The sequence below is a fragment of the Triticum aestivum genome, chromosome 7B (assembly GCF_018294505.1).
Source record: "Triticum aestivum cultivar Chinese Spring chromosome 7B, IWGSC CS RefSeq v2.1, whole genome shotgun sequence".
Lineage (NCBI taxonomy): Eukaryota > Viridiplantae > Streptophyta > Magnoliopsida > Poales > Poaceae > Triticum > Triticum aestivum.
The window spans coordinates 350059496-350131584 of NC_057813.1; positions in this window are offsets into that span (position 1 = coordinate 350059496).

A 72089-nucleotide genomic window follows, 5' to 3' on the forward strand; every position below is an offset into this window, starting at 1 on the left:
ACAGGATTAGTTTTAATTAAGTTTTAATTAAATTAATCACCCTGACATGCGGGACCCACTGTCAGGTTTGACCTGGACCAGTTCCGTTGACCTGCTGACGTCACACTGACGTCAGGCTGACGCAGTAATTGAATTTCTGGATTTAATTAAATCAGGAAATTCCAGAATATTATTTAAACTTCAAAAATTCATAACTTTTATTCTGTAACTCCAAATTGGACAAATTATATATGAAAAATGATCAGAAAAATCCAATCTATCCATCTGTACTATTTTCATGCATGATCAAACAAGTTAAATTGATGTTTTAATCAGAACAAGGAAAAGCACTTTAAAAGGCCATATTTGAATTTGGAATTTGAATCTTTGATTCAAATTTGTTCAAACCCATCTGGTTTTAGTTGCATTAGCCCAACACACTCATATTGCCATGTTTCATGCATGCATCATATTGTTGCATATTGTTTGGTGATGTTTGTGTATCGATGTCCTTTGCGACAGGATCTGTCCCCGAGGAGTACCGTGATTACCCTAACGAAGAACCGTATCCGTGCAACGAACCATCAGGCAAGCAACCAACCATTTGATCATATCGATACAATCCCATGTTCTCGCTCCTGCTCTCTTTTACTGCATTAAGACAACGCGTTTCAAACTGCTGTGTGCTACGGTAGTTGAACCCATTTCCTCTGCATGACCTGTCATTGCCACAGTAATTAGATGAAACCCACTAGCATGTGTAGGAGTTGATTGAGCCCTATGTATGTGTTGTTCCTACCTTGCTATGCCTGCTATGCTTAGAGTCGTGTCAGGTCTGGTTCATCTGGGTGATGGGCTAGAGTGAAATGATTATGTCGGTAATGAGAGTGGTGTGGTGAACACGATTTGGTAAAGGTATCGATGAGAGGCCATGTAGGAGTACATGGTGGGTTGTTTCATTGAAGCCGACCTTAAGCACTGAGATCTGTATGTGTGATTTAAGATACAGCTACTACCATGCATTGGGCCCTGAAATATGACCCCGCTCGACTTCTTATTCACCCTAGCTCTCTGTCCAGGAGTTGCAAGTAGTTTCTGGTGTTTATAGCCTACTGGAGGCCGTGGACAGCGCTGACCGTAGGGGTGGGCTGTGATGCGGTAGGTACGTGGCCGGGTGTACCGAATACCCGTTAGGTATCTCGGGAACCCTGTTCACATCGTTCGGGGCCGTATGGGAAACCTCGGCCGGACTCCCTGCGGATGGAACCTGAATAGGCGATAAACCTGGACTAGAGGCTTAAGTGTTTAGGTAGGTCGTGGTCTACACCCACGTCGGCTTTCGCTTGAAGTCTGCCGAGCACATGTCGTGTGCAGACGCTAAGTGGTGGAAACATGTATGAAGAAGTACACCCCTGCAGGGTTAACATGATCTATTCGAATAGCCGCGTCCGCGGTAAAGGACTACTTGGTTGCCTATACAGTTCATAGACAAGTAAATGGAAACTATTAAAAGCCTCAAGATAAGTGTGAGTGCCGAGGATGGCTCTTCCGTAGGAAGACGGAGGTGGATCCTCGGTAGTGTATTGAAGTGGTGAGTAGTGGACTCGTGTGCGCAAAACTATTTCAAGTTGGAGTATCGTAGGATAGTCTAGCCAAGAGTCAAAGCTGGCTTGCTGCAATAACTCCACCAACCCTTCTTGATACTATGCATGTATGTAGGATCTGATGTAAGTCTTGCTGAGTACCTTTGTACTCATGTTGCTATAATCTACATTTTTACAGAAGACGCTGCAACCCCTTCTGATGGGTTCTATGTAGACGTTGACATCAACGAGTAGGCTAAAGACCCAGGTGGTGACCCTGAGCTTGTGATGGACCGCATAGTATAGTTAGGCTTCCAAGCCTCTTTTATTTTACTAGTTGTCTGTACCCAGACAAAGTACTTCCGCTGTTGGCTTGTATGACTGTATGACTTGTATGTTGGGTCGTGAGACCCGTACCTGTGTGTATGATATGTATGGCTCCCTGAGCCTTAAATAAAGTACTTGTGTCATAGAGTCATGTTGTGATGCTTCGTTGTATTTGCACATATCGAGCATATTGTGTGTATGATTGAAATGCTTGGTATGTGTGGGATCTGACTATCTAGTTGTTTATCTTTAGTAGCCTCTCTTACCGGGAAATGTCTCCTAGTGTTACCGCTGAGCCATGGTAGCTTGCTACTGCTCTGGAACACTTAGGCTGGCCGGCATGTGTCCTTCTTCGTTCCTGTGTCTGTCCCTTCGGGGAAATGTCACGTTTTGAGTATCGGAGTCCTGTTAGCCCGCTACAGCCCGGTTTACCGGAGTCCTGCTAGCCCAGTGCTACAGCCCGGACCCACTTGCTGATGACCGACACGTTCGAAGCTGGGTCATGGATGCCTGTCCCTGTAAGTCTGTGCCACTTTGGGTTTACGACTAGTCATGTCAGCCCGGGCTCTTTATCATATGGATGCTAGCGACACTATCATATACGTGAGCCAAAAGGCGCAAACGGTCCCGGGAAAAGGTAAGACGACACCCGTGGGGATACCGTGCGTGAGGCCGCAAAGTGATATGAGGTGTTACCAGCTAGATCGATGTGACATCGAGTCGGGGTCCTGACATAAAATCTGGTTAAACCAGTTTTATCTATAACTGTTTTAAACATCATTAGTTATATATGAGGTATTATGACCCGCCCTGTGGTAAACCGCCAAGGGCTCTTTTGATCAACTTGTGTGCAGGATAATTTGAAATTTTCACCTGCACCACTCAAACATCATGATAAATCCAAAAGGATAACTATCAAGTGGCGGCTTAAACAAAATTGAGCACAACATGAACGTGCACGATGGCATGGCAGAGCAAAGTTATTGCTACCCTATTACATCACTCCAGGAGTCCAAATGATTCACTATTTTAGAAGGTCATAAATATGAACCACACAGTGGATCAATCTTCTTGATTCTGATGGCCTGACACTTCCAGATCATCCCTCTCCGCTTCTTCGTCCTGTTCTATTTCCTGGAAGGTTGGTGATGACTAGTCAATGCCATTGAAAGCTTGGAACTCAGCTTCATCATCAATAAGCTTGGACGGGTCAACTTCAGGAGCAAAAGTGTGCTTACAGATTGGGGGGTAAGGTCTTTCACTTTGTAAGACGGTGTTGGCATCTTCTGATTTTCCAAGTCATAAGCCGGTTGATACTTGGTGAGGTCTGTCTCATTGGCAATCAGACTGGCCAGAGGGCATATGTCCTTCACGCAAGCAGAAAAGTCTTTCTTGTCAAATGGGGTGCCGTCTTCCTTAAAGCTTGGATACCCGATAGAGATATCGGCCGGGTCTAGCTCTGGTAACCATGCTTTGGCCCGGCTTAAAGCAGTCACAGCTCTGGCTCTTGCCGATGATCACTTCATTTCACTAAACCGCTCAGGGAGAACGGAAAGTTTCCTTAACAGATCAACCAAGAGAGTGGGGGCTTCATTAGATGGAGAAATTGTGGCCAATGCACACTGTGCACCAGTGTAAAGCTGCTCCACTAGCGTGTAAACCGCCTTCAGCTTCACAAGCATATCCTGGTTGAGATTAATGCTCCTGGGGCCTACATAATAATCATGGACGGATTAAAGGCGGTGCATATCATCAAGGAAGATATTTAAAGTGAACAATCATACGGCGACTTACCAAAGATAGTTGAAACCATGTGAGACACATGGCATTTTAAGCCGGAAAGTTCCGTGGTCACCTCCTCAGGAGCCGCCTCCACCTTTTCAGCCCGCTGTGTCAAGGCAATCTTCTCTTCAGCCCAGGCCCTTTTTTCAATTTCAAAGCCGGCTTTCAGTTTTTCTGCATCAGCCATGCTGAATTTGAATTTTGAGTTCGCCTTCTGGGTCTCGGCATCTTGGAGCTCCAGACGAGTCTTCAAGTTAGACAGCTCTGACTGAAGTTGAGCAGTGGTGGTCTGTACATACACCGGATCAAAACCATAATTCAACGTTAGTTCAAAATATTAAGTCCCAAGCCTTTTGCAAGCAACAACACTTGGCACTTGGGGGCTAATGTCTGCCGAAAAATTTATTTATGTGACGGCTTATGTGAATAAGTCCCAAGCACTTTGCAAGCAAGAGTACTTGGCACTTGGGGGCTAATGCATATTACTTGATTTTATTACAATAACCCGTTCATGCTACAAACGGCCACATCCGGCTCATGAGAACTACACAAATAAGCACTGCTTTTTACACAAGAGTATAAAGGACCGGCTCAGTCATGCTGATTAAACCGGCCCTTGGGGGCTACGGATTCAGTGGTAATCATTTCAAACTCTACTTTAAACTGGATATTTTAAGCCGGATTCTGAAGGAGTCTGATAAAAGGGTGTTATTTATTCTTATGATTAATCTAATTCTACAACATATTCATCATAAACAGTAGACTTGGGGCTGACAGGATGTGTATAATTCAATAAATGAAGAGTTCATACCTCAAATGTTTGGTGCATTTGCTTCACCATGTCAACTTCAAGTTCACGGCTGTTCTGCACTTGACTGAGAAACCTCACTCTGCGTTGTTCAATGTGTTCTTCCTTGGCGGAGTGCTTGGCCAGGGCAATCGGTCTTCTCGGCTCTCTAAAGCAGATATTGGTGATCACTACATCATCATCTTGTGTGTCAGCTGACTTAATAGGGCTTGAGGCTTCAGGGTTTAAAGATTCATTGTTGGCTTGATCAATAGGCAGGTCAGGAGTCATTGGTGGAATGTCAAGAACCGGCTCAGACGATTCAGGAATAGAGGCCTCAAGCGCTACGGTTTGTTGCTCCGGTTCACTGACTTTCAGGTCTTTGACCGGTTTATTCACCCTGGCCTTTTTGCTGGGCTTGGCTTTTTGACTTCATAAGACATGAGAGGTCAGTATAAGTATCAAGAAGCATAAGGAGACAATAAGTAATTGTTATTAGCCGGGAGCAATCTTGAAAGCCAGCAGATCTGAGTTGAGTCGCCGCAGGAGGAATCAGACGTTTCCTAAATATTTGAGTCAGAAGAATTAAATGGTTGGCGGATGAGACCCGCTAGAGGATAAAAGGAGTTTAAGTCGGGGGTGACCTTGTTTTGACGCTTCCTCAGAGTGTTCGGTAAGCCGGAGGATAATTCTTCATCCTTGCTAGTCCGAGTCTGTCGCCGGCTCTGGTGCTGCTGTTGCTTCAAAAGAAAGCGAGGATCCAGATGAGCTAAGGGGTGTGAAAATCTTACTTCCTGGGTTACTCTTCGAATTTTTTGTCTTGGCAAGGGCTCAGAGTCGGAGGAAATGATAGTTACCTCTTCTTCGACCGCCTGACTCGTTCCCGTGTCATCCTGGTGATAATCAGTGTCAATAAGATGGTTGAAAAAGGAGCCAAGAGAATCAAGGGCTACCTCCGACTCAGAGGTGTCGTCCAGTTCAAGCAGCTCAGAAGCACTGGGCTTCTTCCCCCTCTTCTTGGTGGTTCTCTTGGCAGCTTTCTTGGCCTTCCTGGCCCTTTACGCAGCTTCATGGTCATATTATTTCTTCCAAAAGTCGTCATCAGCCTGTGAAAGTCATCAAAGTTGAATTAAACAAAGCATTGAAGATGAAGGCAAAATAACTAAGTTTGGTGGCTTACTTGTGGTGCCGGGTTGGATTTGCAGAAAGGGCTTAGGCCCACCCTGATGCAGTCAACCGGGCTTTCGTTCAGAAGATACTTTGTCATATCATTGATGGTGTCATCAGTTAAATCCTCGGAGCTGTGGCGCAGTGGATCCTTTTTGCTACCGTTGTAGGTGCACATTAAGTCGGTGCGGCAACTCAGGGGGATGATCTGCCCTGCGACCCAACATCGAACCAAGTCAATGCTAGTTAAGTCGTTTCCCAATAGAGCCTTAACCTTGGCAATAGTAGGGGCGAGTCTTTTTATTTCAACGGGTGTCAGCTTGTCAGAGAGAGGATGATTTGATTCGAGACGCAGGGCGCAAAATCCGGGCAGTCCGTTCTCATCACCCGGAGAGGTATCCTTGCAGTAGAACCATGTCTTGTTCCAATCCTTGGGATGACTCGGCAGGTGCGCGTAAGGGAAAATAGCATGTCTCTGTCGTTGATTGAGATCCCACCAAGTTCCAATCTGGGTCCGTTGGAGTACTCGTTCTGGCGGTTCAAATAAAAGTACTCTCTGAATAGCTCCACACTGGGCTCCTCTTGAAGGTACACCTCACATAACACTTGGAAATTGCATATATTTGACACGATGTTGGGTCTGATGTCCTGAGGATGAAGGTTGAAAAAATGAAGAACATCCCGAAAGAATTTAGAGTCGGGTGGTGAGAAACCACGGTTCATGTGGTCGGTAAAGACAATGACTTCATCATCTTTTGGTTGAGGTTTTTGTTCTTCTGGCTTAGGAGCGTGATAATGCATGACACTCCTCTTGGACAAATAGTCGGTTTTCACAAAGTCCTGGAGTGTGTTCTCAGTGACTATGTAGGGAACCCAGTTACAGGAAGTGGATGTCTTTGGGGCCATTGCGAAGAAAGAAGCCTAAAAAGGAAAAGAACAAAGTTTGCCGGTTCAAAATTAAGCCGGTAGGAAAGTATTACAGCACACATTCAGAATGGCGGCTTATAAGGGGCCTAATGGTATATGACTAGTTACAGCGGGCTATGTAAGCCGCCATGAGCAGTTTGATGTCTATCGAAGGAGAAATCTGTTGAACATTGAATTTAACTACAGCCGGTGATATAAGCCGCCATGACCAAGTTGGTTTATCAGGAAGAAAATTTTACTAAGTCCCATACAAACAGGTTTCGCAGATTACAATTATAAATTTGGATGTGGTGTTGGGTGAAAAAATAAATAAATCAAAAAACCTAAAAAATAGAACAAGGGAGTTCATATGTTCTTAGGAGATCTTTTTTCAAGGAAAAAGGATCTGCTGGTACTGAAAGTAGGGGTAAAACTACTACCGCGCAAGTTATATGCTATCTTCAGATCTAAAGGATGCTAGGGTTGAAGAACTACGAGCAACTACGAAGAACACGAGGAACTGTGGAAACCATAACACGATCTGGAGCATGGAAAGAGGAGCACTTACAGATGCAGATCAGACTGTGGTGGAGCGCCGGTGTTCTCTGGTCCAAAACAGGTTGATGCAGTGGCCAAGGACGAGGAGGACGGGGTGCTTCACGGCAGCGGCGGAGCTCGAGTAACAAAGAGTCATGAGAGGAGGAAGAAGAAGGAAGTAGGGGAGAATGAGAAGAGGTTGTCCGTGACTATTTATAAGGAAAGGCTAATAAGTACACGCGAAAAATGAGGAGGCCAAAAAACATGGTTATCCAGCTGCTCGGGTGAGGGAGTCCTGGATTAAGGGGTCCTCGGACAGCCGGACTATGTTTTGGTCGGACTTTTGGACTATGAAGATACAAGATTGAAGACTTCGTCCCGTGTCCGGGTGGGACTCTCCTTTGCATGGAAGGCAAGCTTGGCAATTCGGATATGTAGATCTCCTTCTCTGTAACCAACTCTATGTAACCATAGCCCCCTCCAATGTCTATATAAACCGGAGGGCTTAGTCCATAGGACAATAACAATCAGAATCATAGGCTAGCTTCAAGGGTTTAGCCTATACGATCTCGTGTAGATTAACTATTGTAATACTCATATCATCAAGATCAATCAAGCAGGAAGTAGGGTCTTACCTCCATCGAGAGGGCCCGAACCTGGGTAAACATTGTGTCCCCCGCCTCTTGTTACCATTAGCCTTAGACGCACAGTTCGGGACCCCCTACCCGAGATCTGCCGGTTTTGACACCGACATTGGTGCTTTCATTGAGAGTTCCACTGTGCCGTCACGATAAGGCTTGACGGGTCCTTCAATCATCTGCAACGATGCGATCCAGGGTTAGGTTTTCCTCCCAGGACAGATCTTCGTATTCGGCGGCTTCGTACTGCGGGCCAACTCGCTTGGTCATATGGAGCAGATCGATAGCTACTCCCCTGGCCATCAGGTCAGGTTCGGAAACTTGAACTACACTGCTGACATCCGCGGAGACTTGATCTTCGATGGATTCAAGCCCATGTTAGGTGCGCCGAACAGCCACGGCTAGCATGACTTAGATCTGCCATCGGACGGTGTTCGGGAGATCACACCTGCAGTTGCCCGGCACTTAATCTGGAGCAAATCATGCCATCCGAGGACGGGTGGATAGACCCAGCCCCGGAGACGGCACACTCATCGGCGATAGAGCCAAACATAGACTTCGCCTCCAAAAAGGTCTGTGTCACCGGACCCTCGGACTCATCTCCGATCATAGGCTCGAAACTGCACACGTCCGTGCCTGTCCAATCCGATTAGGCACCAATCATGGAGTTTACCTCCGCAGATATCTTTCAGCACTCGCCTTTGGGCGACATGCTAAATTCCTTGAAGTCTTTCTCTTTGTCAGGGGACTCCTGGCCGAACTATGTCCGGCTTGAGTGGGAAGCGGACGACGAACAAATTCGTTCCCCACCCACCACCCACTTAATAGCCACTGTCGATGACTTAACCGACATGCTTGACTTCAACTCCGGAGACATCGACGGTATGGACGAAGATGCAGGAGAAGAACAGGAACCACCGCCCACAGGGCGCTGAACAGCCACCTCATCATTTGATATATATATGGTTGACACCCCCAAAGAAAGCAATGGCGATGAGGCAATAGAGGATAATCCCCGTGAAAAGCAATCAAAGCACTGGCGTCATCGGCGCCGCTCTAAGCCCCGCCATAGCAAAAATAACGATACCGGCACAAGAGACGATAGTAATCTGGATGGTGCCGAAGACGAAAACAATCCCGCCCAGCCAGGCTTTGAGCTGGCCAAATAGGAGGATGGACAAGCTAGCCCTAAGGAACAGGCGACGGATGGAGAATTAGAGGATGACAATTACATGCCCCTCTCCGAAGACGAAGTGAGCCTTGGTGACGAAGAATTCATCGTGCCTGAGGATCCCGTCGAGCAGAAGCGCTTCAAGCGCCGGCTTATAGCCACTGCAAAAAGCCTGAAGAAGAAGCAGCAGAAGCAGCTTCAAGCTGATCAAGATCTGCTAACTGATAGATGGACTGAGGTCCTGGTAGCCGAGGAATACGGACTCGAGCGCCCATCCAAAAGTTACCCAAAGCGTAGGTTGCTACCTCAACTCGAGGAGGAGGCATTAAAGCCCACACTAACAAACACAATGCGGCTGACCGGCCACCTCGTGGCCGAGACAAGGCGGCATACCAGCCCACACCCCATCGCCAATCAAACAAAAACACTACAGCCCGGGGCTACACGCATGACTTGCGAGACGTATTGGAAAACAAAGCAGGACAGTCAAGATCGATCTACGGATCACGGGGTTGCGCCACAATGCGTGATGACGACCGTCACGCCGGATATACTAAAAACAAGTCCGGTTGGGCCGAATACAACGGACCATACTCATTTGAGTTGCCTCGTGATGTAGCCCGGCATAGAGGCGCCGCACACCCCCTATGCTTCACCGATGAAGTAATGGATCATGAATTTCTAGAAGGGTTTAAACCCATGAACATTGAATCATATGATGGTACAACAGACCCCGCGGTATGGATTGAAGATTTCCTTCTCCAAATTCACATTGCCTGCGGCGATGATCTACATGCCATCAAGTACCTCCCACTTAAGCTCAAAGGACCGGCTCGGCATTGGCTGAATAGCTTGCCGGCAAACTCCATTGGCAGTTGGGAGAACCTAGAAGACGCATTCCTTAACAACTTCCAGGGCACTTATGTGCGACCACCGGACGCTGATGACTTAAGTCACATAACCCAACAGCCCGGAGAGTCAGCTCGGCAATTCTGGACTCGGTTCCTAACTAAAAAGAACCAAATTGTCGACTATCCGGATGCTGAAGCCCTAGCGGCCTTTAAGCATAATAGCCACGGCGAGTGGCTCACCCGACACCTCAGCCAAGAGAAGCCAAAGTCCATGGTAGCCCTCATGACACTCATGACCTGCTTTTGTGCGGGCGAGGACAGCTGGCTGGCTCGTAGCAACAGCACATCAAGAAATCCTGGCACTTCAGATACCAGAGACAGCAATGTCAAGCCACGACGCAACAGACATAAGCGTCGCAACAATGGCGACAATGCCGAAGACACGGCAGTCAATGCCGGATTCAGTGGCTCTAAGTCCGGTCAGCGAAAAAAGCAATTCAAAAGAAATAATCTGGGCCCTTCCAGTCTGGACCGCATACACGATCGCTCTTGTCAAATTCATGGCTTCCCCGATAAACCAGACAACCACACCAACAGAGAATGCTGGGTGTTCAAACAGGCCGGCAAATTGAATGCCGAAAATAAGGAAAAGGGGCTGCATAGCGATGATGACGAGGAGCCCCGGCCGCCGAACACAGGAGGGCAGAAGAAACTTCCTCCCCAGGTGAAAACGGTGAACATGATATACGCAACCCATATTCCCAAGCGGGAACGGAAGCATGCACTAAGGGATGTCTATGCGATGGAGCTAGTCACCCCAAAATTCAACCCATGGTCTTCTTGTCCGATCACTTTCGATCGCAGGGACCATCCTACCAGTATCTGTCATGGCGGTTCAGCCGCATTGGTCCTCGACCCCATCATTGACAGATTCCACCTCACACGAGTCCTTATGGATGGTGGCCGCAGCCTGAACCTTCTTTATCAGGATACAGTGCGCAAAATGGGCATTGATCCCTCAAGGATCAAACCCACCAAAACCACATTTAAAGGTGTCATACTAGGTGTAGAGGCTTGTTGTACGGGCTCAATCACACTGGAAGTAGTCTTCGGATCTCCGGACAACTTCCAAAGCGAGGAGTTAATCTTCGATATCGTCCCCTTCCGCAGTGGCTATCACGCACTGCTCGGACGAACCTCATTTGCCAGATTCAATGCGGTACCGCATTATGCATACCTCAAGCTCAAAATGCCAGGACCTCGCGGGGTTATAATAGTTAATGGAAACACAGAGCGCTCACTCCGTACGGAGGAGCACATTGCGGCCCTCGCAGCAGAAGTACAGAGCAGCCTTCTTAGGCAGACCACCAATTCGGCAATAAAGCCCCCGAACACCGTTAAGCGAGTCCGGAGTACCCTGCAACAGGACCATCCGGCACATCCAGAGCTCGCCTAGCAATTCGGCCTCCGTCCAAGTCCCAGACAAGTGGTGAAATTTGTATCGCGTGTACATAATTACGCACTTAAAATACCATGGGCATAGGCGGAGGCACAACTATAATGAGGTCCACAATGCGGCTCAACCGCCCCAGGGCCCGTATACCTTCATCATTTTGTTTCTTTCAGGACCCTAATCTCCCGAAGCTCTTTCGGATAGCAAGATTATCAAACCCATAGCGGGAGGGAAACACCAAGGAGGCAAGAAGCTTCGACGCATAAGGGAATCCCCAGGTGGTCTCTGATAACGATCGTTATAACTGTTTTACATACCCACACGAAGATTGCCCTTGGCTAGGACATGTCAAATAGTCCTACTTTGCTTATCGCACTACTTGTATACATACGCTTTGATGTATTATTAAATAACACTGGAAAATAATGTACAGCGTCAGCTTATTATTACATTTCCTTGTCTTCCTTCCCCTTGACTGCTTATTTATTACAAATTGCACCCGTACACTTCGGTACGTTCATCTCGCCAGGGGCTTCAGTGTACCCCATAACACGGCAAGAAAAGTCTGAACACTTCCAACAGTGCGGCACCCCAAACTTATAGCATTATATGCATCAGCTCCGAATCATGTCTTGGGTCAATAGTTGGGTTTGCCCGGCTCCCATGTTTTGGTACCTTACGTTGCTCTATATCGACTAAGGTAGCACAGGAAGAACTACTACGATTGTGTCCCGGTTCTTTCGGGTGAGCACCTCAGGAGAGAAAGCCAAAAACTAACTGTCATGATGCGGCGAGAGTTGGTCGTTGTTCGAGAGGTCTCAAATCCTTAAAGATTTTTTCTACCTCGGGCGAGGAATCGGCCTTGTCCGATTTAGGCGTGCATAGAGCCCCAAGTTCCGCCTTCCGAATACTAGGGGCTTCGCTAAAATTTAAAATTGTAGACTTCTATGGCTAAGTGAGGGTGATAAAGCTGTATAGTCAGATTGCCTTGTTCGCTGCGCTAAACACCTCCTTAAAGGACCAAACATTTGGATGAAGAGTGTTTAGATTTATCCCGAACACCCCAGTACTAGTTACATGGGGGCAGAAGCCGACAACTGCCCAACTCTTAGATTTTATAAACGGTTGCACAGAAGGTAATATTTTAAATCAACAAGCGTATATAGCACAGGAACTCGTTTTCATATTACAAGATCACATGAGTACATTTATTCTAATATTACATCATTAGCACATTCCTCTGCCACAAGGCGGGCACCCTTCAAAACACTGTCATAATATTTCTCGGGGTGGCGATGCTCCTTGCCATCCGGTGGCCCCTCTGTCACCAGCTTCTCGGCATCCATCTTCGCCCAGTGCACTTTCACACGGGCGAAGGCCCTACGCGCACCTCCAATGCAGACTGATCGCTTAATGGTTTCAAACCGCGGACAGGCATTCACAAGCCTCTTTACCAGGCCAAAGTACCTGCTGGGCAGGAGCTCGCCAGGCCACATCCAGACTATGAGATCCTTCATGGACAGTTCTGTCGCCTTGTGAAGTTTGACCAGTTGCTTCAGCTGGCCGCTCAAGGGCATCGGGTGTTCGGCCCCAATATACTGGGACCAGAACAACTTCTCCGTCGAGCTCCCTTCCTCAGCTTGGAAGAACTCTGCGGCATCAGAGACGCTACGCGGCAGATCTGCGAATGCTCCTGGAGAGCTCCGAATTCGGGTAAGTAAAAGGAAAGTCTCCTTCACATGCTTGCTTTGCATAATGAATGCCTTACCCTCTGCTATCTTCTTGGCCGCCTGAATCTCCTGAAGGGCCTTCTGGGCTTCAGCCTTGCCATCTTGTGCGCTCTGGAGGGCCTTCGCAAGCTCGGACTCCTACGTCTTAGAGTCACGCTCCAAGGACTTGTATTTCTTGATGAAATCCCGGAGCTCTTGCTGGGCCTCTTGCTTTTCGCGCTTGATGTGCTCCTTGGCCGCTTTGTCTTCGGCCTCGGACAGCGCCTTTTTCAGGGCCGCCACTTTGGTCGTGGACCCTATTAAAGTTCATGACGATTCTATAGCTAAAACCATTTTTCTTTATCAATATATAGAAAGGGTATCACTTACCTTTGTTCTCATCGAGCTGCCTATTCACGAAGCCGAGCTCCTCCTCATTCCGCTCCAGGTCCCGCTTCAGTCCGGAGACCTCCGCAGTACGAGCAGCGGCGGCCAGCAGTGACGCCTACTTATTAACATAGACATATTCTGATTAGACGCCTATGGATGTTATTTGATCCTCTGTTCGGCCTTTCTTTCCGAACACCAAATGGAGCATCAGGGGCTAATGTCTATACTGTGATAATTTGATTACTTACCTCAAAGCCTATTAGGAGGCTGGCGCAGGCTTCGGTCAATCTACTTTTGGCGGACCGAACCTTCTCGATCACCGCACTCATGATGGTGCGGTCCTCTTCGTCAATGGAAGCGCCACAAAGCGCTTCCAGCAAGTTGTCTGATGCTGTCGGATTTCGGGTTCCGGCAGACCCTTGAGGTTCAAACTCAGGGGTGCGTGCAAAGATCTCTCTCCTACCAACTCACGTCTTGAAGCCTCGCAAGGAATCTAGGCTAGAAAGATGAACACACAGGAGACACGAGGTTTATACTGGTTTAGGCCACCATTGTGGTGTAATACCCTACTCCAGTGTGTGGTGTGGTGGATTGCCTCAGGGGCTGATGATGAACAATACAAGGGGAGAACAGCCTCGCGAGGGATGTTCTTGAGTTGTGCGATGAATTGCTTGGGTGAGCTCAGTCGCTTCTTTCTCTCTAGTCTACCCAAAATCTCCTCTCCCTACTCTGTGGTGGCTAGCTCTATTATAGAGGCCCTGGGCCTCTTCCCAAATAATGAGCGGGAAGGGCGCCAAAAATTGGCCATTTTGAAGGGGAACATCTAGTACACTTATCCTGACCAAAGTTAGTCTTCGACTGCCAAAATGGTGACGCCGTCCTGGGCTCCACGGTGACCTCTAGCCTGCCATTCCACTGATCTTGGTCTTGTTGCACCGGAATGGTAACCTTTGCCTGATGCCTTGGCCTGTGCTTGCCCCCTTTGCACCAAAGGGGAAACAAGGACACTGCGCAGGCCGGCACCTGCCTGGCACCCGCCTGGCCTCGATCGTCATGGCTTGCATGAAGGGCACCTCGCGAGGTACTCCTCCTTGATCTCTCCGCCTCCTCGCGAGCCCGCCTGATGAGGCTGTTTCTGAGGAATCTTCCTGTCGTCCGCCCCGCGAGGCTTGGCCCCTCGCGAGGGTCTTGAGCTGGAGCTGATGAAGCTCGGCTGCACTGGGCCTCCGCTTGAGCCACGTTGCGGGCCGCAGGCAGGCAAGTCTGGGGACCCCCGTTCCCAGAACGCCAATAGTAGCCCTCGGGCCCAAGGCGCGCACGGACTTGGCTTAGTAGAGAAGCGAAGGGGCAAGTGTGAATCGCCGCGGGCCCCAATAGCCTGTGGCCTTGGGCGCCGCGTGGCGATTGATTGGACGTGGGCGTCTCCGCTTCCCCTCGATGCCTCGGCAACCGTCTGTTTGACAAAAGGGGCGTCTGGGCCAGACTTACTTGCTTTGTTCTCGTTCGTCTTCCTCCAGATCCCCTTTCTCGCTTTTCTCCTTCTTGCTTCTGAAATCCTCCAGATCTGCCTCAATCCCTCACATCCGGCGAGCCAGGGCGCCCCGCAAGACCCCGATCGAGGCCTGGTATTCGCCGGCTCTGGATCCACCGAACGTGTCGGGGAAGAACCTCACCCTTACGCGCCTGATGACGGTGGCGCAGGGCAACGAGGGGGTGACTATGCTCAAGGCCGGCTCCGCCCAGCCTGAAGGCAAGGGGAGCACCTTCTACCCGCTCTTCGTGAGCGCCATCATCACTGGTCTGGTGCCTCCTTTTTCTGAGTTCTTCATTGTTGTTCTTTGCCAATACAACTTGCAAGCTCTGCACCTCCATCCCAACTCTGTTCTTCTCCTGGCGATTTTTGCCTACTATTGCGAGGCTCACGTTGGAGTGATGCCCTCAGTGGCCTTGCTGCGCCATTATTTTTCCCTCCGGGTTTCTGGTGCCCACATCACCGTGTGTGCGAGCTTTATCGCATACTCCAACTCCAATGCCATATCGAAGCCTGGGAATAGGATCGAAGGCTTCCGGAGCAAGTGGGTGATGGTGGACGTTGGGCGCATCCACCCTCGGTTGGTGCCGCCTACGGGCAGCCCAACGCCGTTGATGTGTGGTCTCGCATGGAGCTTGACGACCCCTGTGCGAAGGTGATGTTGAAGAGGATGAATGCGGATCTGAGGCTAGGCAACTTGGGGGCGGCGAAGCTGACCGGGGCTATGCCCCTAAGGAAGTTCTTGGAGCACCGGGTGGCCCCACTTCGGGAACACTCGCTCCCATTGTGGAGGCTTGGGAAGCAGATGTCGCGCTCCGCCTAAGCTCTGAGGCCCTGGCCGACGAAGATCTGGCCGCGGCCCTCCATTCCTTGGTTGGGGGAGACGTGGCGAGCCCAGAGGGTGCTCCTATCCCCCTGTTCCTTCATGACGACTGGGAGTAGGTGGTGGACCCCATGCCCACCTTCAATGGGGAGGGGCTGGTGCCAGCAGAAGCTCCCGAGGAGCTGGCGGCGTTGGTGAACGTGTCCTCCGACGACTCCAGCAGGGGGGGAGGAGGAAGAAGAGCCCGACTTTGAGGCGACCGGCGAGGAGTGGGGGAGTCCTTCCCTCGGCGTAGGTCCCGCTCCCTCCGCTCCATGCCGGATGACAATGAGGCCGGTGCCAGGCGAGGCGGGGAGGACTCGCCCTTGGTCCCGAGGAAGGACATGATGGAGCTGGTTCCTCAAGGGTCTGTTCTAGTCCCGCGGCAGTTTGAGGCCAGCTCCAGCCCTCCCGATGTGCCCTCTGCTTCCGGACCTCGCAAGGCTGACCCCAGCAGTAGGCTCTCAGACTTCAAGTTTGACCGGAGGCTGCTTGAGTCCGCAAACAACGACCAGTAAGTGCTCGATTCATGTTTTGCTTTATTTCTGTCGCCAAGGCTTGATGCCTGCATCCTTTTGGCTAGGCCAGCGCCTGCAGCAAAAAGGTTGAAAGGGGCCTCGGCGGCCCTGCTTGGGGCGAGCTCGCCTGCTGGGGTAGCACCTTCATCTGCAGGGAAAGGAGGCAGCGAGGCCCATGCCTCCCCTGCCCGGACGTCTTCGCGAGGCCAACAGGGATGCTCCGGCGAGGAGTCAGCCCCCGTGGCCCCGATGACTTTGGAGGTGCCTGCACTTGATATTGTTGCGGAGGTGGCCAAGGCTCAGGGGGTCCCTTCCTCCCAAGCTGTGATCATGCTGCCGTCCTCTCCGCCTATTCCACCGGATCCCGTCTCCTCTCCTTCCTCCGCCGCCTTAGACCGGGCTGCCAACGAACTGAGCTGGCTGCGGGAGGATCTCCGGAGCGCGGACCCCTGCCTGGTGGCCGGGCGCCTGGAGCTAGCCTCTGGCTGGGCCTGCTCTGACGCCTCTGTCTGAGCGGCACTGAGCCAGGACGTGTCGGCCTCCGATAAGGAGAAGCAAGCCGCCTCCTAGGCCAAGGCCGCTCGCGACGCCGCCTTGGGTGACGCTGCGGATGCCCGGGGCTACTGCAAGGTGCTGGAGGACGAGTTGCAAGGCCTGTGTGACGAGCTCGCAAAGAAGGTCCGCGGCCGCCAGGAAAAGGAGAAGCAGATGAAGGATCGGGAAGCTGCCGCCAGGGACCGGGAAGCCGAGCTCGATGGCCGTCGTGGCCGGTTGGAGACGCTGGAGCAGGCGCTGAGGGCAGAGAGGATTGAGCTGGACAGCAAGGCGAAGGTCCTGGCTGAGGACCGAGTGGCCTTCATGAAGCTGGAGGAGAAAGCTCGCGCCGCGCTGAAGACACTTTATGATGACGGCTTAGAGAAGTTGTTGGCTAGCGCAGAGGGCGGCCCCGTCGAGCTGCTTCCCTTCCTGGTCCATGCACTTGAAGATGTCGCGGACGGCCTCAGTCCCACGGCTGAGGCCAAGGCGCGTGTCCTTTCTTCAGCGGCGCTGATGTGTGTCCTCAGCCACTTCTACCTTCGCGACCCCAACGTCGACCTCGACAGCCTGCTGGAACCTGTGAGCGGCGAACTTGTCGCTGCTGCTGCTGAGGCTGTGAAAGGCCGAGCTAAGGCCTTGCTGGGAAGGTTCGTGCCTTTAGCACTTGGCCTAGGCGCGATGCTGCTAGCTCTGCGGCCTCAGGAGGTGGAGCCGCCCAGCGTGACTCCACCACAAGCGGCGGCGCCACCGGAAAGTGATCCCTTCGCGGCTTCTGTCCTGTTTCAATTCGTGCAACATGCACCATGCCTCGTGGAGGCGTTTAAACTTGTGTTTGGCGTTGTGAAAACAACCTATGGCTTGTAATATTTGCTTTTGAATTCCCTAGAATTTACAATTTTCCCTCCTATTTGCTTGTGTTCTACATCGGCAGGGCCCGGACCCGCGCATACCTCAGCCGTCGTTAGCCCCGACCGGAAACCAGGACGGAACTAAGGAGTGAGGGGCTATGTGACTAGTTAGGCTCCTGGGTCGCGATGCTCAGGAGTCCCCCTTGACACGCGAACAGCAAGTAGGGAAGGAAGGCATAGGAGTTGATTTGTCGTTCTACATCGGCAGGGCCCGGCCCCACGCATACCTCAGATGCCGTTAGCCCCGACCGGAAACCAGGACGGGACTAAGGAGTGAGGGGCTACGTGACCAGTTAGGCTCCTGAGTCGTGATGCTCAGGAGTCCCCCTTGACGCTCAAACGGTCTTCGTACCTTGGCTCCGCTCGAGGAGGGGTGCGCAACGAACCAGGCCCGAGGGACATGGCTGGGTGGCATGTGCCCGGGCATGGCCCGGATGTAGCCCTCGTGTCCAGCCCCCTCGCGCGGCACTCCCGAGGGGAGGCTTTGCGATGGTGCCAGACACTGAGCTCTAGGCTCCCTGAGGTTGATACGGCTGTGGGCCGCCCTCAGTTGTTTATCACCAGCGCAGAGCATAGTGCTTCCGTATGTGTACGGGCATAGCCGCTCCTCGGTAGTGTCGTCAGCCAGCGCGGAGCATGGTGCTTCCACTGGTGCGTGGGAGGGGGCTCCCCTCTAGGAGGAGCCCCCGGGGCGTGTACAGCCCCGCCCTGACACGTGGCTGGTATGGTAGGGCTAGGAGAGGTGTATCTGGGCACCCGTGAGCCAGCGTGGGACTCACGAGGCCCTACCTCAAGGCAGGTTGCGCCTGGCTCTGGGCCTTTATGAATGGTATGTTCCTGCAAGGTGGTTAGAATGCAAATGCTATACGTTCTTAGGTCCCAGCCCTCGAGCAAGCTCAGCCGCCGCTGGTATGATAGGTCGCGATGACGTGGGTCAAGTCCAGGGGGTGAGGGCAGGAGAGCCAGTAAGAGCCCATGAGTTGCGATGCTCAGGCACCCCCCTTTTAACGTGCAAGTGCTTTGCATGAGAGTGGAGAGGTCCACGGTAGGCAGCAGACGATAATCATGGGAAACAGGTTAAGCATGGAGGAGCAAATCCATTTAGATAGACGCGGAGAAAGCAAATGCCACTAGGACAGGCCCGAGCGGCTTGGGGATGATGCAGCCCGAGGGGCGCCCCCAACAAGGTAAGCAAAGAACATAAGTAAAATGGATACATGCCGCAGGGATGAACCCACGCGACCTGGGAATGATGCAGCCCTGCGGGCGCTCCCAACTAAAGCGAAAACTAAAAGGAAGTCACCTGATAATTTTGCAGAGCGAGGGCCGGAGTAGCTAACGATGCAGGGTGAAGGAGCCGATCCTCACGAGCCCTCGGGACCAGGAGCCTTGGGAGGCTCCGGGTGCACAAGGGGATCCTCGAGCACCATATCCATCTCTGCCTGGACCGCACGATGCCTGACCTCCTGAGCCTCCAGAATGCTCCTCAGCAGGCGCTGATGGGCAGCGGCCGCGTTCGGCAGGCCGAGAGGCATGCGAACATAGCTGTGAGGTGGACCCTTGCAACGCCCCACGCGCGAGGGCCAGAGGCGCTCCTGAGACGCGGCTCGGTTGAGCCCTGGCACGTCGATGCAGACGCACAGCCCACCATCCTCGCCTGGATGGGGGCTACGGCGGGTAAGCGGCGGCTGCCGCGCATGACTCTTGACTCATGAAGCTCCTGAATGTTTCTTGCGATGAACTCTTGAGGGTTTGGCCCTCCTTGCCTCATACCTTCCTAAGGGAAACGTGCTTCGAAGCACGCCTCCAAGTGGTGCCCGAGCGCCTCCCTCGTGACCTTGGCAAAGTCGGTGGCCCTCCAGGAGAGAGCCCCTGAGCCTCGCCCGAGGAGGGCGCCGGGCGTGCCTCCCTATGCGACAGAGGGTGGCGCCCCTTGAACGGGCGCGGATCCTGACGCGACGCCTCTGGAGGTTCCTGCCTCCTGAGGCCTTGAACCAGGTGATGTCTTATTCTTCTTGAGAGCTACTCCTGGGAGGTTTCCACTCTTGGTGTCCGGGTCTTCGATTGACGCGGCCTGGAAGGCACGCTCGAGGGAGCACACCGCATCTTTCTCTTCACAGGGGACCGTGATGACCCCACCGCTTCCTGGCATCTTGAGGATGTTGTAGCCGTGGTGAGTCACTGCCATGAACTTGGCCAGAGCTAGGTACCCGAGGATGGCATTGTACGGCATGTGAATGTGGGCGATGTCGAAGTCAATGAGCTCAGTGCGGTAGTTGTTGCGCTGCCCAAAGGTGACAGGGAGGCGAGCCTGCCCTATTGGAACAGTGGAACCATCAGTGACTCCTGAGAAAGGCTTGGCCGGCTGAAGCTGATCATATGGCACTTGGAGATTGTTGAACGTCTCGACGGACAGGACGTTGAGTCCTGCTCCGCCATCGATGAGGGTCCTGGTGACCTGCACATTACTGATGACTGGGGAACAGAGCATTGGGAGGACCCTAGCTGTTGCTGCGCACTTGAGCTGATCCGCTGAGCTAAACGTGATGGCACATGTGGACCACCTGAGAGGGCGCGTGGCCTCAAGCTTGGGGAGGACGGCATTCACCTCGCGAGCAAACTGCTTGAAGATACACTGAGAGGCTGGGGCTTGAGCTCCACCCAGGATGCAAGCGATTGCGTGCGGCTCCTAGAAGCCCCCAGTCCCCTCGTCCTGATGTTGGTCTTCATACCTCCTTGGTGGTGATGGCAGAGGAGGGAGGCCTGCGTTGCCTTGCGGGCAATCCTCACGAGGCTGATCCCTCCAAACTCCCTCGTGAGGCTGGTCCTGCCAGCGGTCCTTGCGAGGCCGGTCACGCCACCCTTGGCAAGGGCCACGGTCTTCCCATCGTCCTCCACCTCTTCCTCCTCCTCGGCCATAGCCTCGATCGTTGCGCTCTGGGCGTCAACCGATACGTCCATCTTGCACAGCCCTGAGCTCTTGGCATTCGTTGGTGTTGTGGGTGTGAAGTTCATGGTACACGCAGTCCGTCTGCCCTTGGATTACTCCGGCTGATCCCTGCCTCGCTTGGTGTCTAGCTCCGCTGCGAGCACAGCCGCTCCTTTGCACTTCACGTCCTTGGCCTTGGGCTTCTTCTCTTCCGGATCAGCAGCTGGAAGCTCGAGGATGGAGAGGCGCCCTTCCTCATCCCTGGCACACTTGGTCGCCAAGTTGAACAGCTCCAGAGATGTGCACAGGTCTTCATGGATTGCTAGCTCCTCTTTCATCTTGATGTCGCGCACGCCATCGGAGAAGGCTGACATGATGGCTTCCTCAGTCACCCCGGGGATCTTGAGGCGGGCGTTGTTGAAGTGCTGGATGTACTTTTGCAGGGTCTCTCCTGGTTGTTGCTTGATGCGGCGCAAGTCACTGATGGCCGTGGGCCGGTCGCGGGTGCCTTGGAAGTTGGCGATGAAGCAAGTGCGCATCTCGTCCCAGGAGGAGATCATGCTGGGAGGCAGGTTTAGGAGCCAAGTGCGGGCGCAATCCTTGAGCGCCATGGGAAACCAGTTCGCCATGACCTTTTCTTCCCCGTTGGCCGCCTTGATGCCCAGCTCGTAGAGCTGGAGGAACTCCACGGGATCGGCAGTACCGTCGTAGCGAGGAGGCAGATCCGGCTTGAACTTGCCCGGCCAGGCCACGCTGCACAGCTCGGCGGTGAAGGCACGACAGCCTGCAGTGGCTACAAGGGGCCTTTGGTGACGAAGGGCTTGATCTTGGAAGTCTTCGCGCGCCGCCACCGGCAGCGGCGCGGGGTCTTGGCGTGTTGGAGCAGGAGCGCGGTCATGGCATGCTGGCACTGGGAGCGCGCGAGCACCTTCTTGTGGGCGAGGGACCTCTTGGCGGCTCCTTTCTTGCTGTGCGGGCGCTGGACGTGGTGGGTCTTGTCCAGGGGTTGCACGCCTTGGGGCCAGGGCGCCTTCTTGAGGAGGAGGCGGCGGAGATGCCTCCGGAGGTGTGTTGCCCGCGCAGGGCGGAGGGTGATGCAACGAGAGGGGCGGCGCAGGGGAGCCCCCTGCGGCGCTGATGAGCTCGGTGACGCGAGCGAGCCACTCGTCGTAGAGGTCGTTGACGGGGCAGTAGTGCAGGATCTCACATGCCAAGAGTAACCGGCGTGCGCGTCCACGGGAGCGCGACGAGCATGTGACGACGAGCCTGCTGGAGTCAGCGACAGGGTGCCGGTGCGGCCTTCCCGCCACACCGAGGGATGCAGCGAGAACGCCTGCTGCTCATTCCCCGCCGGGCCGGTGGTGGCGTGAGCGGCAGGTGATGGGGAACGATGGGGAGGCCCTCCGATGGGGGCCGTCTAGGCGACATGGACTGCGAAAGCAGCCCAACGCTCGGCACGGGCTCGGCGAGCGTCAGACATGGGCACGACGGACGATGAAGCGCGAGGCTGTGGAAGAAGGATTCCGGTGCACCCCTACCTAGTGCGCCAAATTTCAGATTTCGGGTTCTGGCAGACCCTTGAGGTTCGAATTCTGGGGTGCACGCGAAGATCTCTCTCCTACCAACTCACGTCTCGAAGCCTCGCAAGGAATCTAGGCTAGAAAGATCAACACACAGGAGACACGAGGTTTATACTGGTTCAGGCCACCATTGTGGTGTAATACCCTACTCCAGTGTGTGGTGTGGTGGATTGCCTCAGGGTCTGACGATGTCAGGACCCCGACTCAATGCCACATCGATCTAGCATGTAACACCTCATATCACTTTGTGGCCTCACGCACGGTATTCCCACAGGTGTCGCCTTACCTTTGCCCGGGACCGTTTGCTCCTTTTGGCACACATATATGATAGTGTCACTAGCATCCATATGATAAGGAGCCCGGGCTGACATGGCTAGTCGTAAACCCAAAGTGGCACAAACTTACAGGGACAGGCATCCATGACCCAGCATCGAACGTGTCGGTCATCAGCGAGTGAATCCAGGCTGTAGCACTGGGCTAGCAGGACTCCGGTGAACCGAGCTGTAGTGGGCTAACAGGACTCCGATATTCATCGCGTGACATTTCCCCGAGGGTACAGACAAAGGAACGAAGAAGGACACATGTCGGCCAGCCTAAGTGTTCCGGAGCAGTAGCAAGCTACCATGGCTCAGTGGAAACACTAGGAGACATTTCCCGGTAAGAGAGGCTACTAAGGATAAACAACTAGATAGTCAGATCCCACACATACCAAGCATTTCAATAACATACACACAATATGCTCGATATGTGCAAATACAACATGGCATCACAACACGACTCTACAACTCAAGTATTTATTCAATAGGCTCCGAGGAGCGAGATATTACAAACATGGGTCTCATGACCCAGCATTCAGAGCATACAAGTCAAAGCACAAGCGGAAGCTTAACATGTCTGAGTACAGACATCTACAAATGAAAAAGGCTGAGAAGCCTGACTATCTACCAGATCCTGCCGAGGGCACAAGATCGTAGCTGAGGTAACAAGCTAAACGTCGAAGTCCACGCGGAACTACTAGTGAGACTGAAGTCTCTCTGCAAAAACATAAATTAGGCAAACGTGAGTACAAATGTACCCAGCAAGACTTACATCAGAACTAACTACATATGCATCATTATCAACAAGGGGATGGTGGGGTTTAACTGCAGCAAGCCAGCTTTGACTCGGTGGCTATCCTGAACTACGACTGCAAGTAACTCTTTTGAGGTGGCGCACACGAGTCCACATATTCACCATATCAATACACCACTATGGATCCGCTCCCGTCTCCCTACGAGAACGCCATCCATAGCACTCACGCTTATCTTGCGCATTTTAGAGTATCCACTTTCACTTGTCTATGAACTGTACAGGCAACCCAGAAGTCCTTTACCGCGGACACGGCTATTCGAATAGATAATATTAACCCTGCAGGGGTGTACTTCTTCACACACGCTCTCACCACTTACCGCCGTTTACACGACATGTACTCGGCAACCTTCAAGCGGAAGCCCAGCGAGGGTGTCGGCCACGACCTGACTAACCACACAAGTCTCTCGTCCAGGTTTATCGCCTATTCGGGTTCCATCCGCAAGGATATCCGGCTGGGGTGTCGCTCACGGCCCCAAACGATGTGAGCAGGGTTCCCAAGCCCACCATCCGGGTGCCACTTGGTACACTGTGCCACTGTGCCTAGTCTGTCCCAAGCCCACCTGTACCGGGTGCCACTTGGTAGACTACTAACACTACCTACAAACACCAGAAACTAGTTGCAACTCCTGGACAGAGATCAAGTTGATTAATAAGTCGAGAGGGCCGAGTTACCGGAACCCAATGTGTGGTAGTAACTGTTCATGGATCACAAACACAGAACTCAGTTCCTAAGAACGGCTTCAATGAGACAACCCACCATGTACTCCTACATGGCCTCTCACCGCTACCTTTACCAAATCGTGTTCACACACTTAGCTCACACACAGTAGGACATGTTTACACACCTCTGATTCATCCCCGATTAAATCAGACCTGACTCAACTCTAAGCAGTAGCAGGCATGACAAACAAGCATGAATGAGTAGGCACAATCAGGGCTCAAACAACTCCTACTCATGCTAGTGGGTTTCATCTATTTACTGTGGCAATGACAGGTCATGGAGAGGAAAGGGGTTCAACTACCGCAGCATGTAACAGTTGAATCGTTGTTGTCCTAATGCAGTAAAAGAGAGCAGGAGCGAGAGAGTGGGATTGTATCGGAATGAACAAGGGGGGTTTGCTTGCCTGGCACTTCTGAAGATAATATAGCTCTTCATCGGTGTCATCGATCACATCGTCGGTACACGTCTACGAGAGGGGACAAATACTGGCAAACAAGAAGGAAACACAATCAATGCAATGCACAATATGATGCATGCTCATGACATGGCAATATGCTTGTGATTTGAGCTGATGCAACTAAAACTAGATTAAATGAAGTTGGTTTGAATCAAAGATTCAAATTCAAACTCCATATGTGATTTATTACATGCCATTTAATTGAATTGTCCTAAACAGTAGTCATAAGTTGTTCTAACATGCATGAAAATGGTACAGATGGATAGATTGGATTTTTCTGATCATTTTTCATATTTAATTTATTTCATTCTGAGTTACGGTTGATTTTATATGATTTTTAGAAGTTTATAACATTTTCTAGAATTTCCTGGCTATTTTAGAATTAAACTAATTCCAGAAAAAGTTTACTGCGTCAGCATGACATCATGATGACGTCAGCAGGTCAACTGACCCGGTCCAAGTCAAACCTGACCATTGGGGTCCACACGTCAGTGTCTTAACTAGTTAACAGGGTTGTTAGTGCTAATTAAATGGTTAAACTAATTAACCCAGGGGTTGGGCCCACATGTAAGTGACTCGGGGAGGTCAAACCCGGTCAACCGGGTCAAACTCGCCGGAGTTGACCCGCGGCTCGTCGCCGGCGACACCAGAGACGGCGGTGGGCGTCGGAAACGCTCCTCTGGCGACCAAATAAACGGTGGAGGGCATGAATGCGAAGCTCAGGCCCTTCCGCATCCAAAGCAACGAGCGGCAGCAGCTGGGGTGCACTGTGGCGGTGGGAGCGGCAAGCTAGGCGGCGGCCGGAGTTCGGTGGTGCACGGGCGCAGGGCTACGGAGCACGGGGAGCCCGACTGGGGTTGTCTACGGGTTCCTGGAGTAACCAGGAGCACAACCGTGCGCTCGGGTGCGACTATCGCGAACTAAAATGACAGCAGCGAAGAGGACGCCGGCGGTGAGCTCACGGCATGGCGGGGATCGGAGCTAGCGAGCATAAACAAAAGAGGGAGGAGACGGGTTCGACGTGGAAACTCACAAAGAGGCTAATGGAGGGGTCGGAAGGCGCGGGGGCGGCTGGTTGGCAGCGAATCGATGCCGAGGATCTCCAGGAACCGAGGTTGAAGAAGACGTCGGGGACGGTGTTGTGGTGCTTCCCCGGTTGCTTGGCTCGGCGTGGATGAAGAGGGCGACGAAGCGGAGCTCGAGGTCTCATCGGCAGGGAGTGGGGTGGCCGGTGGCCATGGCTACGGCGAGCGGTGGTCTCGGGTGTGCTCGGCGGCGCGAGGAAGAGAGGCCAGAGGAAGGGGGCGAGGCAGAGGAAGGAGGGGAAAGTGAGAGGGGGTCGTCCTCATCTCCTAGGCGTGCAGGTGGACTCGGGGGAGGCTAGCCAGCGCGAAGCAGGAGGTGGCGCGCTCAGCCACGTGCGAAGTTTCTCCCTCTGCCTACTGGCAGAGGTTGAAGATGACTGGCAAGTCGCCAGGTGGGCTGGGCCGGCCAGTGGGCCGCCAGGTGAGTGGCCCGTGGCCTTTCTCTCTGTCTCTCTTCTCTCTTCTTTATAATTTAGTTTCTGTTTTCTATTTTTCTGTAAATATTGGGCTTTATTAAAAATATCTAGGCACTTCCAAAAATCATGAAACTAATCATGGCTACTGTTTAGAATATATCCAACAGTAAACATTTTAGTTTATGATTATTTGAGCATTTAAAATATTTTATAGTATTTAAATGCCCAAAATCAAATACAATATGATTTAAATTCAAAAATCCAGAAATGACCTAGAAATATGTTCATCATTTTTGGCAGAGGTTTTTACCTTTATTAGAAATGATGAACATTTCCAAAGGGCATTTTGGGTTCATTGAAATATTTCATCTCGATCCTAGTTGGATTCTTTCTGATGCTAGGGTTTGATCAATCCCCATTTCAACTTTAATTGAAACTTAAACATGATGCACACATGAAGGGCTAGCCTACTGCATACCAGAACTAGGGATGTGACAGCTCACCCCTACTAAACAAGAATATCGTCCCGAGATTCAAGCGTAGGGTAAGAAGAAGGGGGAACGCAAACTAACATAATCTTCACGATCCAGGTGGCACTTCAAAGAACGTTGACTCGATCACCATCATTGTCTCGATGTCTTGCCCCGAGAACTTTAACCAACATGGCAAAGGGAGGGAAGGAAAAACTCTAGAAGAATCGATCTTCTCGAAGATCGAACAACTCAGGATCAACCCATGGAGTGAGAGGTAAGAACATCTCTTGAGCTGAGATACGAAGCATTTATCCAAAAGATGGAGTGGAACAGATGACGAAGGTTCACTAGGTATAAACCAATTCCACACTTAAGAGGGTGGTGAATGGTTGTCAACGTAGCGAGGAGTTGAATTGCCATGATACCATAACGAGACATTTCGGAGGAGGTGACTCGTGGAATCATCCCTTAAGTGGCAAAAAGAATTACCTTTGATTCAGAGATCATTGAAACTCTTTATACCAGCCTAAGGCAATTCTCGAGCGATCATTTGGAGGGGTTCGGTAGAATGGCATAGTTGGACTAGTATGGATGATGTGGATTACCTTGTTGAAAACAACACAATGAATGATTTTAGTAACTGGGGAGAAGCTCCACAATAGAGAGTGAGTCCACTGTTTGAGAAGTTATAGCATAACCGAGGAAGCTGAGAGCAAACCCAGTTAGTGCCGATGATAACACCTAGCGCTTGCGCGTGCTCTCAAGAACTTGAGCATTTCCATATTCATCAGGGTTTTACCAACATCCGTGTCAGGGATCCTGGCAACACATCATACTACCATGATGAACAACAATGGACGATGCAGATGCAAAGGAGGATAACACTTCTCAAATTTCACCTTAGCAAGGCCAAGGAAACAAAATCTGGATGATCGACCGAGAGACATTTAGCACTCCACTTCTAATGTTCTCCTTGATGTGCTAGCGTAATCCATAGATAATTATGGTTTGATATTTAGAACATCAAGTAAAAGGTCAGACTTCGGGAACACAAAAATCCATAAGGAACAACTAGGGAACAGATCCTATGAAATCCTTATGGGGAGGTGGCCAACTTCCTCAATCAAGATACTATAATAATAGGTCTTCCAGATGGGTGTGTTGGCCACGACATCCACCTTACCGGTCACAGAGTGACCATTATTATAACTCTTGGGAAATGTTCCAACCATCACATCTGCCTGGGATTCAGATCTGGTTGGTGTCAGGATATTCCAGACTCATCGAGTCTAGGAAGAAAAATGAAAGTTTGCAACACAAATCGACGAGATGACGTTGCGAGATTCTCGGGGAATGAACTACAATAGCAAGCTCCAAAACATGATCTAGTTCTGCTACAACATGTGAACACATTGTCCCAGACAAAAATGATCACATGGTAGTCTTACAATAAAACACTACCGAGTTCAGGTTGGGAATCATCATTGAGGATATCGAAGTATTGTGCATGAACTAGTATTTGCACAGCAACTCCTTTTCCTTGAACAAATCAGTCAGTGGCTAGGTGTGCTACGAAATTCATATGGAACGAAGATGATCAGTCTAACAGACCACAGAATTCTTCGCACGTGCATGACTGACTTGGGATGATTCCGGAGGAAGCAAAACTAACTTTCTCGAATTCACGGCGGCAACTTGCACCAATTGCACATGAATTAGAGGAAGTCACTTCTTTCATCCAAGCATATCCTTCATGAACGGAACACGAAGATAATGCTTACACAAGTTTCCAACACTAGCCTGATGTTCATCATAAATTATGGAGGAGATAAAATGTTGCTGATGGGCTCAACAACAATTCATCTAGGTTTCCATATAAGTGTAATACCACAATTATGTGAACAAGGTGATAGCATTGGTCAGAACCAAAGAATATAATGGTGTATGCTCGAGGAAACAACCAGGAGTAAGACAACATTACGAGTATTGTTGGTTCTGATTTGATTTGACGATAGCCCACACTCAAATCAAAGTTTTGATAAGACAATAGGTCCAACAACTGATCACAGGGACCAATCGATGAACATATCATCTTTCTTCAACATACATACAAGATATCCCGTAAAATGAACTAAGTCGGACAAGATTTTATCTTCCAACTCTCCAAGTTGTTGTCCAGCTTAACCAACTAGCTCAGGGGTATCCAGTAGAGATTCTTGGAGAAAGGGTGGTTTCGAAAACCAACTTGGTCACGAGCTCAACATAGCGGCCAGGTGACAACCTGGTAACACTTCCGAGAAGATATTCGGAAAATCACGATCCACCAATATGTTACTAAGCTCAAGATCAATCTTGCTTTTCACGGCAAGACGATATGATCAAAAGAGCGAGGAACCGGTACGATCCTGACTCATTGATCGAGGAGTGCACCCGGAATAAGGACTAGGTAGCAGAATCAATCTTAGAATGATGATTGAATAATCAACACGCTAAGAATGAGGTTGTTGTCCATTTAACTACCAAGCAACAGAGTTGCTAGGGCAACGGAGTTGCTAGGAGTATAGATTTCACACATCACAATTCACTTGTCGGCATCCCGGTTGCGACAACACGGAACCGAGGAATGAGCAATGATGGCGAGAAGTATCACTACGTCAAGAATTCACAAGAGCCGGTGCAATTCTCATGAAAATCCTGGCATAAAGACGGTAATACTTCAGGGTAGAACAGAATTCAAAAGCTGGGTTGGCATTTTGATCTGCGAAGCACAACTATTTTGACTCAATCCTGGATATGGATGAGGTACTGGAGTTTGTTTCTCCTAGTCATCCTGAATAGAATGGCTTGACGGACCACAAGAATAATAAGCATCGATAACACGAATGCACAATTACTCCTAACTATCAATTGATAGACGAAGATCGAAATACGACTGAAGAGAGACAACTCAAAGGAACATATATCTTTCTGAGTTGTGGATGCATAGATTAGTATGTCGAGCAAAGCTCAACATTTCTTCCGGATAACCCATGCAGAAGGTAGTACTGGCAGATTCACAATATAGAATGGAGAACTCATCAAGAGCACTCTGGTTGTGATCTTTTGGTTCGAAAGAACTCCTGCCAAGAATGGTTCATGGTATTTGGAAGAACGATATACCACGGACCTCGAGGACTATCGCAAAGGTTACTAATAACCTAAAGGTACGAGCAACACTAACAACATGAAGTAAGTAGGGAAATCTCGGGTTCAGAAACCCAGGAGTAGAATACCTACTACTAAGTGGCATCACGGGATGCTTTCGAGGATGATGGCCAGAATCATCACACTGGGAACACAAAGCATGGCTGGATTACTAGATGATCCCCTAAGACATCTAGGGTCATAATAATAGCTTCAACATATATGTCGAGGCAATCGAATACCTCAACAGACCGCAATTAGTGTGATTAACCTGGCCTAAAAAGGCATTGAAACCAGAGGGAAAGGATTTTGCAAATGCATCAGACTCTTTAGAAACCTGGGATGACTCGGACAGCATAACGGCTCTAAATGCTCAAAAAGAATGGAGGCATTCTACAAGATGGTGGCATAGCCACTCAGAAGCACAATATCAAGGTTTTGAGATCAGTTATGAGCACGTAGAGGTAGTAGAAATTGAACTGAGGCTTAATTTATCAATCCTATAAGTCTACAGATTAGTAACACGTGATCCTAACAGAAAGAAGAGAAAACCTAGTTCCTTAACCCCGTAGGAAAGATAAGATGACTCGGATCAGAAGGCATAAGGTATAAGGAGTAAAAGGAGCCTTACGTTCCATCCCATAATCAATTCCCTTACATAACTAAAGCATTTCTAGACTCAACTTCGACCAGTTTGGCTTGGTAATCCTACAGGCAGTCAAGCTCTGATACCAAAGCTGTCAGGACCCCGACTCAATGCCACATCGATCTAGCATGTAACACCTCGTATCACTTTGCGGCCTCACACACGGTATTCCCCCAGGTGTCGCCTTACCTTTGCCCGTGACCGTTTGCGCCTTTTGGCACACGTATATGATAGTGTCGCTAGCATCCATATGATAAGGAGCCCGGGCTGACATGGCTAGTCGTAAACCCAAAGTGGCACAAACTTACAGGGACAGGCATCCATGACCCAACAACGAACGTGTCGGTCATCAGCGAGTGAATCCAGGCTGTAGCACTGGGCTAGCAGGACTCCGGTGAACCGGGCTGTAGCGGGCTAACAGACTCCGGTATTCATCGCGTGACATTTCCCCGAGGGGACAGACACAGGAACGAAGAAGGACACATGCCGGCCAGCCTAAGTGTTCCGGAGCAGTAGCAAGCTACCATGGCTCAGTGGAAACACTAGGAGACATTTCCCGGTAAGAGAGGCTACTAAGGATAAACAACTAGATAGTCAGATCCCACACATACCAAGCATTTCAATAACATACACACAATATGCTCGATATGTGCAAATACAACATGGCATCACAACATGACTCTACAACTCAAGTATTTATTCAATAGGCTCCGAGGAGCGAGATATTACAAACATGGGTCTCATGACCCAGCATTCAGAGCATACAAGTCAAAGCACAAGCGGAAGCTTAACATGTCTGAGTACAGACATCTACAAATGAAAAAGGCTGAAAAGCCTGACTATCTACCAGATCCTGCCGAGGGCACAAGATCGTAGCTGAGGTAACAAGCTAAACGTCGAAGTCCAAGCGAAACTACTAGCAAGACTGAAGTCTCTCTGCAAAAACATAAATTAAGCAACGTGAGTACAAATGTACCCAGCAAGACTTACATCAGAACTAACTACATATGCATCATTATCAACAAAGGGGTGGTGGGGTTTAACTGCAGCAAGCCAGCTTTGACTCGGTGGCTATCCTGAACTACGACTGCAAGTAACTCTTTTGAGGTGGCGCACACGAGTCCACATATTCACCATATCAATACACCACTATGGATCCGCTCCCGTCTCCCTACGAGAACGCCATCCATAGCACTCACGCTTATCTTGCGTATTTTAGAGTATCCACTTTCACTTGTCTATGAACTGTACAGGCAACCCAGAAGTCCTTTACCGCGGACACGGCTATTCGAATAGATAATATTAACCCTGCAGGGGTGTACTTCTTCACACACGCTCTCACCACTTACCGCCGTTTACACGACATGTACTCGGCAACCTTCAAGCGGAAGCCCAGCGAGGGTGTCGGCCACGACCTGACTAACCACACAAGTCTCTCGTCCAGGTTTATCGCCTATTCGGGTTCCATCCGCAAGGAGATCCGGCCGGGGTGTCGCTCACGGCCCCAAACGATGTGAGCAGGGTTCCCAAGCCCACCATCCGGGTGCCACTTGGTACACCGTGCCACTGTGCCTAGTCTGTCCCAAGCCCACCTGTACCGGGTGCCACTTGGTAGACTACTAACACTACCTACAAACACCAGAAACTAGTTGCAACTCCTAGACAGAGATCAAGTTGATTAATAAGTCGAGAGGGGCCGAGTTACCGGAACCCAATGTGTGGTAGTAACTGTTCATGGATCACAAACACAGAACTCAGTTCCTGAGGACGGCTGCAATGAGACAACCCACCATGTACTCCTACATGGCCTCTCACCGCTACCTTTACCAAATCGTGTTCACACACTTAGCTCACACACAGTAGGACATGTTTACACACCTCTGATTCATCCCGATGAATCAGACCTGACTCAACTCTAAGCAGTAGCAGGCATGACAAACAAGCATGAATGAGTAGGCACAACAGGGCTCAAACAACTCCTACTCATGCTAGTGGGTTTCATCTATTTACTGTGGCAATGACAGGTCATGCAGAGGAAAGGGGTTCAGCTACCGCAGCAAGTAACAGATGAATCGTTGTTGTCCTAATGCAGTAAAAGAGAGCAGGAGCGAGAGAGTGGGATTGTATCGGAATGAACAAGGGGGTTTTGCTTGCCTGGCACTTCTGAAGATAATATAGTTCTTCATCGGTGTCATCGATCTCATCGTCGGTACACGTCTATCGAGAGGGGACAAACACCGACAAACAAGGAAGAACACAATCAATGCAATGCACAATATGATGCATGATCATGACATGGCAATATGATGTGATTTGAGCTAATGCAACTAGCAGCAAGTTAAATGAAGTTGGTTTGAATCCAAGATTCAAATTCAAACTCCATATGTGATATTACATGCCATTTATATGATTTGTCCTAAACAGCAGCTATAAGTTGTTCTAACATGCATGAAAATGGTACAGATGGATAGATTGGATTTTTCTGATCATTTTTCATATATAATTTATTTCATTCTGAGTTACGGTTGATTTTATATGATTTTTAGAAGTTTGCAACATTTTCTGGAATTTCCTATATAAGAATAAATCCAGAAATAAGTTACTGCGTCAGCATGACATCATGATGACGTCAGCAGGTCAACTGACCCGGTCCAGGTCAAACCTGACCATTGGGGTCCACACGTCAGTGTCTTAACTAGTTAACAGGGCTGTTAGTGCTAATTAACTGGTTAAACTAATTAGCCCAGGCGTTGGGCCCACATGTAAGTGACTCGGGGAGGTCAAACCCGGTCAACCGGGTCAAACTCGCCGGAGTTGACCCGCGGCTCATCGCCGGCGATGCCAGAGACGGCGGTGGGCGTCGGAAACGCTCCTCCGGCGACCAAATAAACGGCGGAGGGCATGAACACGAAGCTCAGGCCCTCCCGCATCCAAAGCAACGAGGGACAGCAGCTGGGGTGCACTGTGGCGGTGGCAGCGGCAAGCTAGGCGGCGGCCGGAGTTCGGTGGTGCACGGGCGCAGGGCTACGGAGCACGGGGAGCCCAACTGGGGTTGTCTACGGGTTCCTGGAGTAACCAGGAGCACAACCGTGCGCTCGGGTGCGACTACCGCGAACTAAAACGACGGCGGCGAAGAGGACGCCGGCGGTGAGCTCATGGCATGGCGGGGATCGGCGCTAGCGAGCATAAACGAGAGAGGGAGGAGACGGGTTCGACGCGGAAACTCACAGAGAGGCTAATGGAGGGGTCGGAAGGCGCGGGGGCAGCCGGTGGGCAGCGAATCGACGCCGAGGATCTCCGGGAACCGAGGTTGAACAAGACGTGGGGATGGTGTTGTGGTGCTTCCCCGGTTGCTTGGCTCGGCGTGGATGAAGAAGACGACGAAGCGGAGCTCGAGGTCTCATCGGCAGGGAGTGGGGTGGCCGGTGGCCATGGCTACGGCGAGCGGTGGTCTCGGGTGTGCTCGGCGGCGCGAGGAAGAGAGGCCAGAGGAAGGGGGCGAGGCAGAGGATGGAGGGGAAAGTGAGAGGGGGTCGTCCTCATCTCCTGGGCGTGCAGGTGGACTCGGGGAGGCTAGCCAGCGCGAAGCAGGAGGTGGCGCGCTCGGCCGCGTGCGAAGTCTCTCCCCCTGCCTACTGGCAGAGGTTGAAGATGACTGGCAAGTCGCCAGGTGGGCTGGGCCGGCCAGTGGGCCGCCAGGTGAGTGGCCCGTGGCCTTTCTCTCTGTCTCTCTTCTCTCTTCTTTCTAATTTAGTTTTTGTTTTCTATTTTTCTGTAAATATTGGGCTTTATTAAAAATATCTAGGCACTTCCAAAAATCATGAAACTAATCATGGCTACTGTTTAGAATATATCCAACAGTAAACATTTTAGTTTATGATTATTTGAGCATTTAAAATATTTTATAGTATTTAAATGCCCAAAATCAAATACAATATGATTTAATTCAAAAATCCAGAAATGACCTAGAAATATGTTCATCATTTTTGGCAGAGGTTTTTACCTTTATCAGAAATGATGAACATTTCCAAAGGGCATTTTAGGTTCATTGAAATATTTCATCTTGATCCTAGTTGGATTCTTTCTGATGCTAGGGTTTGATCAATCCCCATTTCAACTTTAATTGAAACTTAAACATGATGCACACATGAAGGGCTAGCCTACTGCATACCAGAACTAGGGATGTGACAGATGATGAACAATACAAGGGGAGAACAGCCTCGCAAGGGATGTTCTTGAGTTGTGCGATGAACTGCTTGGGTGAGCTCAGTCGCTTCTCTCTCTCTAGTCTACCCAAAATCTCCTCTCCCTACTCTGTGGTGGCTAGCTCTATTTATAGAGGCCCTGGTCCTCTTCCCAAATAATGAGCGGGAAGGGCGCCAACAATTGGCCATTTTGAAGGGGAACATCTAGTACGCTTATCCTGACCAAAGTTGGTCTTCGACTGCCAAAGACTCTCATGGTGACGCTGTCCTGGGCTCCACTGTGACCTCCATCCTGCCGTTTCGCTGGTCTTGGTCTTGTTGCACCGAAACGGTAACCTTTTCCTGATGCCTTGGCATGTGCTTGCCCCCTTTGCACCGAAGAGGAAATAAGGACACTGCACAGGCCGGCGCCCGCCTGGCACCCACCTGGCCTCGATCGTCATGGCTTGCATCACGGGCACCTCGCGAGGTACCCCACCTTGATCTCTCCGCCTCCTCGCGAGCCCGCCTGATGAGGCTACTCCTGAGGAAGCTTCCTGTCGTCCGCCCCGCGAGGCTTGGACCCTCGCGAGGGTCTTGAGCTTGAGCTGATGAAGCTGGGCTGCACTGGGCCTCCGCTTGAGCCACGCCGCGGGCCGCAGGCAGGCAAGTCTGGGGACCCACTTTCCCAGAACGCCGACAGATGCCTCTGGATGGACAGAGGCATCGGCACAGGCGGCTCGCCCCCTTAGAAAGGGGCTGCCTACCAGAATCCGGAACCACTGGAGGTTCCGCCGTAGTATCCGGCTGGGGGCCAGACTTGTTACAGCCCCCTTCATCAGAATCCATGGGGGCCTTCCCCCCCCATGTGCCCGGCGTCTAGGATTTCACCTTGGGGCGTCTCCAGAGCTGTCTCCCCCTGGTCCGGTATCCTCTGAGACAGCACCTCGGCGTCGTCCGCATGCCGGGGGGTAGTGGTCGTTGGAGTGAATCGCTGTTCATCGCTGACTGACTCAAAGACCCATCCGAGGAGGATACGTTGATATGGGCTATGGACGGATTGCATAATCATATTTGACATGATAAGAAGGAATAAAGCAAAACATACTGGAAGTATTATAGTGTCCGAATAATTACGACTTCGCCAGGGGCTTGCCCTGGGCAACCACTCCTCGTCGCTGTAGGCGGCTATTGTGGAGTGGTCCGGAGGGAGGGTCTTTCCCTTCTTAGACCCTTCGGCCTCCCCAGGCGGGGAGGCCTTCCTTTTCTTCTCCCAGCCCTCCCGATTGGGGGGAGGCTTTCCTCTTCCTCCTCCTCGTTTTCATTGGAGGAGTGCGCCTCGGTGTCTTCGGACGATGAGTCCAACACAACCTTGCGCTGGAGACCTTTCCCGGTCCCCGTGGCCTTCTTCTTGGCCTTCTTCTCTGGCACCTCGTAGGGCACCGGAAACAGCATCTCTGTTAAGAGAGCCCTTGTTGGATCTTCAGGTAGTGGAGCTGGACAGTTGATCCGCTCCGCTGTCGCTACCCAGTCCTGTTAAATTGGCGTGGAGGCTTAGATTCCTCCCACGAATATACGGGGAAAAGGACCACCTTGTAAAATACAGATAGCTTACCGGATTGGCGCGTCGCTTTGCGCTGAGTCCGCGATCCTCGATGATAGGAGGAGGTACGTCGGCGGCCTTGAACAACACCTTCCAGACGTCTTTGTGCGTCGTGTCGAAGAGCTCTCGCAGCGTTTGGTGTTCAGCTGGGTTGAACTCCCACATATTGAATGCCCGTCTTTGACATGGGAGGATCCGGCGGAATAGCATGACCTGGAACTTGTTGACAAGCTTGATCTTCTTGATTACCATATTTTTGACACGGTTCTGGAGTACGGTCAGCTCCGCTGGCTCACCCCAGGCTAGGCCCTTCTTTTTCCAGGAGGTGAGCCGCATGGGGATGCCAGATCGAAATTCGGGGGCTGCCACCCAGTTGGAATCACGTGGCTCGGTGAAATAGAACCACCGTGATTGCCACCCCTTCACGGTCTCCATATAGGAGCCTTCGAACCAAGTGACGTTGGGCATCTTACCCACCATGGTGCCTCCGCACTCTGCTTGCTGGCCGACCACTATCTTCGGCTTCACGTAGAAGGTTTTCAGCCATAGGCCGAAGTGAGGCTTGATGCAGAGGAAGTCCTCGCACATGACAATAAACACCGAGATATTGAGGATGAAATTGGGGGCTAGATCATGGAAATCCAGCCCGTAGTAGAACATGAGCCCGCGGACAAATGGGTGGAGGGGGAATCCCAGTCCGCGGACGAAGTGGGCAAGGAACACAACCCTCTCGTGGGGTTCCGGAGTAGGGACGATCTGCCCTGCGTCCGGGAGCCGGTGCGCAATGTCTGCAGCCAGGTATCCGGCCTCCTGGAGCTTTGTGATGTCCTCCTCCGTAACGGAGGAGACCATCCACTTGCCTCCCGCTCCGGACATGTTTGGAATGGCTTTACGGAGAAGGTGAGAACTTGGGCGCTGGAGCTCGAGCGTGTGAGAATGGATGAGCAAGGGAGGAAGAAGGTGTGGGTGAAAGAGGAGAATCCCTATCTCTTTATAAAGGCGGTAGAAATTGTGCACCTCCCCACTTGCCCGGTAAAATCGCTTATTCCCCAAGCGCCACGATTGATGGCACGGTTGGGTTACCCATACCTGTATTGATGAGAATCTCGTGATAAGGGGACATGATCTCTGCTTCAACAAGACGTGCCAAGGAAACCGCCTCGCAATGGGTGCAGTAGCTGGTTAGGAAGAGCGGTTCGAATAATGACCGGGCTGTGCCGTGATGTCATGCTATGAAAAGTTGTCAGCAGATTAGATTTGTAAAATATTGTGCTCTCTATGGTGGTATGTGAAAATTATTTTGCAGAGCCGGACACGATCCTCATATTCAAGATCTTCTATGGAGTGTTCAGAGATGGAACCCACCTTGCAATGCCGAAGATAATCTGCACGCCGGACTCATCGTCATTGAAGCCTGGTTCAGGGGCTACTGAGGGAGTCCTGGATTAAGGGGTCCTCGGACAGCCGGACTATGTACTTTGGCCGGACTGTTGGACTATGAAGATACAAGATTGAAGACTTCGTCCCGTGTCCGGGTGGGACTCTCCTTTGCGTGGAAGGCAAGCTTGGTAATTAGGATATGTAGATCTCCTTCTCCATAACCGACTCTGTGTAACCCTAGCCCCCTCCGGTGTCTATATAAACCGGAGGGTTTAGTCCGTAGGACAACAACAATAAGAATCATAGGCTAGCTTCTAGGGTTTAGCCTCTACGATCTCGTGGTAGATCAACTCTTGTAATACTCATATCATCAAGATCAATCAAGCAGGAAGTAGGGTATTACCTCCATCGAGAGGGCCCAAACCTGGGTAAACATTGTGTCCCCCGCCTCCTGTTACCATTAGCCTTAGACGCACAGTTTGGGACCCCTACCCGAGATCCGCCGGTTTTGACACCGACATCAGGCGCCTAGATTCTCAGGACAATTATTAAGATAAAGATCCGTTGAGATATATTGGATATTGTGCGAATTAATGGTAGGTGACGTCATGGCGGGTTATCGCAATTGTAGGAGATGACGTCATGGCAGGTTATGAATTTCTCGCACAAGTAAGGAAGGGAGGATTTTTCTAAGTATTGAAGATTGACATGAGCCAGTTCAAATCAACCTGGGGCCTAATGTTGGGGATATAACTATTAAGTATGACCCTCCCAGGAGGGGCCGAGTTATACCTATGGCGATTCATCATATGAAGCCCACGAGGATATTAAAGATGGCGGTTCAAGATAAGGGCCCAAGGCCCAAGGGCGACTTAAGGCCCGTAGAAATAAGCCGCCTTATGTGTAAGACTTGTATTCTAAGGCATGAATAGATAGTCACCGAGCCGGACACGTTGTCTATGAGCCGGTCGGGACTCCGAGGGCTGCTGGGGGTCAACCTGTGTATATAAAGGGACGACCCAACGGCGGTTCAGGACAAGAAACCAGAGATTGAAAGCTAGGTCAAGCAGATTCGCTCCCTGGTAATCGAGACATAAGCAATACCACATCAAACATGTGTAGGCCTTTACCTTCACCGCAAGGGGCCAAACCAGTATAAACTCTCGTGTCCTTTGTCCGGTTTAACCCCTTTAAGCTAACCCAGTTACGATCGCTCCATGACTAAGTCCTTTTGCTAGGACATCTGCCGTGACTATTCCACGACACCCATGTTGGAGCTTGGGGCTCGACAACGAGGACTAAAAGCATTTCTTTGGCCACGGGAGCACTGATCTCAAAGGCAAGAACCTGGGATTCCACCTGAGGCCGCTGCTCACCGGCAGACACATCATAGTTTTCGATAACTGCTTTGTCGGCAGCTTCTGGGAGCTCTGCCGTAAAGTAGTTGTTAGTGCTTATATTCCTCCTCTTCTTGGCTCTCGTTGATGGGGAAAACGTGGGTCGAGTCAAGTGGAGCACAAAAGTCCCTGGTTCCACATGTATCTTTTGGGAAGCACATTTGACAACTGATCAGCAATGTTGTTTTCTGCACGAGGGATCTTCTCTGTTTGCAGACCATCAAAGTGTTCTTCCAACCTTCTCACTTCATACACGTACACTTCCATCAATGGGCTCTGGTGATCCTTGTTTACTTGCTTTACTACAAGCTACGAATCTCCGTGGATGATCGGCTTCTTGATTCCCAACTCTACAGCAATTCTGAGGCCGGCAAGCAGTCCCTCATACACAGCAGTATTCTTGGTAGCTTCCTCACGGGGGAAATTCATTTGAACCACATACTTGAGATGCTCGCTAGTGGGAGCAGTAAGCAGTACCCTAGCACCGGCGCCTTGAAGCAAGAAAGAACTGGCAAAGTACATGATCCAATTCGTTTGAGTTTCCCTGTCGGGGAGGGCTGATTCCTGGATCTCGTCATCTAGTTTTGGTGTCCATTCCACGATGAATTCAGCCAATGCTCCGCTTTAAATAGTTGATGTATTCTCAAACTTGAGCACCAAGCTTGACAGTTCCAATGCCTACTCTACTATTATGTCGGTCACTTCTGGATTCCTTAGAATACGCTGCAACGGAAAGCGACTGACCAGTGTGATCTCATGTGCTTGGAAATAGTGGCGCAGCTTCCTTGAGGCCATGAGTAGGCCAAAGAGCAACTTTTAAATGCATGAATAGCTTGACATAGCCCCCTGCAGTAGAGAGCTAACAAAGTATACTAGCTGTTGCGCCACTTTATTCTTGTATGTAACTTGCTTCTCAGCTGTTTTCCCTTGCACCACTTTTTCCTTCCCGGCATCTAGCCTTGTCGGAGAATATGTCATTTTGTCAAAGGATGGCTCTGTTGCTATTGTTTCCTCATCGCCAGCTTCCCTCTATGCAACTGGTGCGGCACTTACCACTTGATTCATTGTCGCTAAGTATAGTAGCGACGATTCTTGTGGTTTGGGCGCCACTACAGTTGGCACAGAAGACAGGTACTTTTTCAGGTCATGCAGTGCTGCCTCCGCTTCCGGAGTCCGTTTTACCGGACCCACCTTTTTCAATATCTTGAAGAAAGTCATGGCGCGCTCAGCGGACCTTGAAATAAACCTACTCAAAGGTGCGACACAACCGGCAAGGCGCTGAACATCCTTGATGGTCCTGGGTGCTTGGATCTACTCAATAGCCTTAGTCTTGTCGGGGTTCACTTTGATCCCACGCTAAGATATAAATAACCCAAGGAGCTTGCCGGAGGGAACACCAAACACACACTTCTCGGGGTTGAGCTTCATGTTGATCTTCTGCAAGTTGGAGAAGGTTTCCTCCAAATCTTGAATCAGGGTGGACTTGTCCTTGGTCTTGACCATAATATCATCCATGTAAGCCTCTATGTTCCGGTGTAACTGTGGCTCAAACCCGATCTGGACTGCTCTTGCAAACATCAAACCCGCACTCTTCAGTCCAAAAGGCATCCGCACAAAGTAGTATGTGCCACATGGAGTAATGAATGCGGTTTTTTCTTGATCTTCCTTGGACATGAATATCTGGTGATATCCGGAGTAGGCATCAAGAAACGAAATCAAGTCACAGCCGGCAGTAGAGTCCACTGTCTGGTAGACGCGCAGCAAGGGGAAAGCATCCTTTGGGCATGCCTTGTTGAGGTCAGTGTAATCAATACAAAGTCGCCATTTCCCATTCGCCTTGCGCACGACCACCGGATTTGCCAACCAGGTTGGATGTTGCACTCCTATGACCAGGTCAGCTGCCTCGAGTTTCTTGATCTCTTCTGCTATGAATTGCTACTGTTCCAAAGCTTACTTCCTGTCCCTCTACTTGACAGGCCAAGCATGAGGGCAGACAGCAAGGTGGTGCTCACTTACCTTCCTGGGAACACCGGGGGTGTCATATGGTTGCCATGCAAACACATCTACATTCACCCACAGGAAGGCAATGAGCGTGCTTTCCTATTTGTTGTCTAGGGTGGCACTGATGGTGAAACTACCGCCAGCGCCATCCTCCCTTGCTGGCACCTTCTTTGTCGCAGGTGGAGCGGCCTTGGATCTCTTACCGGGAGAGTTTTCTGGCAAGTCCTCGTGGGTGCGCATCACTAAGGAGGTGCACTTCCCGGAAATCTTATTGGATGTCTTCTCGGGATTTTTGCTATTCTTCGGCTTGGCTGGAGTTGTTGCCTTGTCGGCTTCCGCTACAACCACGTCCTTGTAGAGCTTGTCCATACAGATGATTACATCTTTCTGGTTGGAGTTGATGGAGATGACGCCCATGGTCTCCGACATCTTCAATGTATTATAGGCATAGTGGGACGCCGCCATGAACTTGACCAAGGCAGGGCGACCAAGAATTCCATTGAACGGCAAGGGGATCTTAATTACATCAAACATGATCTTCTCAGTTCGGTAGTTTAGGTCTCCGCCAAACGTCATCGATAGTGTGGTCTTTTCTTTTGGCTGGCTCCTTCTCGGGTTGATTCCCTAGAATGTCCCAGTTTCTTGAGCTCTTCCTCACGCAACTGCAGCCTCTCAATCACCTTAGGAGATATCAAGTTCAAGCCTGCTCCACCGTGAACTAACATTTTCGTGACCTTGAGGTTGCATATCTTTGGTGAAACCAACAACGGCAAACACCCGACCGCGGTCATGCGATCAGGGTGGTCCTCAGCATCGAAAATGGTATGCATGTGGGACCACTTGAGGGGCTTTCATTCATCTGCTGCTGGCTCCATTGCATTAACTTTGCGTGCCCATTGCTTGAGTTGGAGATGGGAGGAGTGCAAAGATGCACCTCCGTCAATACACATAGCTTCCCTCTCCTTCTGGAATTCTTGTTCACTAGACCCATCATCTTCATCCTCACTTTCTTCGTCTTCTTCTTTCTTCTCTCTGCCCCTGGCAAGCTTTTCCTTCTTCTAGCCAGCGTTGTCGCGACGTCAGCCTCGACCACTGTGGCCCTTCTTGCCGGGTCTGCCCGCACTGTCCTGGCCTTTTTCTTTATCTTGCTTCTCATACTCAGCTTTCTGCTTCTCAAGCAGCTGCTCAACTTGACGGCTTTCCTAGAGGTCGTGGCCTTTGGTACGGTGGATCTTGCAATATGTCCCATCGGACTTGCCAGCTTTCTCTCCCACAATGATGACCTAGCAATCAGTGCACGTAGCCACTTCCTTGCTGGTACTCTCCGTTTTGGGTTTCTTAGCGGGTCTGGAGTTGTCGGATACTTCCACAACCATAACAGACTTGCCTTTGCGCTTTTTGTTGCGTCTTCGACCATTCTTTCCCGGGGCATTTGCACCGTCATCGTCGGAATCGACTAATGTGGCATTATTTTCCTCAGGAAGCTTTCTCCCTCCTTTCAGCACACACACACTTGTCTGCCAACATATAGAGTTCGTTGATGGTCTTCGACAGACTGATATGCATCTTCTCCCACATCTTGCGATTGCGCACATTTGTGTGGAATGTGGCAACCACAGCCGCAGGGTGAATATCTGGTATACTGCGATGCAGGCGGCTTAACCTCTGGATGTACTTGCGCATGTTCTCTCCTTCCTTCTTGGGGTCACTTGCAAATTGCTGGGCATCCCTGGACCTTTCTGTCCCCCGGTAAAATCACCAGTAAAGTCATTGCAAAGATCTGACCAAGAGGAAATGGAGTTTTCCGGCAAGTTCATTAGCCAAGACCTCACGTTTGGCTTGAGTACCAATGGGAATTAGTTGGCTAGGATTTTCTCATCCCTTCCCCTGGCAGCCTGCACGGTGATTGTATGGATGCTCAAGAACTCTGCCAGGTTCTGATTGTTGTCATATTACTCAGGGACCTCGGGCATGAACGCGCGGACAGACGGTCAGCAGACCTGACGTGGCTCATGTGTGAAGGCAGGGCACCCAACCTCATAAGGTAAGTACCTACCAACAACGGGCGCTGGCTCATCAATGACTGGACCATTGCGCTTGTCTGACTAACAGCGCGCCTCCCGGCGCCACTGCATGGTGGTGCAAGCATCTTTCGCTCGTTTATCTAGCAACACTTGCCTCTGGTATCTCTATGTCTGTGGTCTAAGGAAGCCATCAATGTGTCATCGGGATGTGCATCTTCCTGGGCCCACTACGAGTGCCTGTATTGCCGTTGAGATTGTTGTCAAGGAGGTGATTGTACCATGGATGCATTTCCTACCATAAGGCCTTTAGTTTGAGGCGCGGGCTTAGTTGGTGGCCACTGCAAAGGCTCCGCCAACTGGGACATGTTTGCATCAGCAAACTCGATCAAACTTCGGATGGTGGCTCTCCACTCATTAATCTTGTGAGCTACTAGAGGAAAATCTAGCAACATCTTCGCTCGTGCCATTGCCTCCATCACCGTCGAAGGCATGTTGGAACACGAAGAGCACGACATTGTTCGACTCCTGGCAAAGCCAGTAGGAGCGTCGTTGCACTCTTGTCCTGTGCCGTGGGGACAACAGTGAGTTGGCATGGCGGAAGCTCCGCCCTAATGTTTGCTTGAACTACATCGGTATTTCCCCAAAAAGGAAGGGATGATGCAACACAACAACAGTAGCTATTTCCCTCAGTGATGAGACCAAGTTTATCGAACCAGTAGGAGAACCAAGCAACACCACATAAACAGCTCCTGCACACAAAGAACAAATACTTGCAACCCGACGTAAGAGAGGGGTTGTCAATCCCTCACGGGTAAAAAGATAGGTAAAATTTCAATATATTGGATAAATAGATCTCGTGGGAACGCAAGATAAAATAAATAAATAAAAAACTGCAGCAAGGTATTTTTGTATTTTTGGATTAATAGATCTGAAAATAAAAGCAAATAAAAATAGATCTCGAAGGAAAATATGATAAAGAAGGGACCCGGGGGCCGTACATTTCACTGGTGGCTTTTGTCGAGAAAAATAGCATATGATGGTTAAACAAATTACTGTTGGGAAATTGATAGAACTTCAAATAATAATGACGATATCCAGGCGATCATCATTATATACGCATCACGTCCAAGATTAGTAGACTGACTCCTGCCTGCATCTACTACTATTACTCCACACATCGACCGCTATCCAGCGTGCATCTAGTGTATTAAGTTCATGGAGAAATGGAGTAATGCAATAAGAACGATGACATGATGTAGACAAGATCTATTTATGTGGAAATAGACCCCATCTTGTTATCCTTAATAGCAACGATACATACGTGTCAGTTCCCCTTTTGTCACTGGGATCAAGCATCGTAAGATCGAACCCATCACAAAGCACCTCTTCCAGTGGCAAGAAAAATCGGTCTAGTTGGCCAAACTAAACCAAATATTCGAAGAAGAAATATGAGACTATAAGTAATCATGCATATAAGAGATCAAAATACTCAAATAACTTTCATGGATAAAAACATAGATTTGATCATAAACTCAAAGTTCATCGGATCCCAACAAACACACCGCAAAAAGAGTTACATCAAATAGATCTCCAAGAGATCATTGTATTGAGAATTAAGAGAGAGAGAGAGAGAGAGAGAGGAAGCCATTAAGCTACTAACTATGAACCTGTAGGTCTACAATAAACTACTCACACATCATCGGAGAGGCACCAATGAGGATGATGAACACCTCCGTGATGGTGTCTAGATTGGATCTGTGGTTTCTAGAACTTGCGACGGCTGGAATTGATTTTTGTCGACTCCCTAGGGTTTTTGGAATATTGGGGTATTTATAGAGCAAAGGTGCGGGAGGCCACCGAGGTGGCCACAACCCATCAGGGCAAGCCTGGGCCTCCAGGCACGCCCTTGTGTCTTGTGCTCACCTCGGGCCCCCTCTTCGGTACTTCTTTGGCCCACTAGATGTCTTCTATCCAAAAAAATCCAAAAAAAGTTCCGCTGCATTTGGACTCCATTTGATATTGATTTCCTGTCATGTAAAAAATAAGCAGAAAACAACAACTGGCAATTGGCACTATGTCAATAGGTTAGTCCCAAAAAAGGATATAAAGTTGTTATAAAATGATTGTAAAACATCCAAGAATGATAATATAACAGCATGGAACAATCAAAAACTATAGATACATTGGAGATGTATCAGCATCCCCAAGCTTAATTCCTGCTCGTCCTCGAGTAGGTAAATGATATAATAGAATTTTTGATGTGGAATGCTGCCTAACATGTTCATCACATATTCTTTTCTTTGTAGCATGGACATTTGGACTTGTATATGGTTCAAAGCAATAGTCTAGTTTTGACATGAAGACTTTAATACTCAAGCATATCAACAAGCAACAACGTCTTTCAAACTATCAACATTATAGCAAGTTATCCCTAGCCCATTATGCTCAATCATTGATCCATTCATGAAACACGCTCGCATATTAGCTACACCCAATGCTCAAGTACAATATAGTGCCCCTTAGTTGGTGCTTTATAAGAGAAGATGGAGACTCAAGTAAAATAAAAATTGCATAAAGTAAATAGAAAGGCCCTTCGTAGAGGGAAGTAGGGATTTGTAGAGGTGTCTGAGCTCAAAGCAAAAAAGATAGAGATAAAACATTTTGGGTGGCATGCTTTTCCTGACAACGAAAACGATCGAGTAGTTCCAAATACTTTCCATGCTAGATATCATAGGCGGTCCCCAAACAGAAAATAAACTTTATTCCTTTTTCCACCATACTTTCACTTTCCATGGCTAACCGTATCCACGGGTGCCTTCCATACCAACACTTTCCAAGGAATATATTATTTGATAACATAAAGTAAATTCATTTTTCATTTTTGTACTCTCGTGCAATGACAAGTGAATAAACACTCATCTTGAAAATAACATATCTAGCACGGAAATATATCAGACACGCCCTACCATTTCATGAGCAGTACGAGCACACAAGAGAAATTTATTTTGAAAAATAGAGATGGCACATGCAAATTTGCTTAGAGCGGCAAAAAAATACCGCATACAGGTAGGTATAGTGGAATCATGTGGCAAAAACTGGTTTAAAGGATTTTGGATGCACAAGTAGTGATCATACATAGTGAAAATGAAGGCTAGCAAAAGATTGGGAAGAATCCAACCAAGAAATGAAAAATCTCATAAGCGAGCATTAAGCATAAATAACACTGAATAATGCACCACAAGTAGGATGTAATTTCATTGCATAACTATTGACTTTCATGCTTGCATAGGGAATCACAAACCTTAACACCAATATTCTTACTAAAGCATAATTACTCATCAACATGACGCACATATCACTATCATCATATCTCAAAACTATTATAAAGAATCAAGTTTATTCTTTCCAATGATCTTCATGAAAGTTTTTATTATATCCCTGTTGAATATCTATGACTTTGGGACTAATTTCATATGTTGCTTTTGATAGCTCAAACAAATCTATGTGAAGAACATGAGCATAAAATTTTCTTCTCTCAAAATAATTTAAGTGAAGCAAGAGAGATTTTCTTAAATAATTTACTAACCCTCAAATAAATCTAAGTGAAGTATGAGAGCATTTCTTCAAAAATATTAAAGCACAACGTCCTCAAAAAGATATAAGTGAAGCACTAGAGCAATTCCATAGCTCATAAAGATTTAAGTGAAGCATAGAGAGCAATTCTAACAAGTCATAGCCTAATTTTGGCTCCCTCAACTATGTGTGTCCAGCAAGGATATATGACTTAAAACACAAATAAAAACAAGCAAAGACTCATATCATACAAGACGCTCCTAGCAAAACTCATAATATGTGACGAATAAAAATATAGTTTCAAGTAAAATACCGATAGTTGTTACAAGAAAGAGGGGATGTCACTCGGGGGCATCCCAAAGCTTAGTTGCTTGATACTTCTTGAATATTATCTTGGGGTGCCTCGGGCATCACCAAACTTAGCCATTTGCTAATACTTATTCCTTCATCCATCGCGATCTCGCCCAAAACTTGAAAACTTCAATCACACAAAACTCAACAAAACCTTCCTGAGATCCGTTAGTATAAGAAAGCAAATCATAACTTTAAGTACTATTGCAAACCCATTCAAATTTTGCTATTGTGTTATATCTACTGTATTTTAAGTTTTCCATGGCAAAAACTCTTCAAAGGAAACCATAGAATCATCAAAACAAGCACATTACACAACGAAAACAGAATCTATCAAAAACAGAATAGTCTGTAGTAATCAGGAACTTCGTATACTTCTGTAACTCCAAACATTTGAAAAATTAGGACAACATGGGCAATTTGTATATCAATCTTGTGTACAAAATTCAGAGCAAAAGCACGTTTCTGTGATTTATGAAAATTATTTTTCTGAGCGCAAAAGTTTATGTTTTTCAACAAGATCAACTATTTTGCAAATTATCCAAAAGGCTTTGCTTGGCAGAAACACTAATTTAAACCACAAAAACACATCTAAACATAGGCATAATTGGGTATTTTATTAAAAACGGAAAGAAAACCAAAAAGCAAAAAGATACAAGTTGGGTTGCCTCCCTGTAACGACCCGAGACCGACGCTCCAGACGCCTTCCATGTTTTCGTTGATGTTGTGTGTTACAATTGTTTGTTGCATTATCATAATTGTTTTGCATATTTCTTTTCCCTATGTTGTTTCCATGACCATGTTGAGTGCCTTGCCATATTTTTCTCTTCTTGCATCATGGTCATCTTTGGTTATGTTGCATTGTCATGCCCATCTTTGTCATATTGCATTATGTTGTTCCCATGTTCATCTTGTGCATTGCCCCTTACATATGTTGTGTGTTGCTCTAATTGATGTGTCTGCATCACCCCTTTCCATCTCTCTCTCTCAATCCATGTCCATGCACCATCACCTCCTCCTTCCTTCTTTTTTTTTCATTCTTGTAAGTGACATTTTCCTTCCTCCATAAATGTTCTATCTTTTCCTATAAATCTTAGGCCATGCCAAGACCTACTCCTAAATGTTTCAGCTCATTTGGGTTTTATTTGGTTGGGTTAAAAGGTGGCTCAAGTTTGAATTTAATTCAAACTTGAATTATTTTTCTATCTATAAAAATTGTCAAGTCCATTTATTCAAATTGTGCATAATGCACGGACTCCAGATATATCCTCATATCCCTCTCACACCTTCCCTTTATCTCTGAGCTTTTCTCTCTTATTTTTCTGTTTGAGGAAATTGAAAAAAGAAAGAATAAGAGGGAGAGAGAGAGAGAGCCCAGCTCCAGCAGCAGCAATGCAGCCTAGCACCAGCAACAGCAGCCCATCTCCACAGCCATCCCGCATAGCCCACTTACCCCTTCGATCCAGCGCCATTCCTCTGTTCATCGTCTTCCCCTTGTATGGCAGGTCATCCAGGATGTCCACATCGACCTCCCGGTTGATTTCACGGCTGGAGGTTGCCCTAGCCTCGCCCAAACCCTAGCTCTAGGTCTCCCCTCTCCATTATGTCCTTCTCCCCTCCTTGTCGCCGCCAAGTAAGGCCTCTCCATGCCAAGTCGTTACCATGGCCGAAGAGAGCTTAAGCTCGTTCCCGGCCTGTTCACCTCGTCTGTGTTGCTGCCATGGGGAGAGAATCGCAACACTCAACATCATCTCCTTCGTCCATGCACGCATCCACGAGCCTCGGATCGACCTCCCTGACGACCTCTTCTTCCCCTGCTTCCTCTGCTTCATGGACGCCAAGCCGGAGGCCTCTTCTCGTCGCCGACCTGTCCTTCTTCTTCCTCGGGTCTACCTCACCACCGGCTAAATTCTTCGCGTCCCCAAGCTCGATCGACTCCTACGAGCCCCTCTACATGAGCAGTCGCGCTTCCCTGTACCTTTTGTTGAGTATGTTGATTAGATTGGAAACATAGGTTAGACTGGAAATATTCTGGCTTGCCTTGTACTCCAAGTAGATCATGTACTCCCATATATATGCCCATGAGGCTCAAGCAATACAATGATCAACAACGATTCCACCAATCCTCTCTCTCCCTTCTAACATGGTATTAGTTTCCGGGTTCTAAACCCTAGCCAATCCTTCTCTCCCTTCTAACACCTTTTTCTCGTTGGTTGCCTCCTCTGTCGCTGATTGCTTGCATGCATGATAGTTCCTCCGCAGTCACTTTTGGTCATCGACAAGGTTTCTATGCTTCCTCTGTTCTTCTACACACACGCAACGCCTCGTCTGCAGCTCGCGCGCATGCACCAGGGCCTGCACAGCTTCTTGTCCGCCGTAGCTCTCTGCACTGAGTCAAGCTCCTGCTCGTGCCCGAGCGCACGCACGCACACGACTCGGCAAGAAGCAGCCGCTCGCTCACATGTTCCCACGCAGTTTCCGCACCCACACACGCAGCTCACTCACTCGCTCGCACGCCCGCGCTCACGCTCATGCACACTGCCAGCCAGCACCTCTTTGCCATGGGTGCAGGATTATGCCTGCGCACAACCACACATGTGCGCATGCATGCACTCATCCCTTAGCAGTGCCCATCCCCTGTTTCCGCACCCCCCCCGACTCACCACAATAGCAGCTGCCGCTGCATTTGCTCGTCGGCATCGCCTCCGATGCACCCCTGTATTCACTGGAGAAGAAGGCTAGGCCTTCTGGTCATTCAAAATCAGTTGAGCTTCCCTTTGGCACCAAACATAGCAACAGTTGAGTGGTTAGGCCACACAATCCTACAGGGGAGCCCCGAAATCAAACGCCGACGGCTGCGCATTCTTTTTCGTGCAATTTTTCGCCTTCATACTTTCAGGGCTTATTGCCGCTTCATCTACGGCCAAACCCATTTAACATCATGGTTCCATTCTTCTTCAACTGGTTAAACACGCTTGTGCACATCCAGGAGTTGCTGGGTTCGAGTACCAGGCGCCCCTATTCATTCTTTTCATTTTGCTATTTGTTAGTGTTTCTTCAGTTCAGACCAGTCCGGGGGGATGTGTCATCTAGAGAAGAAATCATCCTTTATCACATATGCATCCTAGATCAACTGGTTGACCCCGTTGTCAAACCTGCAGGAGGTCCTGGATTCAATCCCAGTAACCCTTCTTTTTATGTTGTTTTTGTTAATTCACACATATCCTCTCCACACCCACACTCCTGCCACCTCACACCCGGGCCGCCTCGTCATTCTCCGTGGTTGGCCCAGCCTCTGTCCCCTACTGTTGTTCTTTGTTTTTGCATATTCACATAAATGCCCTCATTTTTGAATTGCTAATAACTACATAACTGTGCATTGGATTAAAACAAACTTTATATGTGCTATGCTTAGAATTTCATGTACTTTCATAATTTTCAATATTCATCCATGTTTAAAATGGTTAAACTTGTTGTTTCATTAAATTTTCTCAAGTGACATGTTAATATGGTTTAATTTATAACTAAATAACCGTAGCTCCATTTTAATTAAACTACATATGTAACTAGTCTATAAAAATGCAAAGATTAACTTGATGCAGTTACTTTTGATGCTTAACAACTTTAAAATATTGTTTAGAGCAGAACAGTACCAAATCCAAAATATGCATATGAGGATTTTCCGGAATTGTTGTTTGTCATTCCAGCCTCATTTAAACTTGCCTAGATAGGTAGTCCTATTATGCTTCACCTCTTGCGATGTTAATAACATTTAACCTTGTCATGCATTATACTTGGTTGTGCATCATGCCTTGTTCATGTGTTGTTTGTTTCTATGTTGTTTGCTTCTTTCCGGTTGTGCTTCTTCTCTATAGTTCCTATTTCATTGCGATCGTGAGGATTCGTTCGACTACGCTTGGCTCATCTACGCCTGTTCGTCTACTTCATGGACTCGTTCTTCTTCCTAGCGGGATCTCAGGCAAGATGACTGTTACCCTGGATCTCACTACTATCATTGATATGCTAGTTGTCTCGATGGTATCGCTACGTCGCGCTTCCTACCACTTGTTTATCAAGACTCCCAAATTGCCATGATAGCCTCTAACATTTTCACCCTTCCTATCAAACCATTGTTTGGCTATCTTACCGCTTTGCTCAGCCCCTCTTATAGCGTTGCTAGTTGCAGGTGCAGTTGCAGGTTGTTCCATGTTGGGACATGGATATCACGGGATATCACAATATCTCTTATTTAATTAATGCATCTATATACTTGGTAAATGGCTCGGCCTTATGCCTGGTGATTTGTTCCACTCTTGCCGCCCTAGTTTCCATCATACCGGTGTTATGTCCCTTGATTTTGCATCCCTAACATGGTGAGGGGTATGGGACCCTCTTGACAGTTCGCTTTGAATAAAACTCTTCCAGCAAGGCCCAACATTGGTTTTACATTTGCCATAATATTACTTGAACTAAATAATTAATTGGCATAGGGTGTCATGAATTCAAGGATTCTTTCTACATAGCAGGGAGGGGCCAGCGCTGATGGTGTTGGTCCCAAACAGAACCACTTGCGGTGCCACCCCTTCACCCGGGGTTTTCGATTGCTGTACGTACTGCTCATCCGGACGTGTCCTTAGACTAGATACGTGCGGCTACTATCAGGGTGTCGACACGCTGGGAGGCTTTGTTGGATTAGTTTTACCATTGTCGAAATGTCTTGTGCACCTGGATCCCGAGTCTGATCAAATGTCCCGCGATGGAGGATTGTCTCCACGGATCGTGACCTTGTCATGGGCTAAGTTGGGACACCCCTGCGGGGTTTAAACTTTCGAGAGTCGTGCCCGCGGTTATGTGGCAGATGGGAATGTTTTCAATGTCTGGTTGTAGAGAACTTGACACCAGATTCGAATTAAAATACACCAACCACATGTGTAACCATGACGGTCTCTTTTCGGGTGGGTTCAAGAAGAGAACACGATTGGCTTATGTTTGAATGTAAGTAGTTCAGGATCACTTAGTGATCATTACTAGTTTGCGACCGTCTGCGTAGCTTCTCATCTTATTCTTGTACTCATAAGTTAGCGACCATACATTCCTTAGTTGCTTGCTACAACCTCACCACTTATCCATTCCATACCCAATAAGCTTTGCTAGTCTTAATACCCATGGTAATGGGATTGTTGAGTCCTCGTGGCTCACAGATTACTACAATAGTTGCAGGTGCAGGTAATGCGATGATCATGATGTGAGAGCGATGTATGCTTGTCTTGGGGTTCTTCTTCTGCTTCTTCTTCGTTCAGGGGATAGATTCCTAGTCGGCAGCCTAGGCTAGCAGGGTGGATGTCATTTGAGTTTTTGTTTGTGTTTCATCCATAGTCAGATGTTGCCCTTATGTATGAGGTTTTTGTACTCATGTGGCATTGTATGCCTTTTGTATGTATCCCCAACTATTATGTAATGGTACGATGTAATGATATCCACCTTGCAAAAGTGTTTCAATATGCGGCTCTATCCTTGGTGGGACCTTCGAGTTCCTCTCGGATAGGATCGCATATTGGGCGTGACACTCCCAACAAGCGCTATCATTTTACGCCCCTACCTAGGCATAAAGAAAAGGGTCTAAGTGTTGTCATCTTTGTTTCAAGATCCATATGATGTCCTCATGATTGATTCATATGGTGGCTTAATTCTAGTTATAGGGAAATGTTCCATACCCTTCCTTAGTGGGAATTGAAATTTAATATTGCCTTCTTTCATATCAATCACAACACCAATAGTACCTAAAAACGGTCTACCAAGAATAATTGGACAAGACAAATTGCAATCAATTTCAAGAACAATAAAACCTATGGGCACATAATTCCTATTTGCAAAGAACATCATTAATTCTTCCCATAGGTTTTTTAATAGTAGAATCCGCCAAGTGCAAAATTTACAGAAAAACCTTCAATATCGGTAAGACCAAGCACATCACATAAAGATTTCGAAATTGTAGAAACACTAGCACCCAAGTCACATAAAGCAAAACACTCATAATTTTTGATCTTAACTTTGATAGTAGGGTCCCATTCATCATGTAATTTTCTAGGAACTAAAACTTCTAATTCCAACTTTTCTTCTAAAGCTTTCATCATAGCATCAACAATATGTTTAGTAAAAGCTTTATTTTGTACATAAGCATGGGGTGAATTTATAATGGGTTGTAACAAAGAAATACAATCAATCAAAGAGAAACTATCATAATTAAAGTCTTTGTAATCCAAAAGAGTGGGCACACCACTAGTTAAAGTTTTGACCTCTTCAAACCCACTTTATCAATTTTCTCAACAAGATTTTCACCCTCCAAATTATTGGGATGCCTTCTAGCTAAAGTTGACTCTTCTCCAGTCCCTTTTTCATCAATTTTAATTTTGCTAAACAAAGAATCAATAGAAGAAACACCAATCATTTTAAGATCTTCATCACTTTTATCAAAGCAATCACTAGAAAACACTTTTCTAAAAATTCTCTTCTAGCTCTAAGCATAGCGATTCTTTTCTTAATTTCATAAATAGAAACATAAAGAGCTTTAATTGATTCTTCTACCTTAGGCACAAAAAATTTCGTCTTGAGGTTTTCTACATCATGAGAAATTCTATCAATACTTCTAGACATATCATCAATCTTATTCAGCTTTTCTTCTTTTGTAGCATTGAAAACAAGGTGCTCCTATTATTATTATAAGAAGGATTAACTTAGGAATTACCATAATTATTAGAGGAATTAATAGGAAAAGGCCTTGGATTAAAATTACCTCTATAAGCATTGTTATTGAAATTGTTTCGCGAGATAAAATTCACATCTATGGCATCACTATTTTGCTCAATCAAAGTAGACAAAGGCACATCATTAAAATCAATAGGGGCACTTTTATTAGCAACTAATTTCCTAAGAGCATCAACTTTTTCACTCAAATAAGAAATTTCTTCAACCGAATTAACTTATTGACTAGTAGGAGCTCTTTCGGTATGCCATTGTGAATAATTTGCCATAATATTGTCTAAAAATTGAGTAGCTTCACCCAAAGTAATTTCCATAAAATTACCACCCGTGGCGGAATCTAAAAGATTTCTGGAAACAAAATTCAATCCCGCATAAAAAAATTGTATGATCATCCAAAGATTTAACCCATGAGTTGGGAAATTCCTTAGCATCAATTTCATCCTTTCCCAAGATTGTGCAACATGCTCATGTTCAAGTTTCTTGAAATTCATGATCTGGGTTCTAAGGGAAATAATTTTTGCGGGTGCAAAATACATAGTAATAAAGGCATCTTTGCACTTATCCAAAGAATCGATAGTATTGCGATACAAAGAAGAAAACCAAATTTTTGCACTATCTCACAAAGAAAACAAGAATAATTTCATCCTCACAATATCATTGTCCATATCTTTTTTCTTTTGCATATCGCATACTTCTAAGAATGTGTTAAGATGGGATGCGGCATCCTCATTAGAGGTATCGGAAAATTGATCTTTCATAACAAGATTCAGCAAAGCGGCATTAATATCACAAGACTCCGCACTAGTGGCGGGAGGAGCAATCGGAGTGATAATAAAATCATTGTTGGTGGTATTAGAGAAATCACACAACTTGGTGTTCTCTTGAGTCATCATGACTACGCAACAAGATTGCACTTAAAAACAGATCTGACAAGAAAAACGGCGAACGGAAAAAGAGGGTGAATAAAATGGCAATTTTTTGTGAAATGGGGGAGAGGCAAATGAGAGGCAAATGGCAAATAATGTAAATTTCAAGGAGACGAGGTTCGTGATTACGAACCTAGTAGACGTTGATGATGTCTCCCTGGCAACAGCGCTAGAAATTCCTTTTGATGTTTGCTTGAACTACATCGGTATTTCCCCAAAGAGGAAGGGATGATGCAGCATAGCAACGGTAGGTATTTCCCTCAATGATGAGACCAAGGTTATCGAACCAGTAGGAGAACCACGCAACACCACGTAAACAGCTCTTGCACACAGAGAACAAATACTTGCAACCCGACGTAAGAGAGGTGTTGTCAATCCCTCACGGGTAAAAAGATAGGTTAAATTGTAGTAGATTGGATAAATAGATCTCGCGGGAACCTGAGATAAAACAAATAAAAAAACTGCAGAAAGGTACTTTTGTATTTTTGAATTAATAGATCTGAAAATAAAAGCAAATAAAAATAGATCTCAAAGGAAAATATGATAAAGAAGAGACATGGGGGCCGTAGATTTCACTAGTGGCTTCTCTCGAGAAAAATAGCATACGGTGGGTAAACAAATTACTGTTGAGCAATTGATAGAAATTCAAATAATCATGACGATATCCACGCAGTGATCATTATATAGGCATCACGTCCAAGATTAGTAGACCAACTCCTGCCTACATCTACTACTATTACTCCATACATCGACCGCTATCCAGCATGCGTCTAGTGTATTAAGATCATGGATAAACAGAGTAATGCAATAAGAAGGATGACATGATGTAGACAAGATCTATTTAAGTAGAAATAGACCCTCATCTTGTTATCCTTAATAGCAACGATACATATGTGTCGGTTCCCCTTCTGTCACTGGGATCAAGCACCGTAAGATCAAACCCATCACAAAGCACCTCTTCCCATGGCAAGAAAAATTGATCTAGTTGTCCTAATTAAACCAAATATTCAAAGAAGAAATACAAGAGTATAAGTAATCATGCATATAAGAGATCAAAAGACTCAAATAACTTTCATGGATAAAAACATAGATCTGATCATAAACTCAAAGTTCATCGGATCCCAACAAGCACACCACAAAAAGAGTTACGTCAAATAGATCTCCAAGAGACCATTGTATTGAGAATAAAAAGAGATACAAGAATCCATCTAGCTACTAACTACAGGCCCGTAGGTCTACAATGAACTACTTACGGATCATCGAAGTGGCACCAATGAGGATGATGAGCCCCTCCGTGATGGTGTCTAGGTTGGATATGTGGTTTCTGGAAGTTGCGGCGGCTGGAATTGATTTGCGTCGACTCCCCTAGGGTTTCTGGAATATTGGGGTATTTATAGAGCAAAGAGGAGGTGCGGGAGGCCACCGAGGTGGGCACGACCCATCATGGCGTGCCTGGGCCTCCAGGCACACCTTGGTGTCCTGTGCTCACTTCGGGCCCCCTCTTCGGACTTCTTTGGCCCACTCGATGTCTTCTGGTCCAAAAAAACCACAAAAAGTTTCGCTACGTCTGGACTCCGTTTGATATTGATTTCCTGTGATGTAAAAAACAAGCAGAAAACATCAACTGGCACTTGGCACTATGTTAATAGGTTAGTCCCAAAAAAGATATAAAGTTGCTATAAAATGATTGTAAAACATCAAAGAATGATAATATAACAGCATGTAATAATCAAAAATTATAGATACGTTTGAGACGTATCACGGCCGTGGGTCTTGAGCTTGGTCGATGGGCGGTTTGCCATGTGGGTGTTGCTATGGAGGCACAACAATACCGCATAGTGTCACATCGCGATCATCTTGCAACGAGCGTGGCATGCGTCCCGAGGTTGCTCCCGTGGCCGCCACCGGCGTTGTCGCGGCGGGAGGGTCACGGTTCGCGCCTGATTGAGCAGGGTCGCTCTGGTGGCTTTGTTTGCGGGCATGAGGAGGAGGCGGGGGTAGAGCACCCGTGTCATCCATGCCACGAACGCCATCTTTGCCTGAGCGTTGAGGTAAGCGTCCACCTCCAGCATCCCCACCGCCTACTCCTCTCATGGCGGTCTCAGCGACCGCGCCGCGTGCCGGTCGTGACCACCACAGAGTTCGCTCCATCCGCGGCGGTGCCGCCGCCTGCGCCGCCCACAGACAAAGGTGATGGTGATGCAACGTAGAAGGCTTGACAGCCATGGAACCCTTCTTCTTGGGCGCCATGGTTTGTGATTATGATGAACTCGAAGGAATCGACGCGCTACCTGCTGCCTTGGTTCTTGCTAACACAGCCCTCCTACCTGGCGTGCCAATGATGTCAGTGTGGAGCCGACGATCCATGGGGAAGGACTGCCCCTTTGCTGGCTTGGCTGGGGGGTACTTGGCACAAAGAGCAAGAGCAACTAGAGACACCACAATTTCTACCCAGGTTCAAGCCGCTGGGTAGCATAAAAACCTACTCCTGCTTTTATGTATTGGGTAAATGTGGAAGAAAATACACGGAGCGCTCTCCCCCGGCAAGTCACTAGGAGAGAGCAGCTGCACGGATATCTGTGCATGTGTGTTGCAACATTTTGAACCCCCGTAAAGGTTTCCTTGGCCCTCCTTTTATAGCTCAAGGGGTAGCCACAGTGGCAAAATGGTCATTACAAGGTGATTAGACTAATGCAGATCTATCATACCTAACTCTGCTAGTTAGTACAAAAGTGCATTCAATGCACTACTAGGTGTCGCATGGATGGTGAACCCCAGCAAGGGTGATGCACTGCTTATCCACCTACCTCTTATCAGCTTGATACGCCATTAGGATGGGTGTCAATAAAGGTAATCATCCTTCCCAGCAAGTTGACACGCATGGCACTACAAAAAAATACACATCCATGACATTTTGGCCCGAACGAATTTTTTTCTGTCATGCTTATGACACTTCTATGATAATAATTGTGACAAAACCATGTATCATCGTAGATGTGGTGGGATCCTACTTATATGACAAAAAATCACGACAAAAAATGTGCTTTTCATCCTGGGCGGACCGGGGACGCACCTTCATGACATTCTTTGGACCGTCCTTGACGGAAAAAATTGTGGTAGAAGCGAGGGCGAGGAAAATTTCAGGGAGTCCCCGGTTACGGTGGGTGGTCGAGGTCGAGCGATGCATGGAGGTTTGTGTGTTTCTGTCATACATGTACGCATGTGTGTTTGTGTCGTTGGGCTCTAACTGAACCCGACCGAGGTGTTCTCTTACTGAACCCGAGCGACTGCACTAGCTACGTTACTGAACCCGAGCGATCGATCCCTTGGTTGTTAACTGAACCAAAGTGATTCCTTCGCTACTCCTGCTAACTAAAGTCGGTCAAACCTGCCTCTTGATGAATAGTGATTGTTGTTGGGGGTTGGATGAACAGTTCCCGATGGGGGTTGGATGAACAGGACCCCGTGGTAGTAGACGTCGTTCCCGCTAGATGAATAGGACCCCAATCGAGGAGGCCGCCACACACACCCGAGCCTGTTGGGGGTGGATGAACAGGACCTCATGGAGGGCTGGTTGAACAGTAGCCGGTGGAGGCTGGATGAACTGTAGCCCGTGGATGAACAATAGCTGGTGGAGGCAGGAGAAAGACGCGGTGGATGAACAGTAGCTGGCGGAGGCTAGAGGAAGTTGACGGTGGATGAACAGTAGCCCGTGGAGGCTGGAGCGAGCCAGTAGATGATGTATGAATAGTATCCCATGGAGTCCCATTTTGTGGTATGACATACCCCTCCCGATGAACAGGACACCGTTTTGAACGTAGGCGCTCCAACACAAGTCCGTTTCCTTTATTTTGTGGTACGCCACACCCCTCCCGATCAACAGCACACCGTTTCGACCATAGGAGCTCGAACATAAGTCCATTTCCTCCGTTTTGCGGTGCGACTGGCCTCATTTCATCTGTTCCATCCAAGCCGATTGGCTCCGGATGACAGGACGCATTCCGTTGCCTCCTGATGAACCCAACATAGTTTCTCCATTCCGACCCAGCCAGTTGGCAGCCAATGAATAGGACATCGTTCCTGTTGTCCGCTGCCTATCCATGTGCAGGAGCCCTGGCCGTACGTATGCGCGAGTAGGCGTTCGAGACCCCGCCCGTATGTATTTACGTGACCGTATGTTTTGGCATCTGGTTGTACGTACGTGTACACAGTTCAGAAGGGACTGCCTGGACTGCTACGTCGGGAGCTCTACTAACACATGTGTCGCTGCTTGCTCGGCCACGGTTCATTGTTGCAGAGAAATTGATCAACCAGTATGTACGTACACGTTCACGACCAAACAAACAATGGTATGTATGCTTCGACCGGGTGGGTCCCAGCTATCTGGGGGGATAAAGACGCACTTCCTTGTGTGCAAAGATATAACTTCTGGGTCCCAGCTGTCAGGGGGAGGAATCATTTTTATTTTGTGAGTAATAAGGAGGCACTTCCTTGTGTTCGAAGATGTAGCTGGTGGGTCCAGTTTTCAGACTCACCGCCTAAAGTCCTCTTCTGATGGTTCTCATTCGTTGACCATGTTGACCATGCCGCGCCGAGAGCACCAAGGCAGTGGACGACGGTGAGGCCTAGGAAGGGAACGATGTGGAGCCGGGGAATACGCGGCAGTGGATACCCACACAGAGGGGAGTACGAGGCTTGACTGCTTCTGCTGCGGTGTGAGGCTGCCTTCCCCGGAGAATAACAGGAGGTGTGGGTGAGTGGAGGGATGGCATGGCCTCGGTGGTATCACAGCAAGCGACGGGAGGCAGGAACAGGCAGTACGGTGGGCGCTGGGTTGGGCGGCTGGAACAAGAAGACCAGGGGTTGAAGACGTAGCACGGCGGTTGGACTAACATCCAACAGTCACTTCACCTAGAATTGTTTGTTGACTTAGTTGACAAAAGCCCTGTGTACAAATCAACTTAGTAGGCCCATAAGTCAGCGACCAAATCTGGTGGGTCCCAGCTAGTAGGGGGAATCATTTTTTGCGCATAATAAGGTGGCACTTCCTTGCGTGCGAAGATGTAGCTGGTGGGTCCCATCTATCAGGGAGAGGAAACTTTTTTCATATAATAAGGAGGCACTTGCATGCATGCGAAGATGTAGCTGGTGGGTCAAACCTGTTAGGGAGAGAAATCATTTGTTTTCGCATAATAAGGAGGCACTTGCTTCCGTGTGGCCATCGACCATGTGGGTCCCTATTGTCAGCCACTCCACGTACATCCCCCTTCCAATGGATGTTGTTTGTTGACAAAGTTGACCGTGTCGCCCTGATAAAACCAATGCATGGATGATGGAGAGGCCTAGGAAGGGAACGGCCCAGAGCCGGCGAAGGCACAACATTGGATGCACATGAGGAGGGGAGTACGAGGGATTCACTAGTTCGACTATGGTGTGAGGCTGCCATCGCCGGAGATTAACAGTAGGTGTTGGTGAGTAGAGGAATGGCCTGGACAACAATGGGAGTAGGGTGGGCCGGTGAGGCCTGCGCGGCAACACAAAGGCGGTAGCAAGCGGTACCATCAGCGGTGGTTTGGGTGGCTAAAGCAAGAATATCCGAGATTAAAGAAGCACGATAGATGTTCGATGAACATCCAACAGTCGCTGCTGCTAGAATCGTGTGTTGACTATCAGGTGAAAAAGCCTTGCGTACGCGTCAACTTTTTTTGAGGGTTGCGTACGCGTCAAGTTAGTAGGCCCACAAGTAAGCATCACATCGGTGGCAGAGAGCATATAGCCCATTTGCGATTTGTAATAATTTAGAGCACATTTCTTCATTCTAATCGAATTTACTGTTTGTTAACATTACTGCTCATTTTTTTAGCGAGGACAATGGTTTAGAATTTCAACCAAATTTCCCATATTTTGATGGGATCCGATATATTATTTATCCCAAAATTTCGAGCCATATTATAACTAATTTCGAAATAAATTTATATTAGGTAAAATTCAATGAAATTTTGCGCATAACAATTAATGAAATTAAGGTTTTAAAAATCCAAAAATGTGATGCAGGAGCTCCCCGACCTCCGACGAGGCTCGGTCAAGAAAATCCAAAAATAATAATTCTGAAACTAATTACCAGTTCGGAGCATTTTTATATATTTACAACACATTTTTTTATAACTACAGCCCATTTATTATTATTTTTAAAGCCCATTTTCTTTTTCAAGCCTAATGCATCCCTCGTAGGAAAGATTTTTAGCCCAGTGGGCCGGACAATAACAAGTTGGCCTAGTTTGGGTATTCCTCAAGAAAAGTATAGCTAGGCAAGCCATTTTCAACTTTGAAATTTTTTATCTGGGTTGGATATTTGGTCGACATAAAATAATAGCCTGTGTTAGACAAGCCACGGCCTACCCAGTTGATACCCTGCTCCTCTGAACAACAACAGAAACATCGGTCAAACAAAATTCTGCTCACCCCTTAAAAAACAAATACTGCTTGAGTTGTTGGGTCCTAGCTGTTGGTCGCTCCTTGTGCAATTCTATCATTTGTTGACTATATACGTTGACAATGGTGTGAGACCCTGACGTCAGGAAACCAGGAGGAAGCAATTTTTTTATATAGTTGTAATAAGGAGGCACTTGCATACGTACGGCGATGGCCCTGGTGTGTCCATACTATCATCCTCTCCACGTAAAGTCATCTCCCAATGCCTCATGTTCGTTGAGCATGTTGACAATGCGAGACGGCGGTGCCATGGCGAGCGATGGAGAGGGCCTCGCGGGTCCTATGGATGGTCTGATACAGTGTTCGTTGCTCATTCAGGAAGCCAGGATCATCGGTCAACATGTACGCGACGGCCCACTTATTTGTCATCGATTCGTCCCTCCGTGAGCCGGTGCTCATTGAGGAGACGAAGGTTGTAGAACTGGTCCTCCTGCACTTGTCGGAATGCCAATTCCAGCGGCGCTAGTAGCTCTTCCGCCATTAGGAAATCAAAGTGTGGCCGCACCTACTCTATGGTGAATAAGGCATGAACTAGCTTGGGCGGTGGCGTCGGCTCCTGGTGAGAAGCCTCGTCCATCATTTGGTTGTCGTCGCTGAGCTCAGCAAGCTCGCTGGTGAGCCAGCATGTCCGGCTACTGGACCGGACCACTGCCAAGTAGGAGTCTTACCGCCCTGGCCCACCCAGACCCCTCCCTCGCTCGCGCACGCTTCCCACCCGAAATGGTCAGCGTCGCCAGTGCCGCTTCCCGGTGTAGGTGACTGCTCTGTGTTCAAACGGCACAACTGCCATCTATCCATCCATCTACCGCCCACATTAAGAATACGAGGTTACCGAGGTGGCTACTCGGGCGCCACCCTTCTGTCCCTCTGCTGCCCACCATTGCTATATAAATTGTTGCCCGGTCATAGCCGCAGTCATCCCAGTCCATTCACTTACTCTTCTCCACATTACTCCCACCATGGCTTCCTCGCTCTCCACCCCAAGGACATGCGGACGATGGACCAGAAGAACGATGGCATCCCAATGGAGAATGTGGTGGTCAAGGAGCCGGCACCAACCTCCTCCTCTGCGCCATCCTCGCTGGTGCATTGCACCGCGACCATCGGCGATGCCCGTGCCCAATACATGTACATGGTGAGGCAGCAGCGAGAGGAGAAGTTCAGGCCGACGCTGCCAACAACCACCAGGTCTACCAGGAGCACGTGCAGGTGAAGGAGTATATCACCGTGAAGCGGGCGGAGCAGGAGGCGCTACTTGAGTCCTACCGCTCCGACTGGGAGAGCCACCTCGACCGTTGGTGATACCGCATGCGGGTGGCGGAGGTTGCGGTGGCCTACAAGGAGGACGATGAAGCGGCTAGGCACTGTTTGATGACACCGACAATGAGGCGGAAGACTTCCTGGGCTCGACCTGCGCAATGCCCCACCGGGGACAAGACGGAGGACTTCGCCGGCTATGTCGAGCAACGCCTCGTCAGGAACGAGGTAGAGAACATCGCCGGCTCCGCCGACGCCCCTCCCCACCGACAACAAGCCGGAGGACTTCGCCGTCTCCGTCAAGGCCCTGCCCCACCGGCAGTGTTGCAGAGGACATCGCCGGCTCCGCCGAGGCACCGCCCCACCAGCAACGAGGCAGAAGACATCGGCGTCTTCATCAAGGCCCCGCCATGCCGGCAACGAGGCCATGCCACATAGAAAGCGAGGAAGAGTAGAAGACGGTATGTCGCCGCCGCTCGGCTCCAAGTCAGGCCATCGCTCCTACCCTCCGGTTGAAGCCAAGCTTGGCGGGTTGGACATTGACGGTCGATTAGCTACCTTGCGGGGATGTGGAGTCGGACAACTTCACTTCCTGTGGTTCCGGAAGCGGAGCTGGAGAAGAAGCTTCAATTCTTGGGCCGGACATGGGGAATGGGAGCCGGAGATCATAAATTGGGTTAATTAATTAAACCTCTAGAGCCGGACGAGCATCGCTTTGTAGTTGAAGAATGTCGAAAATGGAATGATATCTATCGGTGCAACAAACATCCACGTTTTGACCGGACTCATGCACAGGCATCCTGACGATCATACATCTTACACCAATGCATGACATAAAGTTAAGCCAGAGAAGCTGCTCTTCGTGATATCAAGGAGAGCATTAAGAAGAACAAGATAATAGAAGGCCACCTTGGGAAGGCCTCCCTTGCCGGACAGGAGAGCCTGGCCAGGTCGAGGCTGCACCCAAGGACAAGTCCAGCTTCACCCCGGCACAGAAGCCAGGGCCGCCAAGGCCAAACTCCACCAAGCTCGCTTTCTGGGGTACCTTCGTCAAGATGCAACCGCTCCACCTCATCGCACCAGTGCGGTGTCAAGGTACTAATAAGCAACCAGGTGGATCCTATCAAACACATGGCGGCACAGAGGAGAAGACATTAGCTTTATTGACACCTGTCCAGGAGCGTGTCAAGCTGACAAGAAGAGGTAGATAAGCGGCACGGTAGGCTTGCCGGTCTTCAACCTCAACTCGACACCTAGCAGTGCATTTAATGCACTTTGTCCTAACTGCCAGAGTTAGGTACGATAGCACTGTTAGCTATCTAATCACACTCAAATGACTGTTTTTCCATTGTGGTCGCCCCTAAACCTATAAAAGGAGGCCCCAGGCAACCTAGCAAAGGGTTCGAACTTTCCAACTCCCCGCACTTTTATGTGCTTAGTTGCATTCCCCCAAGCGCCTTGCTGGGCTGGTGCGCTTCGCGTCTTCACCCTCCCCAAGCTTCATCCACCACAATAAGAGTAGGGTTTTACGCTGCAAAGCGGCCCGAACCTGGGTAAAAGAGAGTTGTCCATCGCCATGATGTCCCCTACTGCTTCTGCTCTTTGTGCAACATCGCCGTCCCCATGTCGAACCACAAAGGGGCACGCCCATCCCCTATAGGTGATCGAGCTCCCACGCTGACATCTTTGGCGCGCCAGGTAGGGGTGTCGCTTGTGCGAAACTAAAGTAGTAGCTAGCGCATCGACCTTCGTCAATCTTCGCCATACATGGCTCCCAAGAAGAAAAGTGGAGCATGGGCACATCCTTCCACCTCGAAGGCTTCGTCACCCGTGGTTGTGGGCGTAGCGGGCACCGCATCTACGGCGGGCGGAGCCAGTGAGGCGAGCGGTGCTGCTAACACTTCCATCATAGCTAGAGAGGGGGGCGGGGCCGCGGGCGCGGCCCGGCCTCCTCAACATGCCGGCAATCGTATCGGTGCGGGTCAGGATTCACGCAGCTTCCTCCCGCTCACCCCACCGGCATGCTCAACCAACGGGACGTCGATGCCCTCTCATGTACGAGTCAAGCCCCACCGCCGCGCTGCCTGGCGGGGTGGAGACGGACATGCACCTCTTCCCATTTCAAGCGAATGCAACCACACCCTGAGCGGCGCTGTCGACCCACAACGACCATGCCCGCACGGGAAGAGCCCTGCTGATCAAGAGCCTGATCCCCAAGAACAACTACAATCGCGTCAGGTCCCTCTAGCAGCGGGCCAAAGGCGGTGAGTGCCCGGTGACGCTCTTTTGGATCGACCAGAAGCCGAGGGGTGTCACGCTCTGCCTCCCATGCCATGCCAGAGATGGCGGCCGAAGCGGTGGCGAGGGCTCAGTTGTTGCTGGATTTTCCTCAAGTGGCAGACAAGATGGACTAGTGGAGGGCCACCATCCAAAGCCTCCTTGGATTTGCTGATATCAACAAGATACCATGCACGGAGCCATCGAGGCGCCCACAAGCAATGCGAGCAACCCACGCTGGTGACAAAGATGGGAGGACCGCACTTACGGTGCAATCCCCTCCAAGGCAGCCCGCTCAGGGGCGGCCACAACGAGCTCAGCAACCCCAAGGTATTGATGATCATGATGAGGCATCAATGGCCTCATCTAATCCATGACTCCAGAAAGATCAACGTCAAGTGTTGAGAGACAGGAGGAAGGAAGACGCTTGCATCACCATTGAGCAGCGTTGCGAGACAAGATGCCAGTCAGACAGGCGTAATAGTGCCGATGTCGACGAGCCTACTCCCACTGCTGGTGGGTACCTGCCTTATGAGGCTACCCGACATTCACCCGCGAGCTACGGCAAGTCCAGTGGCCATCCTCTCGCACCATCAAGCCTGACTTGCCGGAGAAGTACGATGGGAAGCTGAACCTAGCAGAGTTTTTGGGCATCTACACGATTGCCGTTCAAGCCGCAGGGGGAAGGGATGAGAAAGTGCTTGCCAACTACTTCCTGTTGGCTCTCAAGCTGAACATGAGGACCTGGCTAATGCACTTGCTAGAGGACTCCATCTCTTGGGAGGATTTGTGCAACAGGTTTGTGGGCCCTTTACAGGTGGACACCAAGAACCAGGACAACCTAGTGACCTACAAACCCTTCTGCAGAAGGAGGGAGAGAGTTTGCGCAAATACTTGCACAGGTTCAACCGAGTACAATGTAACATTCCAAAGATAAACCTGGCAGCTGTGATTGTTGCATTTCATACGAATGTGCGCAATCGCAGAATACGGGCCAAGCAAAATGTTCGGTTGCCCAAGACTGTTAGTGAGCTCTACACGCTGGCGGATAAGTGTGTTTGTACTGAAGAAGGGAGAAGACTTCCAGGGGAAGAGGTTGGCGTCAAAGTCGATTCAGAGGACGATGACGACCCTGCCATCACCAGGAAGAAGAACAAGAAGCATAATAGGAAGCGAAAGGAGAAAGCAGTGATGGCCATTGAGAATGTCGATGATCTTAGCACAGGCAAGAAAGCAAAAACTGGTACGCCAGGCAAGGAAGCTGCCACATGCGCTGATTGTCGGGCGGCAGCGGCTACTAAGAAAACCGGCAAGTATGACGGGCCATACTGCAAGATCCACAAGACCAAGGGTCATGACCTTCGAGATTGCAAGCAAGTCGAGCAGTTGATTGAGATGTGCCACCTCTAAATATTCAAATCAACATATATTTTGTGTACCCGTGCCACTCATGGAGCGATAGGGGGTAGTCAATATCTTCCATTCTAAGCGGGTTATTCTCATGATGAGTGTTTATTCACTCGTCCTTGCATGAGAGGGGCTGGTAATCGGGTTGCCCAGTCTCATGATCAAAAATTGCAAATAATTAAACAAAACTCCCCCGGATTGTTGTTGGTATGGAGGGCACCCGAGGATTCGGCTAGGCATGGTTCGTGTTTGTCGGTGGAGGGGGGCTAAACTTTAGTTTTACTGCTTGGGAACCACCACTTATTTTTTTAGCATGGAAGATATTGAAAAATCTTGGTCACAACGTTGATAGGAATGGTATACCTCCCAAAATTATATTTATCTTTGATTGAAGCTTCGAGCTCTGGCACCTCTGCAAGTCCCTACTTCCCTCTTCGAAGGGCCTATCTATTTACTTTTATGTTATTTTACTTTTATTATTGAGTCATCACCTTCTCAAACAAGCACCAGACCTGGGAGCACTATTGCCATCCTCATGCATTGTGTATAGTTAATGTTGTGTGCACCATGACTGGATATTTTCTACCATGAATTCCAATTTTTAGTCATTGCTTGAACTTTAGAGGTGCTCTGTATTTATGTTTTGTGGTCTCAAACAGGGCTAGCGAGATACAATTATTGTCATATTATCTCATGATTGTTTTGACAATGTGTTGGCATTTGAGATATTTTATTATTGCTCGCTAGTTGATTAGGCCATTTGATGAGGACATCAATACCATTGTTACACCCATAGCCCCTGCTGCTATACATACTGGACCAATTACTAGAGCTCGCGCATGCCAATTAATTTTCCACGTACTTTCATTCTTGGTAATGATTCTAATGTTCATGAGAATATGATGTTTCCTAAATTGGATACATTTGTTTTACTTACAAATGAAGGGCCTAGCTTGGACAAGAAGGATGAACATTGGAGCAAGATCAAGCATGGAGATGATGCCATGCGCATGGGGAACAAGAACGGAGTTACGAGTGATGATTTCAGGACTTTGAAGCCACCATAATGAGTGCATGAAGCCTTGGATGAAATATACAAGATGCCACTTCATAAATTTCGTCCAAAGGCTATTATAGGTGCTGCATCACCTTATTTTTGGGCCAGACCCATGTAATTTTGAATTACTTAAGTATAGGCTATTTTAAGAGTCCGTATGTATGGGGGGGAGTTAGGGTTGGTTTTGGACCCCTCCTCCAAGGGGCCACGAAATCCCCCCCCCCCTCTTCCTCCATACATACAGCCCTAAGGGCGTCATTCAGACTTTGGTTTTTTTAGATTAAAAGTTCTCCATAGATGCAACTTCACGTACTTCGTTTGTGCGCAATGACCAGACCAAGACGTCACAGAACCCCACCTTCATTAATAAAGCTTTCCTCCTATATTCGCAATATCCAGATTGCAATCTCAGTTTCTTGCTTGTTCTTCATTTGCTCATAAGAAATAGACACCCGTGGTCAGGTTGATCGTGCTCCGGCGTGGTCAATAACCCCTCGGAAATTGGTTTAGCGATTGCTAGGCGCGACTTCTTCACACGTTCGTAATCGGATGGTCAAAGTCGACTCCCACAGAAACGATAGATATCTCATCGAAACATCGCGGGACACCTTCGTCTCTATCAAGTGGTATCAGATTTCTAGGTTGCTCTGTGAGATTTTCCAGCTTTTCCTAGTTTAGATCGAGTCTGTTATTCATACCTATAGTCTACGAAAAAGCTAAAAAATAGGGTTAGTTCATCATATCCCAAGTTCCCAACCAATCTGAGCCTTTGCATAATATTTTTAGAGTTTTGCTTTGTTGAGTTTGGTTTGCATCGTCATGTCGAGTTGCTGGTCTTAGCTTCTAGTCCCTTAGAGTTTGGAGTTCTGTTTACAGGTTGTCACGCCGTCGTTGCATCATCATCATCACCGCTGCCATATACCACCATCGTCGTCACTGCTGCCATATACCACCATCGTCATCATCGCTGCCATATACCACCATCGTCATCACCACCGTCATATACCACATATCCACCACCATCATGATAATCCGAGTCCACGTCCACCACAGATTCGCCACCAATCCATGTTCCACCGCCCTACATATACCCGCCACCAGTCTGAGTTTCCACTAGATGAATGCCACCAGTCCTAGTCCGAGTCCAGTATTTGTTGCAGAGGAAGTAGAATTCCCGACAGAGGAAGTAAAGTATGACCCACAGGAAATAGAAGCCCTGATTGGAACGGAAAACTCCAGGAAGAGAAATAGATTGGATTCCAGGAAGGACCTGAGTCATATCACCTGTTTCAGGTGCAAAGAGTCAGGGCACTACTTTAGCAGTTGCCCAAAAAGGAAGCCGAGGACCCAAGGAGGCTATGTAATCACAAGGAAACTTCGAGACTTGTCAGAAGTAATATGTTTTTGTTGTAATGGAGCAGGGCACTTCACCAGAGATTGTCCCAAAGAGAAGGAGACTTGTGATAAATAGTTGAGTTTGCAACAAAAGAAATGTAGTAGTAGTAGAGGGAACATTTCTTTTATATTGAGGTGTTGAGTTGAGGCATGAAATGGAAGTGCAGGAGATTGTAATACTTTGAGAATCAATGAAGGTAGCATCATTGGTGCTGATTTGGATTTTATGAGTTGTTACTCTATGAAGAAAGATTTTGACCATTTTCAAGGATATGAGAAATATGGCCTATGGAAGAATTGGAGTATTTTAAGGGTGGTAGTGCCCGTTGAAGACCCTTGGAAAGGATAATGATATTCCACGAAGTGGACTTTGGACAAAATAAGTATGAATTTTGTCTCGATATGTGGAACACCCCAAGAATATGAAGGGATGAAGTACCATTTGGATATAAAGGAGGTATGATGTTGGTAATATGGAGCAATGGTGACTCTCTGATGAGTCTGAGTAATCACTCTTGGTTTGGTACAAATAAAAGGAAGAGAAACAGTACAATAGGATGTATTTAAGAATGCTAGGAAGCTGGATGTTGGAATAAAGATTAGTTGCCCCACCGATGATGAGTTCAAGGTTTACAAGTGAAGAGGTGAGCCCATAACCCAGAGGCCCCAGGACCTGCCAAGAAGCAAGCACACTCTTGCTGAAGTAAAAACACTGGAAGAAGTACGACTTTATCAATAGACGATCTTATAGGAGTTACACAAAACCTGAGAGTTGTGAAGGAACGATAGATGTTTGTTTGGCTTGCAGAATCAATGGATTTATCCGGACTTGGTTCATTGACAAGAGAAATTCTGCAATGCTTGTGAGGATGACCGAGAGTTAGAATCTGAGCTTCGCTAAACCATATATAAGATAATGATTTGGGTGCGGGATGGATTGATCACCATACTGACTTACTCTTATTATTCGCCTTGCTATATGGGATGGAGAATCTGAGTGACTTACCTATAGTAGAGCGACGACGATATAAAACCTTGTTTAAACCTTAGAATGGTATAGTATCTTTCCCTTATACATGCAGTAGTTTCCAATCGTAGGTCCTACGGTGAGAATGAAGCCTAGACCCATTTCCTGCAGGAGAAACCATAAATGGTTGACCACCATGAGATATCGATAGTCGTTTAGTAATGGCGCAAGACCCGTCAGCTAAGAAGACCCAGTCATGGAATAACCTTATCAAGATGAAAGGACAGAGGAATTGAGGAAAAGGTTATGCCACCACCAGAAGAGCCCAGAGAAGGAATTTCCCAAGAATCTGAGAAGACCGACCCTGTCAACAAAAAGGATGGAGTATATAAGTTTTGATGGAACCGTCACCATGTTTCTAAGGGTGGTAGCACCCCAGACCTCCGGAGACGATGGACGGATTCTGAGAAGACCCCGACCCTAACCTATTTCTTGCTAGCCTCTCCGAATCTCGAGGATGAGATTCATTTTATGGGTGGTAGGTTTGTAACATCCCAAAATTCTAAATTTTGGAATGTTATAATAAATAGATAGTTTTGAGTGATTGTTTGATTGATTGTGTGAAGTTGAGTGAAATTTGAAACTTCTGAAAACTAAATGAGAGGGAATAAAAGGACTTCCCCAAACTTTCATCTTGCTTTTCTGATCTTTATGAATTCAAATTCTTTTCAAATACCAAACCCTAGAGAGAAGATGACATGACTTCTTCCATTTAAATAAATGAAAAGGGTTTTTGAAAATATTTGAATTCCATTTGGTACTATTTCAAATTCAGAAACTTTAAGCAACTCAATGATTTTCATGAGAGAAGATAAAATGACTTCTTAAAAATCATATGAAATATGAGTTGGGAGTTAAAAGAAATCCAATTTAAAGTCCTTTTGGAACCTATTTCCAAATTGGAGTTATTTGGGTTTTATTCAAATTATTTTTCTCCAAAAATAAAATAAATGGAAAATAGGTTAAAATGATTATCTACAATAGAAAATTAGAGATAAATTAATTTGAAATTGTTTTGGTATTTTTAAAATGATTTTATGAGGTTTTATTGTAGCAGAAGCATTCTTTGCTTTATTTAAAATTTGGTGGATTTTATTTGAAGCTAGACTAATGTTCATGTTGTAGAAAATCTTTTTCTGAAAATTTTGATATATAATATGCCTATATATAATTTTTATATTTTTGCTTCAAAATTTATTTGTAGATGTCTATTTAGAAAAAACTCTTCGAACACTACCAGGCCGAAGCCCACCATTGCGCTCTCTCTCTCTCTCTCTCTCTCTCTCTCTCTCTCTTTCTCTCTCTATTTCTCTCTCTCTCTCTCTCTCTCTCTCCCGGCCGCCGACTGGGCCGGCCCAAGGCCAGATCCTCAGCCAGGCCCAGCCCAGCTCGCCGTCGCCCCTGTCCTGGAGCGGACTCCGCTCGGGAGTCTGGCCGGCGCACGCCACCGCCGGCGTGGCCGACTCGGTCTCCGCCCGCGCCTTGCCCCTTCTGCAAGTCATGGCCTCTCCCCTCCCTCCTATAAATCCGGAGCACCCGGCCCCGCCTTCTCTCTCCTTCTCGACGCGCCGCACTTGCTAGAGCCGCCGACGCCGGCGAGATCCACGACAGCCACTGCCCGCCTCGCCGCCGACCGTCGTCGACCCCGCCGACGACTCCGCCGTTCTGCGCCGCCCCTCTCCGACGTCTCCGCCGTCCTCTATGACTGCCGGAATGCCACCCCCGAACGGATTCGAGCCGCCGCCGCCGTCCTTTTCCTCACCGCCGACCACCCGCCGCCGCGGTAATCGCCGTCGCCCCTCCTCACCGCCAGATCTGGATCCAACGATCTAGATCGTTCTATTTTCTTTCCCCCGAAGCGTTTTGTTTTTATTTAGAGAACGTTCTCTGGTTAGGTATAGAAAACAAACATTCGCTTTTTATTTTATTTTTCTTTTTCTGTTATTTTCGGCCAGGGACCCGTTTGTGATTAGTTTGTTTACACATTAGTCCCTGTACTTCAAACGATCACTACTTTCTGCTCGTTTATCCAAATCCAACGAAACCAATGCCCACTTCTTCATTAAGATCCCCTCTATCTAGTAAAACAACTTAAATATGTTTTTGAAAATTTAAAATTTGATTTCAAACAGTTTAGTATTTGAACTTCGTTTGATCATAACTTGAGTTTTATAACTCCGATTTAGTCGATTCTTTTTGCAAATCAAAGCTCTTGACCTAAACTTTCTGATAAGGCCAAATTCACTTAATTTTGGTACTGTTAGAAATAAATTTCTGCTGCAAGAGTTATTTGCTTGGTTTTGAAGTTTTCCGAATTTCTTTCTTCGTTCTTTCCAATCTTTTGAGTGATTGCTTATGTGTGGTTACCATTGCTTGCTTACGATAGATTGAACGGAGTGAGACAAATAGAACTATCAAGAGATCTGAGTGTGAATCATCTTCATCAATAGTATAGGCAAGTTCACACTTTGATCATATCCCTTTCATACCCAGTTTTTATGCATTAGTTTCAACCCTCAAACATTGCATGAGTAGGATTGATAACATGTGGGTATTGGGAAGTAGTTGATGAGATAGGAACCTATTGCCTTGCATTCAAACCTTGGGAGTTACTATTACGATATGCTTATAATGCCATGCTATGCTCGTAGACGTGGATTGGGTTTGAGTGTACTCCATGACAGGTGTGAGATTGTTACTTAATGGTTCAACTTAAGGT